Raw genomic sequence first — 72089 nt, forward strand, 5'->3', positions numbered from 1 at the left:
CTCTTGATGTCTGCTAAGGAACCCACTGAAATTACAGCCTCTGTCAACGCTGCGTTGACACAGATCTCCAAATGTTTACAACAAAATGATCTGCAAGTGGAACCATCCAAGTCATCATTTCTCTGGCAAAACAAGAGGAAAAAGAGTCCCGCTATGAAAACTAACGGGGAACAAATTAAGTTTGCCGAAAAAGGTCTCAAAATTTTCGGAATATGGTTCGTCAACAAGCTAATATTTTTTACACACTCACATTACTTACTTAGAAAAGCTATCAATAAGCTAGATCATTTCAGACGATTATTGGGTGCAGGGTGGGGATACCATCGTAATCTGAGGAACACCCTCTACAGAACTGTACTGCATCGGCAGATTGCCCTTGGGGCTCCCATCTGGTTTTCTACCCCCTCTGCTCGGCGCCTGGCAAAGATGGACGTGATTCAAAGACAAGCTCTAATTTATATCACGCGAGCGTATCGAACCATGGCCACCATTTGTTTTACAGATTGCAACTGGTAACCCCCCCCCCGGACTAGCTATAAAATCTTTTGAGATTTATGAAAATTGGAAAATTCGCAATTATACCGATTTGCACGAATTTGAATGACTAATTAGTTAATAAATTATGATCTTAATTAGCATCAATATCATTGTAATTAATAAATTACAAGCTTTCAAATTTATAAAAATTCGAAATTACTAATTTTGACGAATTTGAAGCACTAATTAGTTGATTAATTATGATTTTAATTAGCATCGGGATCATTGTGATTATTAAATTACAAGTTTTCAAATTTATGAAAATTAAGAAATTCGCAATTTTACTAATTTTTACGAATTTTAATCACTAATTAGTTAAATAATTAATATTTTAATTAGCATCAGGATCGTTGTGATTACTAAATTACAAGCTTTCAAATTTATAAAAAAAAATCGCAATTTTACTCATTTTATCACTAAGTAGTTAATTAATATTTTAATTAGCATCTGGATCGTTGTGATTACTAAATTACAAGCTTTCAAATTTATAAAAAAAAGAAAATTCGCAATTTCACTAATTTTGATGAATTTGAATGATTAGTTAGTTAATTAATTATGATCTTAATTAGCACCAGGATCATTGTGGTTGATAAATGACAAGCTTTCAAATTTATGAAAATAAAGAAATTTGCAATTTTACTAATTTTGACGAATTTGAACGACTAATTAGTTAATTAATTAAGATTTTAATTAGAATCGGGATCGTTGTGATTAATAAATGACAAGCTTTCCAATTTATAAAAATTAGAAAAATTCACAATTTTACTCATTTTTACGAATTTTAATCACTAATTAGTTAATTAATTAATATTTTAATTAGAATCTTGATCGTTGTGATTACTAAATTAAATTACAAGCTTTCAAATTTATAAAAATCAGAAAATTCGCAATTTTACAAATTTTGACGAATTTGAACGACTAATTAGTTAATTAATTAAAATTTTAATTAGCATCGGGATCGTTGTGATTAATAAATGACAAGCTTTCAAATTTATAAAAATAAAAAAAATTCACAATTTTACTCATTTTTACGAATTTTAATCACTAATTAGTTAATTAATTAATATTTTAATTAGCATCTTGATCGTTGTGATTACTAAATTACAAGCTTTCGAATTTATAAAAATCAGAAAATTCGCAATTTTACTAATTTTGACGAATTTGAACGACTAATTAGTTAATTAATTAAGATTTTAATTAGCATCGGGATCGTTGTGATTAATAAATGACAAGCTTTCAAATTTATAAAAATAAAAAAATTCACAATTTTACTAATTTTGACGAATTTTAATCACTAATTAGTTAATTAATTAATATTTTAATTAGCATCTTGATCGTTGTGATTACTAAATTACAAGCTTTCAAATTTATAAAAATCAGAAAATTCGCAATTTTACTAATTTTGACGAATTTGAACGACTAATTAGTTAATTAATTAAGATTTTAATTAGCATCTTGATCGTTGTGATTACTAAATTACAAGCTTTCAAATTTATAATAATCAGAAAATTCGCAATTTTACTAATTTTGACGAATTTGAACGACTAATTAGTTAATTAATTAAAATTTTAATTAGAATCGGGATCGTTGTGATTACTAAATTACAAGCTTTCAAATTTATAAAAATTAGAAAATTCATATTTTTACTAATTTTCATGAAAGTTACGAAATGTCAGCTTTTACCGTAGTGCTTGGTAAAAGCCCGAAATGTATACGTTTTCAAGCGTATTTCGGGCTTTTACCAACTCGACTTGGTAAAACCTAGGATTTACCTATATTATTACTCTTCGGGCTTTTACCGTAACATATATATAAGAAAAATGTTATGAAACGGATATATAATTGTAAGGAAATATGAAATTGATCTCTTAAGAATAAAAATAAAATTGATATAATTCATATATATACAAGAAAACATTTAAAAATTGATCTTAGCGAAGATATGAATCTATCTATTAAGAAGAGATATATTAAGAAGAGTCGAAAATATATTATAAAATCTATATATACAGGATGTCCCGAATTGTTTGCACAGCAAATAGCTCTGTAACCGTTGATCTTGGAAACATACATTTAACCCTTCCCGACTCAGTATATCCAGTTTAGAAGTAAAAATTGGAAAATTCCATTTTCAAACACTGAAAATAAATGATAAATGAAATGAAAATTATTGTTTTTAGGGGGTTACTCTTCTCTCTTTGAACCATCTTTGTCCACACTACATAACAGCACCACACAAGCCAATCCATACCTTTGGTTTGTATTTATTTTTTGGACCCCTTATTTTTAACAAAGAAATGGATTCGAATTTCAATTTTTTTTTTTTTTGGATATAAAAGGAAATACTTTCTATGTTATTTTGTTGGCTAATCTCTTTATTCTGTATAAGTTTAAGCTTTTTACATTGAAAGCTTGCCTAAAATCGGGACCCGAATTCAAGGTGGGCCCTCTTTGGTCACACACAAAATTGAAAGGGAAAGTGCAATCTTTACAAAATTATACCTGCGTACTATGGTAGGTCTAAATGGACTGCCTACAATTTGGTTTTTGAAATTCCAATTTTAAAGGGTAGGACGTCGGAAAGGGTAAATTTCAAAATGTTTTCAAATGGGGTGCAGTTACGTCAGTTACATAAATCTCAAAATTTGTTTGAGGGGTCGTGTCGTACACATAAAAAAATAAAAAAGTTAACATTTCATATACAGTCCTTTTATGTTAAAAGTTCCAATTGTTGGAAATGTAGACCTTGCTCTCAAAAGCCATTTGCGAAAAATTTCATATTTTTAAATGCAATATTTATCGCGTGATGTTAAATATATAAAATAACTATGTTTTGGAAACTTTCATTCAAAATTTGCCATTCTTACGGACTATACGCAAATATAATTAACTGAGTCAATTTAATTATTTATTCACAATAAATAACAATTGAATTTTTTTGACAATTAAAAAATATTACAACTTTCAATTAAATTTATGTTTCGCGATTTGGGAACCACACCTTCAACCATTGATGATGAATGCTGAAAACTTTAAAACCGAACATCTTCGTTAATATTGCATTTAAAAATACGATATTTTCGGAAGTGACTTCTCGGAGCCACATTTACAATTCTTTAATTGGAAGTTTTAGCGCACAGGATCTATACAAAAAGTTAATTTATTTATTATTTATATATATTTTATATAAGTAACTGCACATCATTTTAAAACGTTTTTTTTTAAAGTAAATATTTTTATAAAGTCAACACCAACAGAGATGTCCACTGTTCAAACAATTTCCCACAGTCTGTATAAGAAACCATTATAAAATTAATCTCTTAAGAGAATACAAATTGATCTTTAAGATGGAAAATAAGAAGATATATTTAAAATTGATCCATAAAGAAAAAATATAAATTCGATACATTAGATAATATTATAAAATTGATATAAAAGAAAATATTTTAAAATTTTGATATAATAGGAAAGATACACAAATGTATAAGAAAATATAAAATCCATATAATGATGTATAAGTAAATAAAAAATCTATATAGAAGAAAACGTTCCGAAATTGGTATATAAAAAGATATGGATTGATCTGTTAAGAAGGAATGTAAAATTGGAATACAAGAAGAATATACAATATGAAATCAATTTATTAAGAAGAAATATAAAGTTGATGTAAATAAGATGGTAATATAGCTATACATACAGTATATGTATAATATGGGAAATACAATGTCTTCTGATAAGAAAAAATAGTAAAAATTCATTAAGACATTGAAAAGTATGAGCTGGATATGGTTTAACAAAATCGAAACTGCATACTTGACTAAAAAATAGAAAAATCTGAAAGCTATCGTGTAACTGACGAAATTTTGCCAAAAAAGAAATAATTAGTCTAGAAACTTCTATTGTGCTAAATAGTTAATTGTTAAAAGAAATCGGATAATTTTGTCACAATAATATACATTTTAAAACGGTATCCTGTTGCTGCCGCAGTATATGTTTTCGAACTGTATAAATCCACTACATTAAGATAAGTGAAGATATTTTTTATGCATAGCACATAATTAAGAATTACTTGTTTATTTATTCAAAATTTTTTCGTTAATAGTAAAAATAACAATAAATTAAACTAATTAATTGTTTGGGAATCGTTTCATAAAAATTCTGACGTCGTATTATTTTTAATTACTTCCCGTTAATTTGAACATTTTTTTCATTCGAATGTTTTCGTTACACTTGATACTTATTCGTTTTGTTTTATATAGGAAAAATGATTTCCAAAATAATTTTTCTATAGTTTAATGCGTTATATTAATTTTCCTAAAACAAATGAACAATTTTTTACACTTTCCACATTTGAATGTATTTTTCCAATGAATTCCTTTCAAAGCGATAGGAAGTATTGCATTAGGGGGCCGTTCAAGTATTACGACAGGTGGTTTTAGCTACCCCCACCCCGTCAGCAAAATTTCGTCAGATCTGTGGCTAGCTCCTAACGCTTATTGGGATCAGAGACGTACTTGGGGGGGGGGGGGAGAGAGAATCATTTCCCCGCTTCCCCCAGACGATCAAAAATAAAAAAAAGTTAATGCAAAAAATATTTAAAAAAATTGAAATTACGACAGAAAATATCTTTATACGTTATTACAACCAATTTCTGTTAATATCAAAGCTATTTGAAGGCTAAGAACTCAAAATTTCTTTTTTCTTCAGAAATTCGTTGTGGCCCACCCTCTAATCCGTATATGCTAAACCCATGACCAACGGACCATTCGGGAGTAATCTGATGTGGTCCGCGCCACTTCAAACCTTAATTTGTAAAAATGAACTAAGCGGTACCTTAAAAGATCGCTTGACTCGCGACATAGTTCCAGAACATTTAAGCGTTCCGTGGCACATTTTTAGAAATCCCACGAGTGACGTGTTTGCACAGTTTTAGAACACTTAAGCCATCCTCGGTGCAGTTCTACATCACTCACTCGCGTCGTATTCCTAGATTGTCCACGGTATAATCGCAGATCACTCAAGTAACGCGCGGCACAGTTCCAGAGCACTTAAGCGGCCCGCGGCACATTTCCAGATCACTTCAAAGATCCGCGGAACATTTAGAGATCACTAACATGATTCTTATATAGGACTTAGCGGTAGGGAGAATATTGTCAGTTCAGGTGCACACAAATTAGCGAAAGATTTTTCTCGGTTTTCGCACACCGAGTAAGATGTCATTAAGAATATCTCATATTTTTATAAAGACTGGTGGATGACGTAAGCATCATTCAAACCCCCCCCCCCTTCCCATCAAAAGTCAGCACACCCTGGAACCAACCCCCCCCCATTGATGCTGACGTAATACTTGAATGACCCCTCACACTTTTCAATCTCATGAAATCAATGAACATTTTTTTCTCTTCTCTTTTGAAAGAGAATATGTGTTTCTGAAATAATATTGAGATATTCTATACCCTTTTGAATTTCAATAGAAAAATCTTTTTTTTTTTTTAACATGCGTGACTTCTCAAATATGTTGAAATATGAGAATCTTGGTGCAGAGTTTGTTTTCTTCTGGCAATCATCGATCACAAACGGGAAAAAAATGAAAACGTTTACATTGTCATACATATTTTTAGGCAAATAAAATGCCTATAAGAAATCTTTTGAGGAAATAATATGTGAGGAAGAGGGTTCAGTTCTTCCTAAAATATTCCGATTATTTACAAGCCAGTAAACAACATAATTTTATCTATAAATATGATTGCGTTTATTTTTCGTATTTAATTTTCTGATGAGCCGATGTACAGTCGAGTACGCTTACAACATACACCGTGGTTATAACATACGGTTGTGTAATCCTTGAAATTTGGTTCATTCACGTCTATATATTTTTACCTCTGTTATAACATACTCTGCTTAAAACATACACTGTGAATGTAACATACCAAACGAATGGTCTTGACCAAGAAAGAAATTCCGATACAACATACTGCTTAAAACCTAGAAAAATACAGTCAAAACCAAACTTTTTTTGTACAACACTCATTGTGTACGTTTTCTCACAAAAAGACCTAAATTTCTACAATAAACGGGAAATTACATTGCCAAAATAATTACATTTGTGATCAACATATGACACTTACAAATTTTTTTTTTCAACTTCAGCCTTACCTGCTGGTAATAAATGTAACTATGATGACAATAAAAATTTTGACATTTAAGAACATCCTGTCTTTTTGTGTAAACTGCATCGTCTATGGTTTTTGAATTATTGAATTTTTCCTTTCTTTTGTTACTGTGTGATCACTTTATGGCTGGCGGTGATAAAAGAACAATTATTGTGTATCCAATCACTCACTGGAAACCTATGCTAATTAAAGTGTATTATTGATTTATAACGGTATATAAAATTTATAAAAACATCAATGTTCTTCTTCTGTGTGAATTAATTGCACAATGCTGTCAATTTCAAAAGAAAACCGTTAGCATAAACTCAAAAGAAACATTAACATTTCTAAAAATGTTTACATGGTCCGTATGTTGTTGTATCTTGTTTACTAATAAATTTTCAAACTTTTTCAGATATCAATCAAAAACTATATCTATGCTATATTACATTTCAATTACGTGCTGCGTACCCTTATTTTGTCCGTGACAATCTCAGTATTACAGGAAATCCGTTGAATTCCAATGTCCACAGAAACTTCCTCTCATGTGAGCCGAATTGGAAAACAATGAAATAAAAACGAGAACATATCAAATTCGCTTTGGGAAATCGCTAAGACGGAAAACTACAAATTATGTACAAAAGCGACGATTGCAAAAAATTGTGTTTTTCCAAAATATTTTATAAGGCACTACTCATAACAAGATAATGCGTAGCATATTAAGAAACATTTCCTACAAAAATTTCCATTTTGTTCATTTCCACTTTTTTTCGAGTAGTTCTTATTATAAATTTCTAAAGAAAATTGTGTGAGTGTCAATAAGAATGAATATTTTACTCATCAATGGAAAAATTATAATTTAAAAAAATAATATATTATTATTGCATGAAAACACGAATATTCTGATATTTAACAAATTTTTTCAGAATCTCGATGAAGTCGCCGTTATATCACCTTTTTCTTTTTTTTCTCCATACTTACTAGATATAACGATATGTTATCATACTCGTATCATTCCTCCGTGTGAGTCAATGCTATAAGGTGGCCCTGAATGAAACCAATAATTCATGTTTAAAGCTTTGTCCAAAAAAGATAATGCAGGCCAAACCTAAGAAAAAAAGAAAATCATAAAATTAAATATTCCGAGAGGTGTGGGCCAAATAAAGTTTTTCGGACATGATGACAATGTTACTTCACCAAACGATGCTGTAATCCAAGAGTGTTCAAGTCGCAAGGGATTGCAGGCCATTCATTGTTTTCAAAAAAGTGTCACGGGCCAACTGCGTTATCTGGAACGGCAATACTGGCCACTTAAATGGTCTGGAAATGTGCCGTGGGTCGCTTGAGTGATCCGTAACCGTGTCGCTGGTTACTAAAGTGATCTGTAAATTACGTCTCTTGAGTGTTTTGGGACTATTTCGCTGGTCGCTTAAGGGGATTTGTGAACCATGGATAGAAATAGTTAAGAAACATACTCTAAACTAGAATTTTCTGATTTTGAAATAAATACCAAGTGATTGCATCATATATGTAAAAAGAAAGATGCACTCATTCTCGAAGTAGTACTGCACTCATTCACTGAAAACTTACTGTTTATGTAGATATACTACTACTAAACCACACATGCACCTCGCCAATATTCCTCCGCGGAACCTCTAACCAATTGGCGCATGTTGGAATGTGCGTGTATGTGTTGTGAACCTAACGTGAAGTTTTTTTCTGTATAATGCTTGTTATGTGTTGTGTATATGTGATCTGCCATCAATTTTTCTATCTATGTGCGAAGTGTAGTGATTGAATAATTGTACCGTTGTAGGCCTATGGAGAAGTCCGTAACTATGAGCACTCGGCCACCGCAGCGGCATGTAGAGGTACTGATTTTCGAGTCCCAGTAGGGGCACAGATAAAATTACTCCAAAAATCAGTAAAAATTGCATAAATTTTTCAGTATATCTTATGATTGCATCATGATGAACAATAAAAATTTAATACCGCTCATAAAATATCAACCATTATGAATGAACGTTATAAATGGCTTTAATCGATTAAAGGCTTTACTGATTCAGACATTTTTTAGCCCGTTTCAATGGGCTCAAATTGAAAATTTCTTCAAATTAAAAATTTGAAGCTGACTAGGGAGCGTTACAAAATAACAAAATAAAAAAAAAATGCGGTTTAAATAATATTTCAAAGTGAACAAAACTTTCGAGAATGTGAACGCAATAATCCTTGTTGTGGGATCAAGAGTTACCAAGGCGTTACTAAAAATAAATTGTACATCTAGTAATTTTCATGAATTAATATCCTTATTTTCATAATCTTGAAAATTTTTTTGATTTTTTCTTCAATAAAAGATAACGAAAAAAACAATTTGTAAGAAGAATTTTTACAGTTTAGTGAAGTTCGTTTTAAATATTTGTTTCGAATAAGCGAAAAAAATTATGGTAAGAAAGAGACAAAATAAATTTGAATATTCAGAATCGTGTGAAATGTATTAAAAAAATACGCCTAAACCGCTTTCCTCTAGAAAGTCATAAATCGACTCAATAGCTTTATATTATCTTTTTTTTTTATTAAATATTTTCTTCAAAGATTTTTATTGGTGACAAAAATTTTGCTAATATTTTGAGATTTTTATATTTTGCAGTTTTTTTTATAGAAAACCTTTTTTAACTCAAATAAGGGAAATATCTAGTTATGTAAAAATAAATTTCATCTTTATTATTATCATTTTCTTAAGCTGAAATAGCTTCTTTTTCGACGCGTTTTTGTGGTCCATAATATTTTCAATTTTCACAAAAGTTTTCGATTTTCCTAAGCAACGCAAACAAAGACCAAAAAGAAAACACTAAATCGTTTTTAATCAAAATATTACTGTTATTAATCCATTTAATAAATGGCTTATAATAATACTTCATTACATTGTCTTCTTAATTTGGGTTAATTTCATCATTCATTATCTTTTTTAAGTAAAAGTTTACTGATCTTTCTTCCCCACTTTTTTGTGACTATTTTTATTTCTGGGTGATAGGCAGTTTCTTACTGAGTTTTCGGAATACCTTCATTTTTATTCTTAGTACGTTCAAGTTTAGAAAATTATGTAAACGAAAATGATGAATATATATATCACCAACTATATATATCACCAAAAAGGATGGTGATATATATAGTTGGAGTAATTTTTACAGGAAATCCGTTGAATTCCAATTTCATAGAAACTGCTCCCATGTGAGCCCAAGGGTATATGCCGTAATAAAAACCAAGAAAAATAAATTTCTTTTGGGAAATCGCTAAGACGGGAAACTATAAATTATTTATGTGTATGTTACTGCCAAGGCTCAAAGTGCGGCCGATTCGGGAAGTGGCTGAGAGTTGTGGCTAAAGTCCCATTTTCAGAAATGTGTCAAGCTTTGGCCGGCCAATTCGTGAAATAGCCAGAGATCCCTGGCCAAAGTTCGATGTGCTGATGTGTGATGGTCCGGAAGACGTCAAATCCATTTTTTTTTCAACGACAATGTGTTCCACATATGGCTATATATAGTAGCTGTATTCGATTGGCTCCATGTGACGAGAGAAAAATAAATTTGAGAGAGAAGAAACTATAAAAATAATAATACAACCATATATTGTGTTCTCTTTCTTTCAAATTTTGAAGGAAAAAATAACCGCGTCGTGACTGCGGTTTGATGGGTTGCCGTAGCAAATGGTCATAATTATCACCAAAAAATACGAAAACTTGGCGTTGACCCCGAACCTTTGTCATTGGACCGACAATTTTTTCCCCAAATTGTTTGATCAACGGATATCACTGCAACAGTTGATTTTAGAAATAGGCTACACTTCCATTCAGGACTAGACCAATCTCTAAAAATTTACATGACTGGTCGGGCATGTAAATTAGAATGTGCCACTTTGATCTTAGCCAAAAGGCCGAGAAGCGATAATTTATTATCATATCTGCTTGTCCGGGCATGTCCCTCAAAAAATTGTAGGCTGATGCTGTCAAAACCTAAAAATACCAGTACTTACTAATTATATATAGACTAATTATTTATTTTTTATCTATTTCTAAATTATTGACTTTATTCCCAATTAATTTATTTTGGTTTTATTTCAGTCATAAACGAGATCGTTACATAATTTCACACATCATATCAATTGAGCCTTCATTAAGCGGAAACCTGAGTTCAACGGAAGAATATTTTGGTTTTCTATTGTAATTACGAAATGTTATCAGCGGAAAACATAAATAAAGATGAACCGATATTTTGATGAATGAAATTGATACCAGTATTCAATACAAAGATAAATCATTTATAGTTTCATAACACATTTTATTCGTTTTCGTGCTGCGTACTGGTTTGAAACCAACAACTAGCTTTACTTAAAAGATTATAACAGATAGTTTAGCTTTTATTTGATAGATGGTAGCAGAAGTCCCATATTTTTTCGATATTTTTGTATGGAATAGAAATAAGCATGAATATTTTCTACATTTCTGCAATTTTTATAACGAATAGCAGAATTTTTGGAAATTGGAAAACAAATATTTTTTTTTACGCTTTTATGTAAACTGAGAAGTCTTTTCTATTCTTCCGTGAATACCATTAGGATATACCGTTTCGCTGGAAGTGAGGTTTTCCGTTTTCCAGAACAGTCCAGTTGCAATATACGATTCTATTTTTGAGCGCAGTTGCAGTATATGAGGACTGTATGCAGTATATGTTCATGACTGCGTCAGGCTGGCAAATATTATAGGACCGTGAAAATAGATTAAAATACGTTGACTAAACATTTGCTTCATGGCTGTCGAAGAAAGCATGTCTGTGGAATTTATCGCATGTATGTAGGAAAACTTGCATCAACGTCGATGAAAAAATTAAAAAAACTAAAATATTCAAGTTTTTCGTGATTTTTTTACATGCCCGTGACGGGTATGCTTTCAGAAAAAAAATACATACCTGGTAAGTCGGACAATAGATTTCCCTAGCCCTGCTTTTCCAATTGCAAAACGTTTACAAATAACATGCTGTTTGATATACAGTCATCCCTCGGTTTGCGAACAATTCGGTTTACGAACAACGAAAAATGATACAGTTTACAAACTAGTCTTGACTTACGAACACACAAAAAGGACTGAATCTTGAGGGAAGGATATTTCAGAAGTCCGATGGTCACGTGGCAGAAGAGTTAGTTGAAGAATTTTATTTCATCTAAGTAACGTTCACACCCCCAAAAGCAACCCTTGTTATCCACTGTGATCCATGGATCGGCAGATCATTTCAAAAATAAAGAAGCTCTACGTTAGAGAACCTTTTAGAAAATGTTTCACAATAATTCTTGTCATAAAACTAACACTCTCAATGACTTCTCAAAACATTATATTGATATTCCATACTTCATATTTTAAAATTGCGCGTCGCATTTTGCTTTGAAAAATATGCATTTTTTTGCATATGACTTTTCCGTGCAGGTTCTACATTTCACTAATCGGAAGTTTTCGCTAACGGGGACTGTATAAAAAGTAGTTTTTTAAATCTTTGATAGATACGACACCTTTATGACATTTTGAGTAAACACATGCCGTTTAAAATACTTTTTGATTTTTGGAAATATACCTCCAAAGTCAAAGGTTGCAAAAGTATCCGTTGATGAAAAAAATTGAGAAAAGCCTGTACACTGCTCGAAACAATTAGGGGGAAATGTAGATTATATTTAATTGTGATTTTCAAACATCTTAATTAATAAAATATTGACAAAAAACATGTTGGGTATCCACAAAAAGTTGTGTTACAAAAATCATCAACTAAATTTCAGTAAACTGAAATAAATAAATAATACATATCCCCTAATTGTTTTAAGCATGTGTATGTGTAAGAAGCTAATATTTTATTCGTATGAAGACTCGTGTAGTTGTTAAGAAAAATAAAATTCTGACTCACAACATATTACAACAGATATCACTTCGTAGTAACATGTACCATATATACTCGTGCATAAGCCGACTCGTACATAAGCCGACCCCCCCCCCCACTTCAGGACCACCAAAACCGCAATAAATTGAAAACCCGTGTATAGCCGACCCCAAAATATCCATGCATTTCAGAGAAATAAAATTCTTATATTTTCATGAAAAATGAATAGCTTACGGAAATTTACAATAGAAAATGATTCAAACTTTTTAATCCATTTCTTCTGTCTCCAAGCTCATGGTAATCCATCAGATCATCATAGGGGGTGCGGCATCTTCTTTTTTATCCTCATCTGGGCGGTCATCGCCATTGTCACTTTCAAAAAGGATATCATCTTCAGTTCCGTCCATCGCGTTGCTGATGCAACACTTTTTGAAGGATCGGATGTAATTTCGGTGGAAACAGAATTCCACGCCTCATGTACCCATTAGCATACAAATCCAATATCAGGTTTCTTCAAGGCAACACTTTTTGCAGTTTCTTTATCACCGGAACGCATCCATTCCATCCACAAATTCCTCAAATAGTCTTTGAGAAACTTGTTGATGCTCACATCTAAAGGCTTTACAATCGACGTTAGCCCATCTGGTATCAAAGCCAATGATGTTTTCGATTTCTTTGCCCCGGCTTTGACATTATCAGTTCTGTGGGTTCAAATATATCCCATAACAATAATGCCGGTTTCTCGAACACTGCTACAAAAATTACTACTGATTGTGGTGGTCGATATTTTCTCATCAAAAACTGACCCGAGTATAAGCCGACCCCCCCCCCCCCTACTTGAGGAAGGAATTTTTCCACAAAAAACTCGGCTTATACACGAGTATATACGGTAAATGAGCGTAAAATATGTAACTCAGCGATTATTACAAAATATACTCTGCTATATCAAAATGAAAATTTGAATGTCCCTTTCCAGATAATTTTTAAAATGAATTCATAACAAGATCACAAAGTAACTGCTTTTTCACGGAGAAGTGACATTCATCGTATCATATAGAGAAATCCGTAATCAGCGTAAAATTTTAGCTATGTTTCTGAAAGAAATGCGTGAGTATTTCTCTGTTACTATACCTTTAATGTAGCGCGGGGATGTTTACTCGTGTTTTTCGCAGAGAGACTTGCGGCTGAGTAAAAAGTAATTTATTTCTTGGAGCTTTATATCCCTTCCGGGAGTGATAAAAGGATTTTTCCCCGCAAACTTTCTTGAAAGTTATTAGGCAAATTTCTCATGGAAATTTCTCGAAAACTGCCGAGTTGTCTAATGAGAGACGCGTGAAAACGTGGAAAAACAAAGAAAATCGCGCCCAGGTATGTTTCATTTTCTGTTAATAAATGAGTGCTTCCAAGATTTCTAATGGGCTGAGGTATTTCTAAGTCCACGCACTAAACAATATATCACCTTATAAGCTTTTACATTTCTCTATTTCTTCGGATCAGAGATATGAACACAAACACGGTACATGTGTGCGCATTACAGTAAACTATTTATATGTTCTCTCGCCAACAGCAGAAACGCACATACATCACTGGATTACCTAACGTGTCATGATAGATACGTTTCATGTACGTATACAGGTGGATAGGAATATTAACTATAGCTAAGCTATCCCAGCACTTGGAGTATTATAGTATTATACACCATATGTATTATGGCATTGGGTGTTAAAGTTAAGATTAATTACTATACTGGGTGATTACTCAAGTATCTCGGCTGAAAATTACTGGTGAATACAAATTACTGCAAATTACAATTGATCCTGAAAGTATACAGTAAAGTCTCGAAACTTCGAGATTCCAGATAATCAGAGCTGCTAGAATTTTTCCAAATTGAGATAGATGGCTTTTTCTCAGCCCGAGATATCAAGGAAACAGTTATTATCCGGATGCTTGCCCGGTATGCAAGAGGGCCTGGGTTCGAGTCCCGGCGGAGAAGTGATGACTTTTCTTCCGAGTTCGCCTCAGCTAAAACATCCGAAAAATAACTGTTTCCTTGATTTTTCGAAATTCTTTTTCAAAACTTCTGTTTTTCGTAAAAAGCGAGTTTTCTTTCACCCATTTTCCTCACGAATGATATGTATTTCAGTTAGATGTCTCGATTCCTAGACTAGGGTCTCTGTGGAGACCTAGACACCTCCATAGTAAATGTGTAATGCAAAAAAAAAATTATATCAGGCCCCCCCCCCCCCAGGTCCTGGAACCTCTGTCATCCTCCCTTAATCTGATATACCTACATATTCTCTTTTGCACCATCGTTCTTATATGCATATGTTACCGTTAATTTATGAAATCCATTTATTCTATAGCATATTTTTCCAACGTTTTTTGTCCCCCATCGCCCCCTTCTTCAGAAATTTTTTTCTCCCAGCGCCCCCCAACGCAATCTAACCAATAGAATCCTATGCTATGCCCGTAGCTTCTACCGCCCCCCTGGAACATTCCATCGTCTACGTTGGGAATCACTGTTCTATAGAATACCCAATTATTTCTCGAAATAACTGATCGAGTCAGTTGAAGTGAAACTCACTTGTATACTTAAACAAGTTATTTCACGGAATAACGATCTACACTCCATTAAAATATAAAAGGAGGACATATTTACATTTATACTTTCAATAGAGGTGAAAGGTATATACAAGCGTGTTTCTTTTAGCTTTCACCTTTATGCCTAAATTACCGGTAATAATCAACTTAATAAAAAAGTTAGCATTTTGTATACTGTATAATGCAGTCAAATTGTTCACACACACATTTTATACTTTAATTGTCTATCACTACTGGTAGGTGTGAACAAAATGTAGGCGAGGCCATATAGACGACAATTTATATCTTATTCCGGCGTGATTGCTTATACTGAAAAAAGGAAGTAGGGTGTGACCGGTCCTTCAATGTTCATCATTAGTTATTTTACAGAATGAGTAGTTAGAGTGTGAAATTATTGTTCTTTTACACACTTTTGACTTGATCAGTAATTCCATGGAATAACTGAATTATACATTTTAACGGTAACATATACAGCGGGTTCATAGGTAACAGGGCGTATGACATTTCACTGATGAACCATTGATCCTAGAGGCGTACTTCGAATTAGAAAAAAGTACCCAAACAACGTAAATAGCATGTAGTACTCAGATATGACATTCATATTGTGAAGGGTTGTATATCTATTAACATAAAAAAAAAATTAAATTTTTATACCGTCCCCATGTGCCTAGAAACCCAATGAGGAAGTTGTTGCTCTGTCTCTCTCGATGCCAACTGAATAACCTTTCAGTTAGCCAACTAATCTGCCTTTCTAATTGCAATATTCGCTGAGATATTCGAATTCAAACAATTGGGGGGGGGGGACAGCAGTAGATGTGGGTAAAACGGTTTTCTCGCATTTAATGCTGTTTTTTCCCTAATTTTCCTCCGTTTTTTGAATTCGAATATTTCAGCGAATGGGAACATGGAATTTTTTTAGTTGGCATCAGAACAGACAGAGCAACAACTTTCTAATTGGGTTTCTGCGTACACGGGGGGGGGGGGGGGGGGGGGGGGGAATGGTATAAAAATTTAATTTTTTTTATTTTAAAAGCTATACAACCTTTCACAACACGAATGGTATATCTGAGTAATACACGTTATTTGGATACTTTTTCTAACTAGAATAGTGCCTATGGGATCAACGGTTTGCCAGTAAAATGCCATACCATACCCCCTGTTTGCTATGCATCCGGAATATTCAACGGCACTACTGTTGTCATGATGCACATGTCCTGGTCCCCCCCCCCCTTCCCGGAGCACCAATCCAGGGAACCACTCTGTACAGCGGTTACCATTTGAATTATTGCAAAATATGTGTTGCTATTTTTTCTATTTTTTGTTACCATTACTTTTGTTTTTCTTTTTCCACATTTATTGTTTTTATTTATTTTTTATTCTTTTTTCCTGTTCCCTTTGCTTTCCCGGCTGTTTTTTTTCCGGCACGACCTCCGGGGCACTGTGCTAAAATCACAAATGCGACATAGCCTAGTTTTGCTTGGTTTATTGAATTCAATTCCCTTAACCAGTGTCTGTGGGTCTTGACAGTTGTGAACGAATGCTTTTGCATTAATCACCTTAATAAAAAAGTTGGCATTTGGTATAGTGTATACTGACTCGATTCAAACACCATCTGAATAAATTAATCAACGTTAATTTGCATTACCTGTGATATAAATATATTCTATATAAATATTCGAATACTCGAATTCAAATTTTTATTTAAATGCGCAAATCCAAATAGGCTTATTCAAGTTAAAAAATATATTCAGAAGCAAAAATCCAAATTCAAAAATTATATATGTATTAAAATACTGCAACACAACTTATATGCATATGTATTGTCCAAAATTATAATAGGAATAATATTTTTTAGAGATTTTCCATATTCGAAACCAGAAAAATCAATCTTTTCTAGCATATTTGCGGAAAATTTAAATTTATTAATATTTTCTCAATCTACGTACAACTTAATTGAGACATTTCTGAAATTAATTTCGATCAGTAGGCTATGTATTGAGGACATCTTTGCCATTGCAAAGAAACAAGAAAACCTTTGACACGCGTCAGAATAACGATTCGTAGAAAAATCCTTTTCCGGTGGCGTTAAAAAAGTAATCTTCAAAATTAGTTCGACTAATATCTGTATATCAGTGGGAAAAAAATGATTAGGAATCATTTGATTCGTGAAGATTATCACTAGGATATTTTTCTTACGTGGGAAATTTTTCGGGCGTTTATTAGTATTTTCGGTTTGAAAACGTGACATGAAGTTCGCATAAGGCATTAAAATTTTATGTAGGCTCAAGCAAATAATTTGACGTAATCCTAATATTGACTGGAAAAAAAATTACGTCTGGCTAGATTTGTCTTAGACTTCGGCATGCAAACTTGCGTAAATAACTTATACATTATGGAATCAAATATATTAGAAAAAAAAAGTTTTCACATTAATTAATCTCCATCTATAGAACGTCATTTCTCGAACTGTAAAAACTTAAACAAAATTTTGAGATGCACGTATTTTCACTTGAAAAATTCGGCACTTTCAGTTGATAAAATCTAAAATACCTCGAAAAGGAAATGAACGATAGCAGTTTTTTTGTATTGTTAAAATGCTGAAATTCATGCTTATCTCTGCAATCTCGTAAGTTGTTGTTTCCAATTTAAGAAATAAAATGAATTCTAGGTGGCTGATGTAGTCTTTGTATCTACATATTTCAACAGAGAAAAGTTTCAATTTTTTTTAATTTTCTTGTTTAAAAGACGTTAGGATCTAACTGTCATTAGTACTGTATACGTATTTTGTATCTTTTACACGAACGAAATATTTTTCCCTTGCAAAAACAAGAAATTTAAATAATCGATGATTTAAAGGTGATAGAGGTTTGAACTATTGAAGAATATTTTTAAAGTTATATTGAAACTTTCTTAAAACTTTTATTGATGAAATATTTCTGCTAACGTATAATTTCAGTAGGGGCTCTATAGCTCCATCATTAATCCTCAAATGCTTAAAAAACTTCGAACTGATAACTTTTTTTCATAGTTGATGACACGTATTGAAAGTCAGAAGAAAAACATTAAAAAATATATTTCGAATTTCACTGGTTATGCAAGGTCTTATTGAAGACTTGCAAAGCCTCCAAATCCCCCTTACCTAAGTGTATTGAAGTAATTTTGCTTTCCAAATGTATAGCTACCTTCTTTGTGATTCAATATATGGTAAGAAAAAAATTCGGATTACAAGCTTCAAAGTACAAAAGAAAAAAGAAATGGAAACAAAAAACATTCTAACTCATTGCCGAAATCACAGTCACACAGGCTGTGAAACAAACAAATTGTTCGAGGATGATGTCAATCTCCGCTATCCATACAAAGGTTTTTAACAGCTGTGAAAAACTTTTGCATGGATAGCGGAGACATCATCCTCGAATAAGTCGCCATCTGGTGGCATTGTCAGCAGTTGTGAGCTTTGGCCTGGGTTAGGTCCGACCGTCCATGTACGGTCCCGCTCAGTGCGCACGAGCTCCAAGGAGAGATTGAGATATTCGTCGCCTTTGTAGTCTAGTGCGTTCACCTGGGAAGTGAAAGTACGCGGGTTCGATTCCCTGCAGGGGCAGTTGAAGTTTCTCTCTTTCCGAAATATATCTTCACACAGCCAGCTATTAAAAACCTTTGTAAGCAAACCGTTTTTGTCAATAATTGGGACATCTACCAGCAAATTCACAATATAAAAGGAAAGAATATGCCCTCACCTTACGTGCAAAGTTGATTATAGTAAAACTGGCTGCAGTAATGAATATTTAAATAACCCTTTAGACATATGCACAAAACTGCGGATTTAAGAGCTGAGACTAATTTCTTTCTTTTTTAGGAAGTTTTCTCTAGATATCTATCTGTGTTATCTGTTTATTAGGATGATTTCTACTTTGAACGCTTTGCTTAAAGCTATAGTTGAATTCTATTATGAAACTTACTGACTTATCACTTATGTCATTTTACGTAATATAAACAAGCATGTAAAATAAAAGAAATAAAATATATGTGATACGAATAAAATGCACGCAACTAATAAAAGACGTGTGTGCATTTTATTCGTTACCACCATGTATTTTTTTATTTTACTTGCTTATTTATTTTGTTTTATTACTTTGTATGTTTATTTAATTTGTGTTCTCTTCCCCCCCCCCCCTTTGTGATGTAAGCGCCACCCTTGCCATTCACGATAAAATAAAAAAATGAATGAATTAGCCGGCACGTATGCTTAACGACTTGTGGAATCACCCCGTCCACTCCGGAAAATCCAACTAAAGGCAGGGAGGCATGATAGATTCGAATTTAGTTCTTTAATCCTTTTTGATTTGAGTTTTTTGGACAATTAAAAACGTTTTTCTCACAATTTATTTCATCTTTAGGTCCAATAAAGCACGAAACCTCATTATTCACGGACAAATGACCGGTCTTCACCATTCAAGCTAAGGGATGTCCCCAGGGGTCACGTAGCGGCCCTCTACTTTGGAATCCGGTGGCAAATGACGGGTATACGACGTTCGGACGGTGCCATTTGGACGCGGTTGTTTGGTCGCAGCTTATTCGACGCGAGCAGTCTGCGCACTGTTTCGATGCGAGGAGAAAGGGTAAAACAGTTATTTCATTAAAAGCATTGGTCATTGTAACGCGTGTTTAACAACATGGCTGAAGCAGTATTATCGAAGCACAACAAAGAAATTTTTGCACATGACGGTCAGCTTTATTGTTTCAATAGATATATTGCTAACGAAACTAAAGCATGGCGATGTTCAAAAAGGCTTGGTAATGACAACAAGTGCCGAGGGAGAGTGTACACCGATACCGATAATAATTTCTTGCAGAATAGTTTCCAAACATACAGGAGAACATGAGGGCGATGCTACAGGTGTTGAGGTTGCTCGTTCAATAGCAACTTTAAAAGGAAGAGTTATCGATACTTAAGAACTTCCAAGTCAGATTCGAACCACTGCTTTACAAAAGTTATCGGTGGCCGCACGTGCTTGCATTCAAAATAAAACTGCAACGAACAAGATCATACAACGGGCACGTTCACTTACAAGTTCAGCACCAGTGCAGCCAACCGATCGTGCTTCCATCGTGATACCAGATGGTTACCGAAACTACGAACATCGACCAGGGAACTTCGAAAATTTTCTGATTGCTGATTCCGGTGAAAGCGATCGAAATCGAATTTTAATATTTGGCCGGAAAAGTATTCAAGTTTGGATTGGTCATGTGAAAAAGATTTTTGTTGATGGAACTTTCAGTTTATCGCCACCGCTGTTTTCTCAAATTCTTGTGATCATGGTTGACAGAGGTGGTTTCGTGATGCCAAATCTTTATGCGCTCCTTCCAAATTTTTCAATAGTCGTCAGAATCATCATCAGCATCACTTTGAGGCCCAGAAACCATTGCTGCCCGGCAGTTTCTTTTTTTTGCCCATTTCGGGCATTTGCTCTGCTCTGACGAACTTTTAAAGTAGCCTATCGTTCAAGTCGGGTCCCATTTAGTATATATGCAAAATTTGGTGACGATAGATCTAAAATTGTAGATTTGTATAGAGAACACGCTCACAGAGGCAGACAAAAAATCAATTTTATACATATAGATTATTATTTCATTTTTATCTTATTGCATTCATGCAATTCTGATTGTATCGTGCTCAATGTTTTCTGATGGATTGTTTCCATAGAATGTGTATGATTTTTTCATTTGTTGAGTAAATTGAAGATGCTCTCCGAAACGACCCAGCCTCCCAGAAGTGGAAGAGAGGAAATTGTCTTGCACAACAGCTGTGGGCGTGAGCGATCATCAATCAATCAAGCATAACTCCAAAACAAAAAGGGGTTGAGGGCTCAGCTCTTGTGGTCTATAAGAATAACGAAGAAATGAAGACATGGAACAGCAAACTGTGGGACACAACTTCAGTCTTTCAGGATGAGTCGGAAGCCATTTGCAAGGCCATATAAATCGATCAATCACTAAGGGCAAGACAATAATCAGTATCGCTTATTCTTCTTCAAAGCAATCCGTAACCCTCTTTCACAACACCCAATGGCGGCCGCTGTGGTGGTGAGTGGTAATAGTGACGGACTCGCATCGCGGGCACCCGGGTTCGAGCTCCACCTTCACCACAATGGTGGTCGGCTGAAGTTGGTTCTCTGTAGTTCCCAACTTCGAGGCGCAAATGCGAGATCTCCCATTAAAAAGTCTCGCCGCAGAGAGCAACAGGATTACAGACAGTACAAGTATTCAGTCATATTACACTTCACTCACCTCACTTCTGAAATATAGATGGCAGCACTGAAAAATCAAACACAACACTAGATACGCACTCAGAATGCTAGGTACACACACTTACACTGCCGGCACAACTCATTAGTTAGTAAACTGCCCATGGCGATAGACCTGAGTTGTGCTCGGTTTGAAAGAAAGAAAGCACCCAATGTGGCCAGAAAAGCGAGACAGCAACTTCTTACGAACAACCACATCAGTATAGAGTAGGTCAAGATTTATATTAATAATGCCGGCAACGAAAGGGCCGACCTCCGTGTGAAGGAGGCCGCACGGCTACACGAGGATAGTTTTATTTTGCAGCTCAGGTCATGGATCAAATGAATCCTCCAGCAAGACTTGCTCTTGTCATGGCAGGAGAGATAGACACACGCAACTACAGGAAGATCCACGTTCACTGTAAAACAAAGGGACAAGCTCAAAAACCATCCGTGGAGACGAAGCAACACAGTGTTCGTAAGTGAATACGGGCCTTTTACACACATCGATACTTTTTAGACGTACCTGCATCGATTCCACTATAACGTATGTGAACAGAGACCTCAGACTCTTAACCACCGAGTGCGTGACCCCCTCGGCCTACCACGTCAAAGTACGATCTGATCACTCCCAAAGTTGGAAAAAAATACTCTTCAATAATCCCGCCAACTGCAACAAAATACACGATAGAATGACTTTTTTAGAGCAATGCGATCTCCTCATCCGAAGGCAGAGGGACTCGCTTGAGGATTCCGAAGACGAGCAATAAGACGCCGAAACACGTCAAAGCGAGATATTATGCAAGGCTACAGCGTAAAAACAAAAAGGAAACCGAAAATATGGCACACGACCGTGCTGTGACTTTTCTGGTTCGATTAATCGAGTCTGACATAATCAGGCTCTCCGAGACCGTCCATCCCTTTGTGAAAGAGAGCAGCAAGCCATTCCAAGATGGTCTCTCTGGGCTGTCAGCAGTCCGTCTGTGCCATCGTTGCGGATCCTAGATTGAGAAACTCTGTGCTAGATAATTATGTAATTTTCTAGGCTCATTGCGAAATGATGGCGCTCTGTACAACAAGCCCGGGTTTTACGTTCAGCCTGCGTCCCTTCGACGCATGCATATGTTACGATAAATGTTATAAATCGGTTATCATGTATAATCGCCTAACATTTCTGCAAGTTTCATAAATTTATTACTTTTCCCAGAAAATATGCATAATACCCAAGCATCGTAGGTAGATTTGATGAAAGCTAAAAACATTATCTATATATATGAAATTGATTTTCTGTCTGTCTGTCTGTGTATGTATGTTCTCTATACACATCTGCAATTTTGGATCGATAGTCGCCAAGTTTTGCATATATACCAAATGGGATCCGACTTGAACGATAGGCTACTTTAAAATTTCGTCAGAGCAGAGCAAATGCCCCAAACGGGCAAAAAACTGTCGGACAACAATGGTTTTTGGGCCTCAACAATCACTTTCGGAACGTTTACTTTGGTTACCGTGATTCCCTAGCAATGTGTTTCAGACGTGTTTATGCCTTTACAACGGTTTGTCACTTCTTTAATTCTGTTAGTATATGCATATGTATAATAGTTTATGCCTTCATAATGATTTGATACATTTTCAATCCTGCCAGTAACGAGGCTTTTTGAAAAGACGTCATAATCATCATCGCTTTGAGGGTCAAGAAAAGGGTGATCCTCATAGAAATCAGTGTTAAAATTTCCGATTTTACTGTAGAAATGCTGAAATTTTGTGGAGTTTTCTGTCACATCAATAATTTTAAAAATTGTATTGAATTCTAGATTTCTGAAATATTGAGTTCGATTAGAGGTATATGAAGCCCGGGAGATTAAATATCAAGTAATTAGCTGGACCTACTTTTGAGTTGGACATTCATGCAATAACATTGATTTCAACATTTTATTTATATCTTCTCAAGCATGAATATTAATGTCTCCGTATTGTCTTTTAATAATTTAACTCCATAAATTCATAGTTTAGGATGTTTTAAAATTAATTATGGGCCCGTAAAGTACATCGAAGAAATTCCACAGCTTCAATTAAGCATTTTTGAAAGCTGAAGCAGGCAGATGGATAACTTGATAAGTTCAATGGTGGGGGGAGATCAAAATACCTAGCGCCCCTTAAAAAAAAAGGAAAAAATATATATTCGTTTCTGTTTCTTTAAATCTAGATTTGTTTATTTCATGAAGTCACGCAGGAAGTCGTCATATTGGTTAACTTAGACACAGTTTACATGCCCCTCAAAGAAAGAGGGAGATATCACGTGATCCAAACAGCCTCATTGAAGAAACCTGGGCAGCGCCGGGTATTCACTGGTAAAAGTGATTACGCATCATTTAAAAGTGATGCGTAGTCACCAAAATGGACGGTTTTTTTAACCAAAATGATTTATCATATGTCCCTTAATGTTATACAAGGTGTTCTGTTAATGGACCTACAAACTCAGAGGGTTGTTAGTAGGCATCAAGAGGAACAAAAATTGCAATATAACATGGTGTCTCAAACCACGCTGAGAGGGTGAAAATCGCGAAAAACGCACGCAGGCTCTGAGTACAGAGGGGACGAAAGGTGGATGTCAATTGATCGCTGAATGTATTTCGGGGTTCGCTCACCATATCTGACGTAAGCAGCGTCGTTTACGCTGCGGCAGACATCAAAATAATACCTGGTATCTTCCAGCACGTACGGGAATCGATTTTACGTCGTTGTAGACTGTGTAATGACGTCAGCGGCAACCACTTCCAAGAACTCTTGTAATAACTAAACAAATAAATATTTTTGTAGTTATTATTGTACTTTTTATCGTTCCAGCTTGACGACGAAACCTGCATGCGTTTTTCACCCTCTCAACGTGGTTTGCGACACCATGCTCCATTGCAATTTTTGTTCCTCTTGATGCCTACTAGCAACCCTCTGAGTTTGTCGGTCCATTAACAGTAGGTACACCATGTATACCTACAGTGGCATCATTTCGTGCAGAGGTCTCTCAAACAGCTGATCATACAAATATATATATTTTTTGCATGCAATAAAAACATAAAACTCTTAATAACTAATGTGAAATATTTTATTCAAATGGCACAAATATAGTTTCAAGAGATATGAAAAAATAAAAATATAAGGGTGCGATGCCCAAAATATTGACTGATGACTTTTTTTCAAACATCACAGGCGAAATCAACGATAACGAAAAACGTTATATAATTCTACACAAAGGACTTCCTTACGCACGTAAAATAATCAATTACGGTTCGATTAGAGCTTTTTACAATAGTTTCGAGACTGAGTGTAAATGGTTGAGAAAATTCACTCAAAAGTTTTTTTAGTACAGAACCATGAAAATTTTTTTAAAACATAATGATATATAAAAAAGTTTCAGATAAGTAAGCATGAAATTTAAAAACCTATTCCTTTGTAGCGAACACTATTTCAAACGTACAATCCTAAAAAGAAAAGAAAAACTGCATATTTAACCGAAATGCTTATCGTAAACTCTGAATCCGATGTAAAATTGTTCTGCGGGACATAATTGGTGCAATAATTGCTACTTGTTATATTTGCAGTAATTAATAAAATATTCGTATAAAAAAGTATCGATCCATGTTACCACAAAACACATTTTTTCTGAACATCTTCCTCTTTCAATAGTTAAATACATTTTTTTTCTCAGAGAAATCCATTATTAAATGCTTTCTTTCTCCAGGGGGAGTAAACCAATTGCGCCACCAACTTTTGTGAGGGGCATCGCGGGGAACTGGAGATATTGATTTGTGTACCTTTTGCTTTGAGGTATGAAAATATCTACTAAACAATTCTGGGGAGCCCCAGATGAATCATGAACTGGGCAAGGGATCCGAGAGTGACAAAAATACGAGAACCACTGAATTTCATTGAAAAGGCTCAATATCAAGCAGGAAGTGATTTTCGTAATCGACGTGATGAACAGGGGGAAACTGCTGTATTTGTATTTTAACCATAGTAAACCTTAAAACACTTTAAATACAATGCGTGTTTCGTGGTGCAGGACCCCTTTTTCTTGAGACATTTTTGTCTTTTCAAAAACCAATATTTCATGATTACAGCAAGAAAGAATTGTAATTTAAATTATATATGACGTTTCACAGTATACAGCTACTAAAAATAAATTTAGATAAACTTTTTTTTAAGGTAAAAATTGACTTGAGAAAAAGTTCAAAAATGATGTTCCAAGGTTTAATACAATATCAGCGCTTAAAAAAGGTAAATAGAGAGCTTAATTCTATTCTTGATGAACCAAAGTAATGTGACTGGCTGACGGAGAAAACGTTGCAACTCAAATAGAAATGAACGAGTTGAAATTTATGGAAAGAAATGTACTCTGCACATTATGTATCACAGATACGATATACAGATAAATTTTATGTATATCGGAAGAGAAATCAGTTAAAATAAACCATGGGTCAGCAACGCCGACAGTATCGTCTCAGTAAACATAAACCATGGTCAGCAGCGCCGACGGTATCTTCTCTGCCAACTGCCTATTGGCCGCCATTGTCCCCTTCACCGTCCGCCTGTTGGCCAACATTGTCCCCTTCATCATCCAGCTGTAGACCGACATTGTCACCTCCATCATCTTCGACGATTTCGCCTCCACCATCTCCCTGTTGGCCAAAGTCGTCATCTCCGTCGTTATCACCTCCGTCATCGCCTCCACCAACCACCTCTTCCCCAGCACCAACGTTTTCGCCTTGCAGGGGTTGACTAAGAAAAAGTATATCATGAATCAGTAACTTCATAAGAGATAGAGAGCGTATATGCATCTATACTGGGCAAATTAGTTTTTTCCCGGCATATTGCAAACAGTACTGTAATTTTAAAATGCGACCGGCTAATTGAAAAAACAGCAGTAACACCTCCTGTTAGGGCCGCCCTCATCAGTCATGGGGCCAGGGACATCTTAACAGTTTCAAGGGGAGAAAATTCGGCATCCAAAAATTCATACATTATTACATAATATACAGAAATGCCAAAAAATATCTATACAAAAAAAAAAAAAAAAAAAAAAAAAAAAAAACACACACACACACACACAATTTTAATGTAAATTAACAAAAAAATAATGAGTATTTCGAATTGATGAAAATTCAGAACTGAAGAAAATTTTAAAGTAGTGAAAGAAATAATTCTAGAACTGATAAAAATTAGGCCCTAATGAAAGAAATTTAGGATTGATGAATGAAAAACAAGAAAAATAACTGAAAAATATATATAGCACCTAATGAAAATTCAGTATTATCTAAAGATTCTAATCTAATAAAGATTATCTAAAGATTAATGAAAGAAACAATTCAAAAATTCAGAATTATGAAAGAAATAAAATTTCAGAATTGATAAAAGCTTTCATTAATTTTGAGCTTTGGGTCCCTTTGGCTTACAACGAGAGACAAAAATGTGGTTATTCACTAGTGAGGCGAAGTACCCGTCGCGAGACAAATAAGAGAGTTTCCGTAATATAAATTTTTAATTTTCTTAGTTGAAATTCAGACGCCATGTTATACTTTCTCTAAAGAAAATTTAATTGATGTAATATATTTTTTTCGTTGCTGTTACCATCAGCGCGTGGCCCAGTGCGATTGCGTCTGTCGCACACCCCTAGGATTGGAGATCATTTGACACGTTTCTTCGGTATTACCGTGCCATTGGACACGTCGAATGAGATAATGTGCAGTTTGCCTTGAAAAATAAGTTTTATGTTTCTATAGATCAGCAGTTAAAATTTTCGTATAGTTTTTAAGATATATGATATGCAAAAATAATAATAAATGAATAAATTAAAAACTGCGCTGTTATTGACAATCAATCACGGCAGAAGATTTTAATCTTTCGTGTCAATTTCATTTGGTTGATTTCTAATGAATTCCTACTGAAGAACGCATGTTCTAAGAACTATCAAGATTATGTATTCTTCGCACATATATTGAAGAAAACCGTACACTGGAATTGCTGAAGGCATTTTTAGAGTTGGTGCACCTCACATTTTGCAAAACTACAAAGGGTGGGAATTTTTTACTTATGTGATTCAGGAAATTTTAGATTTGTGGTTTGATTGCGAAATAGTACATGGAAGATCACTGCATCTACGATCATCCGAGAGCATAGGGCACTGTGACAAGGTTACTGAAGATATTTTTCGTGCTGGGATGGACGGCACTGGAAGTACAGATTATATACTAGGGTTCCGTGTTGTTCAGCGGCAAAATAACGATGGAAAAATTCTGAGTTATAGAACAAAGTCCGTACACAGCACTTTTTTCAACAGAACCTAATTTAGAATAAAGCTGGAAGATTATTTAACCAACAATATATATTAGGAATATGTTGAGACGGTCGCAAAACACATCACAAACGTATGCGAAGAAAATCAAGTCTTTAACTTGAAAAAAGATGCGTTCTAGTTATTCTCATAGTTGAGAACGAAACATCCATCTGTGTCGTGCTGTTCATGTCCTATGATTATTTGCACAACTTGTTACCAAAGCGTTGTCTCAATCTCTGAGGGGAATAATAATGCCGTTTATCAATGTAATATTTGCAACAGACAAGGAAGAAATAACTAAGGTACGTCAAAAAGCACGCGATGACCCGAAGAGAGAGAGCGGAGCTAAAAATTATTGAAGCCAGTGGGAACGAATTGAAACATGTGCTGGATTTTGAATTTTTAATATTGTTGAATGTCCTTAAAGTAGACCGGGGTCCTGTCCAAATTTAAGTTGGGAAATTTTTAACGTGGAATATAATGTTTACCAGAAAGTGGCATCATTAAAACTTTGCTTGCTTCCAGATTTCTCGTGCACAAGTCCTTGAGGATATCCCAGAAAAATATATATTTGTTTGTGAAGTTGCAGCGATTAAATGGAAGCCTGAGAGAGCCAAGGGTGCAACAGCTACAAGTATTTAGATTCAAACAAAAAAAAGGACATGTGCAAGAGAAGAAATTAAGTGTTCATCTACGTGTCAAAAATATATCATACGGAAAACAAATGAAAATAAGCTATAGATTAAGCTAAAAACTAATGATAGCACGGTAAGAACTGTATTCAATGCAATGTTAATTTAATTCAATTTACTATTTTTAGTCTAATATTGAATGATAATTTTCATTTCAGCGATTTAATTATGTGAGCACTAATAATGATCAAATAACTATTGTTTATACTATTATGAATTACTTAAACAAAGATGATTGTTTTTCAGTTTTAAATTACCGCCGCTATGCGGTGTGGTCGTGTAGCATTGTCATGGACTCGCATCACGAGGACTCAGGTTCAACCCCCCCCCCCTCCTGACGGCATAATGATGGTCGGCTGAAGTTGATTTTCTGTGGTTTCCCAACTTCGATGCCGATCTCCTTTAAAAGAAATATCTCCACAGAGAGCATTCAGGCTTACTACATTTAAAAATTTCACGTATGACGCAAGCAAAACACAACAAACCAATTTGTCTGCTCACGATTTTGGAAACCAGATGGCAGGACGTAACAAGCAACAAATAACAAGCATTCCACAGAACCAAACTTCACTTTAGGTTCACAACACGTACACACACATTCTGAAATGTATTCATTTGTTAGAGGTTCCATAGACAGGAATATGGACGAGATGAATGTACGGTGAGATAGCCATTTTAAGTTACCGTTTTTTTTTTACCCAAGTAAGTCATAACTAGTTTCAATTTAAAAAATTCATCAAGGTAACCACTGAAAAGAATAATCTTATTTTTTATGCACGCTTGTTATATAATAAAACTGGATAAGCTGTTTGAGCGAACAATTGTAGATTTACTAATTTGCTTAATAGTGTATAGGCTCATTGCAATATGATCGAAAACTATCTGGCTGATGTGCTAGATAATTTTCCAATTGGCGGGCCGCAATTACAAAACGACGGTGATGTTTGCAATACGGAATTATGAATTACAATCACGGTGCACATACGTTATAATAGACCATTTCACGCATACAGGGTGTTCCACAAACGACTCTCTCATTTTTAAAGTCAAATAACTCGGAAGCAGTGATCGATGGAAGAGTAAAACAAATGGCATGTTTATTTTGAAAGTTGTAAAAACGTCGTCTGATACAGAAGTTTTAAAATTAGTTACAAATATTGCCAACAGATGTCGCTGCACACAAAAGTTTGGCGTCCGAGAAAAGCTGTAAACTGTTCTTTGCAATCGCTTTGTAATTGGAACAGGAACACACATAGATTGGGCTTCCATATTCAATCGATTTTATCTCTTGAGACTACTTTCTGTGGAGCAAATTGGAAGACACTTTTTCGGAACAATCCTTCGACACTGGACGAGTCTGAAGAGTTGAGCTATGGAGCGTGTGCGTCGATTTCCGTTGAGACACTACAGAGAGGGTGACTGAAAATTTCATACATCGTATGCACCCTCTGTGCTGCGAAAGGTGCACATTTTGAATCGATTGTGATGGTTGCAACGACTGCTTGCAAAGAAAATTTTATAGCTTGTTTCTTAGACTCCGTACTGTGACTGCGGCGTACCTGATGGCAATATTTTAAACTAACTTTTAAACTTTGTATCATATTTTTACGGCTTTCAAAATATCATTTGTCTCTTTCTATCGATCACTGTTTCCCAGTTATCAAATTTTAAACTTTTTTTTTTTTCTGGGACACCCTGTATTGTAGCATGCGCATTTAAAATTTAAGCTGTTGGCCTCCTGATAAACATATTTTGTGCATTTTTAACTCACAGGGTCACTTTTCATGTACGAGAACAAGATTTTCGAGCGAAAGTTTTTTTTTTTTTCTCATTTTTTAAGGAGGGAAGCAGCTTATTTTTACAGGGTGATCCTGAAAAGATAGGAAAAACTTTAAGAGGCGATAGTACACACTAATAGAAACAATTGCCATCAAAGAATGCAGGGTCTACCATTAAAAGCAAACGCGCTAACGCGTTTCGAAACGGCCGCTCCGCAAACGTTATAACGGCATTTCGGTTGAAATTTATCGGGAGAAGAACACCATGCATGTGCAAATGTAACCTGTGGAAGAAGAAACCGTATGCAAATCTGTGTCACAGTGAATAAAAGGCATGGACACAGCCCTGTGAAATTATTCCAGCATGCAACCGTTCTAATAGTTGTAACGCACGGGATGGCATCTGAGTCTTTTATTCACTGTGACGCAGATTTACAAACAGTTTCTTCTTCTTGCCTAGGTTACATATGCATGCATGATATTGTTTTTCTCCCGATAAATTTCAACAGGAATGCCGCTTTAACGTTTGCGGAGCGGCCGCTTCCTAACGCGCTTTGAGTTTCACGTTTGACCATGCATGCTTTGATGACGATTGTTTATATCGGTGTGTACGGTATGAAGTTTTTTTTATCTTTTCTATTCACCCTGTATAATAGTAATACTGTAAATTTCACAGAAATTCTTTTACGGTTACTGTTCATTTCAAAGAGTTATATTATAATCAGAGTCAAATAGTTACTTATCAGGTAAGTTATTTATGGGCAAATTGAATGGATATAAAAAGAAATTGACAACGGAAATCAGAAATGCTGCTTACTCATTTTGTAAATTAGCTTGCACACCAACATCTTGGATACGAATGTCCTCAATAACGGCCTTGACATCTAGATATTTTTGCACCGTATAGAGAGGCGTCACCGTTTGGAGAACTGCCAAGTGAATAAATAAGTCACTATAAAAAATATTTAATTGCATGAATATCAAATCAAAACATAAAAAAGATATTTGTAACTTGAACTTTAGCCTTGTGTCACTAAGGCAGGGGTCTCCCACGCGCAGCCCGTGTGACTTTCAAAGATTTTCGCAGTGGCCCGTCGTAAAAAAAAAACTCTTACATAGTTACAGAACTTACAGAAATACTGTAAAAAAAAAACTCATTGAAAAAAAAATGTTGGAAAATATTATTTCCCAATTCATGAAAATTCACCACATTTCTCAACACTGATGTTATTGCTGAAATTATTTTAGTGACTTTAGGGTGATTTTGGAGCGCTAATTCCGAACTGGTTTCGTCAGATTGACTCTAGTTTTGAGATAAAGTAAAAATTAAATTTCAATACTAGTTCATAAGTAGCAAACGAGAGGCATAGAAAATTTTTCGAAATGTAAATCATTAATAAACTTAAAGCAATGCAATTAGTAAATTCAATCATGAAGAGAAATTGACGTATTCAGAAGATACTTATGATTCTAAGTAAAATGCCTATTTTCAAAAATCTATAAATGCAACATCTTCAAAAATACACCATACCATTGGCAGATTTAAATTACCAGGGAATATATATGTCACATGAAATCTGTGTAAAATGTAAGTTGTGTGAGAATAATATTAAACAATGCAATGAATGAAAATAACGAAATGAATTTAGGCAAGTAGAATACACTAATAGTAATAGTGTGATAAGAATTACATGTGATGGTTAGGGCTAGGCTTTTTTGACCCTAAAACTCCTTGAAAATGTCCCATACAAAATGCATTCATGCTCTATAAAAAAGAAAAAACAGCCTAAAATTTTTCCTCTTCCATTTCCAGTAAAGTTGATTTTAGTGAAATGATGTACCAATGAGGAATATCAATGAAATTGTGAAACTATTTTTAATTCATTAGTTGTAGCTTGAACTGAAATTTTCCAATTTACCAGCTGTGAAATCCATAGGCCTCTCATGGAATCAGAAACATAGCTTTTCCGAATTATTTTGGTTTCTGTACCAAACTCGAAGTTTACTGCCTGAAAGCATACCGCATAGGGATGCAAAGAAAGCTAGAAAATACAAATTTTTATACAGGGTACTCAGCAAACGGGGGGGGGGGGGGGGGGGGAGGAGAGGGGGGGGAGGCATTAACAGACGACTCTGCGTCTGGTAATGGTGGCCTTGGAATCCGCCTAATCCTGAGGGTCTACTAACATTTTATTTTGGACTTGAAATCAATTTAACAAGGATAATAATGCAGTTATTATAAACTATAATTAAAACACACAATATAGACAGATTAAATGCAATCAATTTTTCAGCTAGTCTTTGGACCCTTAATACGTTTGTTTTTAGTTATTTATTCTTCGTTCCAAAATTTATAAATGCCTTTTTCAGTGCCTAGTTTAGGCATTTTTAGTGCCTTTTTGCCTGCCTATTTCGACCATTTTTAGTGCCTAAACTTCCGGGCTCTAGTTAATAAAATAAAAATGATAACGTTTCTCAAACACCCACAAGACCCAATTAGAAAGTTTTTGCCCTGTCTCATCTAATGCCAACAAAAAAAAAATATTCCGCGTTTCTAAATGCAATATTCACTAAGATATTTCGAATTCGAAAAACGGAAGAAATTTCGGAAAAAAGCAGCTCTAAATGCGGAAAACCCGTTTTATCAGCACTTAACGCTGTTCTTTCCCAAATTTTCTCAGTTATTCAAATACGTCAGTGGATATTGCATTTAGAAACGTCGATTTTTTTTATCAGGAGAGACAGGGCAACAGTTTTTCAATTGCGTTCTTGGTGAAAATATACAACACCTTGCAATATGAACGACATATCTGAGTACTACACTTTATTTGGATACTTTTCTAATTGCAAGTATGCCTCTAGGATCAACGCTTCGCCAGTAAAGTGTCATACCCCCTGTTTGCTACACACCCTGTATAAAGTTAGTGCCAAAATGTTAATGCCAGCACTTCTTGAACACATAACAAATTTTGAATTAAATAAACAAAATTTATAAATCAATTTAATTTAATTTTATTCTTGGGGGGGGGGGGGGAGCAGTGGAAGGAGAACATGAGAGATCACCAGGAGACATTGGGGACAAAACTAGCGTGCAACGGGTCTACCTCGTAGAATTCTGACTCTAGCTTAAAGAAAGGAGGAGTTGGTATTGTCACTAGTAATGTTCAATGTTCAGATGCTCTTCGTATGACTTAATTTTTCAGCAGGACGGGGCACCACCACACTGGAGCTTGGACGTTCGAGAATTTTCGAAATATCGCATTCCTAAACGATGGATCGGCCGTACGGGACCTGACGATTCAGTTAAACATAACTTTAAGGCCAGTCGAGCACCAGGCTCTGTCCCTAGTGGGATGCAAGTCATTTACCCCAAAGGGTTGGACCACGCTGGATGTTAAACATAACTGGCCTCCAAGATCGCCGGACCTCACAGTGTGCGATTTCTTCTTGTGGGGGCTTATAAAAGACTATGTGCCTCCCCTTCCTGCTACATTAGCCGAACTGAAGATACGCATAACAGCAGGCGTGGAAGCAGTGGATGCAAACATCGCAAAAGTTTGGGACGAATTTCACTACCTTATAGACATATGAAGTGCATCCCAAGGTAGACATATTGAACACCTTTAATTTGGTTTGTAAAAAAACTTTATGATTAGTCATGTAATATAAAAATAATCTCACGTGTCTATATTCAATAAATTTTTCGTAATATACGCATTTAAAATCGGGTGATTCTTTTTGAAACACCCTGTATATTCAGCAGTAATGAAAATTTTCATATGTAAGGAGCCGTTCAAGTATTACGTAAGCAAATTTTTAGCCATTTTTGACCCCCCTCCCCCCTTTTCAGCAAAATTTCGGCATCAGCTTTGCCCCTCTGAATCCTAACGCATATTGGTGAGATCGTACACGGGGGGAGGGTGGGGGCTCGTGCCCCCTCTCACGATCAAAAACAAATTTTTGTTAATGCGAAAAATATTTTTTTAATTGAAATTTCGGAAGAAAATACCTTTACTGTATATGTTACTATAATCAATTTTGGTTAATTTCAATGTCATTTGAAGGCTAATCGCAAACGCCCTTCCCCCTTCGATGATGACGTAATACTTGAACGGCCCCCAATTAAAAAATAGTTTTAAAACAAATAAACTCCAGCACTATTATGAGATCCCCTGTCGGACTCTGAGACCTATGCCCCGTTGGGTCCACCCATTAAAACGTCACATTGTGAATACAAATACGGAAGTGAATATGACTTTTGTAGGGATTTTTTCTAGACCAAAATGTCTGAAAGGTTAAAAGCCCCTGTACTAGAGAAGGAAAAGTCAATCGTATATACCTTGCTGGGCGACGAAGCTATTGAAGCATTGCAAAATTGCTTTTCTGGCATTGATTCTGTGGAGTCTAGAGCCATGGCCTGAAAATGCATTTTAGAAGGTGAAAGAAAAATACACACACACATTCTTTTTCTACATTGCCTTAAGCCAGTGGTTCCCAACCGGGAGTACACGAGAGGCCGTTAGGGGGTACGCGAAAAGAAAATGGTAATGGCGGCCATCCATCTGAGTAAACAACAAAATGATTAAAAAACATTAAAAGTAATTTTTAAAAGTAGGTAGAGGTTTTCTACTAATATTGTCAGTTGTAATATATTGATTTCCCTATCAATAAAATCTTCTATAACATAGGAGTTGCGTCCGCTGGAAGGTTCGGCCTTCCCTTGTCCCGCTCAACCTATGATCGGGATTCGTGAACTCCTTTCTCTCGGCTAGCTTTTCTTCAGTGTTTTCGATTTGATTGTTAACGCATGCCGGGCTGTGCATATAAACGAAGAATTAATTCGTGTTGTGTTTAACTTTTGTTGTGGGCGTTTGTATTGAAACGTGTGCGTTTTATTCCCGCAATTTGCTACGTCAACTTTTCTAGCAAGTACCTACTACTCACGTGATTTGCGCTATGGATCAATGGCTAAAAACTGGATCTGTGCGGAAGCGTACTGAAACACCAAAATGAAATACCGTGGATCTGTAAACGTGAAAGCATATTTTGAATCTTCCAAAAGTGATTCTGCCAAAGCTACCGAGACCTCCAACTACATTAGCTGTCGTATTGCGAGATGAGGAAAAAATTACACTATTGGTGAAAATATGCCGTCAGATGCATGTTTGCAGAGGAAAGTGCTTTTATAATGAGTCTATATATATACGTATATCTCTTAAATAATACGGTGTCTTGAAGAATACAGGACATGTCAGACGCTGTTGAAAGCACAGTCATAAGTCACGTCAAAGGTTGTGAATTTTTTGTCTATCCAAGTCGACAAAAGTACCGACGTTGCGCAGTATCCTGAGCTACTAGTAATTACAGAGTACTTGAAAAACAGAATTCGAAGGATATTTTTTGTATGTGTCACCCATTGAAGGTGTCGTACGACTGTTAGACTTATTTGAAGCAATTAATCATTATTTCCTTGGAAAAAGAATTCAATGGTCAAAATGCATTGGGCTCACCACAGATGGAGGAAAATCCACGGAAGGTTGCTACTCAGGCCTTCGTGCACACGTGACAGAATTTGCTCCCAAAATGAAATGGACTCACTGCTACATTCACAGACAGATCTCTGCATCGAAACCGTTGTCTCCAAATTTGCGAAACGTTCTTGATGAAGCGGCCAAGGTTGTCAACTTCGTTAAGGTGAATTCTACCAACTACAGGTTGTTTAAATTGTTGTGTGAAGACATGGACATCCTTCACAACGCTTTGCTTTTGCACACCGAAGTTAGGTGGTTGTCCGGGGGTAAAGTCCTGACGTGGCTGCTTGAACTTCGGCACGAGGTAGCCCTTTCTTTGGGAAGTGTTTGAAACACTTTACGATTTCTTGCCACAAGCTGGGCTAAATTTAACAGTCGGCCACTTGGAAGGATTAAAATCCTCGTTTGAAAATTATTTTTCAGAGCCGGAAATGGGTGATCGGTGGATATCTGATCCATTCAAAGCATTTTGAACCGGCTTTTGATTGTCGATTCCAGAAAAGGAGAAATTGCTAGAGTTCGCATCAGATACCCTTCTGAAGATCCTCTTCAATGACGGAATGGTGAAACTAGTCAGTTTTTGTGCTTGCGGTGGTGATGAATACGTTGAACTTTTTTAGAAAAGCCATAATGTTTTTGTTGCCGTTTGTTAGCACGGAGCTTGTTGAACGGACGTTTTCTTCGTATACTTACATAAAAAATAAATATAGAAGCAAACCGAATGCAGCTCCGGATTTGAGTTTGTATTTATCCTCTTTTGAGCTTAATTTTTCAAAACTTTGTAATTCAATAGTTCCAAACATCACATTAATTTCTTTCCCAATCTTTGTGTTAATTTGTTTGCTTACTTGAAAAATAAAAAATCTGAATAATGAAAAAGTAGACCATGTAATTTAATTCAACATGTACCTTTTTTTGTTGTGAAGTTTTTCGAAGACTGTAATGGGTGAAACAGATTGGAGGGGGGCTGGGGGGTACGCGGAAAGGAACCGAGCCAGCTGGGGGTACACGCGCGGACTGAAAAAGGTTGGGAACCACTGCCTTAAACGAACACCACATTATAAAAATCAATACACACTTAGACCTATGCACTCACAAGGAAAGGGTCTCAAGGTGTCGTGCTCAAAAAATTACGAAAATATTAAAGCCGCAAAAAATTATTTAAAATGATAACAGAATCGGATAATCATCCATATTTAAATGAGCAGAATCAGTGGCAATTTTTTTAAACTTTCTGAAGACGTCATCTGTGGACCCTTTTCTTTTCAGACACATAACAGACAGATCTACTAACCAACAACTATGGACTCGATCATCTGAGTTCTAGACATATTTGTGGAGAACTGGAGATAAAGGACGTTTTCACGGGACGGCAATACTAGAAAGAAAAAGAAGGAACCATGTAAACACAATCGATGACATTATAGATCCAATCAGAAAGAAGATTGTTAAATATTTTTTAAATCGAAATCAAATAACTATGGTGATTACCTTCGTTATCTTGCAGACTGATGGAATCTTTCCAGATGGTATTCATCCCATAAATTCTGTAACGGGAATTACAAACAAAAAATCTTGAAAAAAAATATCTCCACTTATTATACAATTTATTATTATTTTTTAGTTGTCGAACAAGAAATATACATACAGATACATGTATGCGTATATTTACCTGTTCCTGAAGGGACTTAATTCGTCTGAGTCCATTGGCAAGAAATGAAGATTCAATCCTTGAGCTGGAATAGGAAAATAAAATAACTTTCAAAATTTGTGAGGAAAGAGAGAAAAATGGTTTCAATAAATTCGGTTAAAACATTTTGTCAGATTGAGTTGTTAATTCAAAATCTATTTTATCTGTAAGCATCCAAATCAGTAGGCTTAAGTTAGTTTTCGTGCATCAAATACCATTATTGTCCTCGGTAACTTTCTGTTCTTGATAAACGTGAGAGTTTGTCTTTAAAATTGGGAAATGCATCCAGGTATCGTTGGACCACGAATCTACCGATAATTATACATTTTACCTAGTTCTGCTTGAAACTGGTCAAGAAATATTTTGTGTGTTAAAAACAACAACAATTGGTATAAAAAAATTATTTTCAGGGCGAAATTTCCTCTCGGTAGTTACCTTACCTTACTAAAACGATTTCTATAAACTCACTTTGAAAAACAGGGGTGCACAACCTTTCTAGACTGAGGGCTGAATGTGCGGTATTCCTGTCTATCGCGGGCTAGAAACCAGTATTTCACGGGACATTCCGGTAATTTTGGTTGTTCCAACTTTTTCATAAAATATCCCGTTTTTTCTCCTTATTATTTTCAACGAGGCTTACTTGAATAATTTTTGAAATCAAGAATCGAGATTATTTTTATTTTCATGACTTGTAAGTCAATGCCTTTGACAATTTTTTGGCTGTAATTAGCAACTTTACTTGCCTTTGGAAATATTCTTTTTGGCTGTGATTGGTAACTTTATTTGCATTTGACTTTTTTGTTGGCTCTTTCTTTCAAACCGAACACGGTCCATGATCTATCGCCGTCAGGCAATTTCAGCATATCCCCAATGATTCCAGTGATAGACCAATGATTCCCAACGTGGGCGATAACGCCCCCTGGGAAGCGATGGAATGTTTCGGGGGGGGGGGCGGTAGAAGCAGCTAGTATAACATAGGAAAACTATGGTCCCAACCTTTTTTGTCCCATCGCCCGCTATTTCAGATATTTTTTTCTCCCATCGCCCCCAACGCAATCTAACCCATAGGATCCTATGTTATACCCGTAGCTTCTACCGCCCCCCGAAACATTCCATTGCCTAAGGGGGCGTTAACGCCCACGTTGGGAATCACTGGTACAGACCGTGCGCACTTTATTATACGAGAATAATAATAATAATAATAGTAAATGAAATAAAATATAAACAATGCACAGATACAACGATTACATACAAGTAGAACATCTGTAAAGTAACATAGAAAACATAAAGTAATACAGAAAGTGGGGGGGGGGGGGAGAAGGTGTCACAGCATAATGGTTGCGCACTCGTAAGAAGCACGTAAAAACAGCCAGTATGCCGGATCACGAGTGGGAGTAAATCCTGGGTTGCCTGAGCCTCATATATCTTCTGACCATTTGTCGGGTGGGTTCTAAGTGGGGTGTGTTTTTTGTCAGCATGCAGTTCAGCCATTGTATGCGCATGGTTTCAGCGGGCCGGAGAAATTGGAACTGCTTAGTATTGGGGCAAGCTATCGCATATAATGGAGTTGTCCCTACTTCCCCACATGCACATCTGTCGTTGGAAGCTGTCTTGAATCTTTCAAGGTAGGCAGTGAAGGGACCATGGCCAGTTATGAACACCGTAACGTCTCCCCTCCATTTGCTATTCTTGGTTTGATCCTTGGTAGAATGGCCTGTGTGGTCTTCCGGATGCCTGGGACCTCTTGGCATGTACCCTTTGGACCGGATGGAACCGGAGTTGTGCAGCTCTGCTGTAAAGCTTCCCCCCTAGATGTACCAATGCCTGCGATGAGTCGATCTTGCTGTGTGGTAATGGGTACCTCTCGGCTTTATAGAAAGCACAATAGAATGCGGACTATCCGGTCAATTTATTTATTTACTTACTAACATCCACAAAAGGCTGGTTGCACTTACATTACGGGGAAGGAGGAAAAAAAATAGCACGATCAAAATCAAAAGAAAAGAACCAAATAATGGCACACTGTACATACATTTGAGGCAGTAAATTAAGATGGGTATCTGATCAAGAAACTCGAAATGTCGAAGCTTGAGGACCTAGGTATATAAACGAGATCGGATGGAAGTCTATTCCAAGCTCTGCCAGCCCAACATAAAATTGAATACTGTAATCGGTTTCTTCTCGCGAATGGAATACGTATGTACAGCTGGTGACGTCTAGTGCGAGAGTTCATGAACTTTATTTTCGATTAAATAGTCGATTTATAGGTTAGATCATGGACAATTTTATACAGCAGTCTCAAGTCATTGATCGGTCTACGCCATTCTAGAGCTTGTCCCAAGAGTTGCAGTCGCTCAGGATAAGAGAGGTCCCGGAGACTAGGAAAGCACTTCGTGAAACGCTTTTGGGTTTTTTCAATTAGTTCGATGTCATCAATCAAGTGAGGGTTCCCCACTGGAGATGCGTGCTTGAGAGAGAATCGGTCGAATAAAAGTTTTGAAGGCACACATCAGAGTTGCACTTCGAATAGCGCTTTCTTATCATGTAAGGCAAAGGAGTTGCTTTTGCTCACGATTTTTCTCATATAGCTATCGTGAGCAAATCGGGTGGATTTATTTTGGATTGATTTTGTCTATATTACTGGAGGTGGTGAACATAAGTGAAACCACTTCTGGTAAACGTAGTCAACATGTTTGTTCCAACGTAGATCGGCTGAGATTATGACACCGAGGTATTCGATTTGAGAAACTTGGGATAACGTTAAATTATTGATGGAGTACGAGTAATCAAGAGGAAGTAATTTACTAATTTACGGGTAACTTTCATGTGAACCGTTTTGAGATATTGATTGGCATTAGCCATAAAGAATACCAGACCGCGATAGAAGCCAGGTTATGTTGGAGAAATTCTTGATCAGATTCATGGTGAATGATACGGTAAATTACACAGTCATCATCAAATAATCTAGTGGTGCACTTCAGGGATTTTAAGAGGTCATTGATGTAACGGGGAGAGGACCGATCCTTAAGGGGTCCCAGACTTTTTGGAGGCGGATGGGGTTATGATCATTATACGGACAAATGGACAATGTTTACGATGTTTTAGGAAAGCCTCCACCCAATTAATCATAAGTCATGCCACAAATTAGCTAAAATTGACCGTTTAGTTATTACTTAATATATTTAAACCACAAATAGATCAGTTCTTTTCAGTCTCATTTTATATTTCTCCCATTATTTCTGTGTATAATAATTTTATACCTGCTAATTAATTCTTTATCTAATGAATTTTACTTCAACCATTACGGGTATTTTGACCCCCTAGGCTGATTATTTTTCCTCGTTCTGGATGTCTTCTTGTAGGAAACGAAATTAATAAATAAAGAATAAGAAATTAAAAAAGAAATACAGTAAATCCATTGCCAGATATTGGTCAAATCGGCGACACTGAGTTACGCCTGGATGAATATGTCACTTTGTTCATCCTATTTCTTAAAATTGAGTCTATCGTGCGCAGTTCCGAAATTAGATTTATTCGTGCTAAAATAGGAGGAAAATAAGAAAAAGGGCAAATATTTACCAATCATCTTATTCATGGTCAGGAAGAGCAACCCCGTAGAGAACGCATCTGACGCTGCATCGTGCATAGTCATGTTTTCCACATGATAATCTGTTTCTCGAACTCCTTCTGAAAAATTTATTAATGGAAGAAAAATTAAAAAATAATAACAGTAAAATTAATTAAATGACAATGTGCATAACATTTGTTTGATGTACAACACAATGACCCGTTTAACCCTTTCAATACCGCATTATGAAAAAATGAAACAATTATCATGTAAATTTTTCGGTAGGTCGTTTCAGTTCAAAAATCCAAGTTTAAAATAAAAAAATTCTAAAAATTTGTGCATAAAGAGTTAATTAATGTGGTATTTAAAAGTACCGTCAGCACTCTACATGAGCTTACAGTAAAAATAAAAAATACCAATTCAAATATATTGAATAACATAGTTGAACGAATATTTATTCATTTTACCGCAAATAAAAAAAAAGCATACGTTTTTTCACACATTCTTAAGGAAGTGCTTCGTGAGGTTTAGTGTGCAAAAGTGTAATGCAGTTAACACTTTTACGAAGTGAAACATCCAGCTAAATTTTATTAATTAACTTATTATAACTTTTTGATCATTTTTGTCGCACCACGATCATTTTCCGCACACGAGGGCTAATTATACCGGGATCTACAATTTATTGGCAATTCCGAACGGCACGCTTGTTTTTTATTCTCACCGAGAGGTTGGTGCGCTAACCCCTCGATGGGGGACTCCCTGCTGTAGCAATTTTTTCTGTAGTCATGTCGCCGTTTTCATTCTACCCGTGTCAGGAAAGTTTTCTGACAAGGACTAACCAGGTATCAAACTCGCGACACCTCTAAACATCCTTTGGTACTTTAGGCGAGTATCTTAACGACCTGGGCTACCGCACCCTATTATAATATATATTTTTTTTTTGCTGTGGCGAATACCAACGTTGGTACTAGCAACGTGAATTAAAAAAAATATGTCAAGAGTAGCATAAATGTGGTGGTGCATTATGTACGCTTCTCTCCGGTACAACGACACTGCACATTTTTATTCAGTTCAAGTGTGTATATAATGTATTTTTTTAGTATCAAAAATTCAAAACAATTTAAATGAATGAACCGCAAAATGAATACTCGGGTCTGAAAGGGATACAGCTTTTATCAATCTTCAACGTACCAACGCCCAGCAACATTTGTAAGGGGTGTTAATGAGTAAAAAAAAATCAATGGTAATTTAAAGTACCGCCAATAGCGAAAGGGTTAAAAATTTATTCGACGTTCATATTGAATAATTCGTGATAATTGCTCTTATTTTCATTAGCTGTATTGCAGATATATTTGATATAAATACTTCCTTTATGGGAATCTTTTTTCAGCCACTTTATTGGGCATTTTTTCTATTGTGACCTTGAAATTTATGTTTATAAAAAAGGGAAAGTTACAAACCGATTTCTTCTGGAAAATATTCTTTCAACTTTTTGCACAACGTCTCAAGAGCAGTAAATCTCGTCACATTCTGCAATAAAACAAATATGGGAAAATTTACTTAACTAAACAAATAAGACACATCTAACGATTACTTATCGCCACCTTATATAATGAAAACCTCGTACAATCAATTTTTTTTCGAAAATGACTTTCTGACAGGTTTAGATTGAGAACATCATATCTCAGCTATTATAGCTTTCGAAAAAAAAAAATCTTCAACGCTCTGCTCTCTATAGAGAAAAAAAAATTAACCCCTTTTGAGAGTTATTCAAAAAGGACGTCCCCCTCTTTTTTTTTCTCTTCCTGTATAATTAGAAATTTTTTATGAACGAGGTTTTCATTATAAGGTGACGACGCTATTTCTCTTCCCTATTTGTGACTTAATGAGAAATCACAGAAAAAAAACACCCAGAATAGAACTGAGACAGTTTAAAATAGAATTAAATACAAATTCATTTTTTATAACTAACCTGAACTTCGGGTGCAAGGGATGCTACAACCTTAGTGTCAAATAAGACGCCACAAAATGCCATAACCTCAGATTTGAAATCAGCGAGGCTCTGAAAATTTAATAAAGAAGAATTCCCTGTATTAATGTTTTGTAAGGTTCTATGAAGTCGATTCATTACCGTGTGTGGAAAATATGATGAATTAACCAGCTCATTGATTTGAATGCAACATGGAAAAAAATTCAAATAGCAAGCAGAAATAAGATATATATACAGTATAATGTAAAACATGATCGTAAAAATACAGGGTGCTCAATTTTAAACTATACCCAATGGAAAAGCATCATATACATATTAACCAATGTCTTCTCAAAAATGAGATGACTCACCTGCTCCATTTGAGAGGAACTGCAGACAAATTGGCACATTATATCTCACACACATGCATAACATATTTGCAACTTAAATTTTAAAAACAAATTTAAGTAATAATTAAAAAAGTTAGATTTTATATATATATATATATATATATATATATATATATAAAAATAAATCTAACTAACAAATTTAAGTTGCAAATATGTTATGCATGTGTGTGAGATATAATGTGCCAATTTGTCTGCAGTTCCTCTCAAATGGAGCAGGTGAGTCATCTCGTTTTTGAGAAGACATCGGTTAATATGTATATGATGCTTTTCCGTTGGGTATAGTTTAAAATTGAGCACCCTGTATTTTTACGATCATGTTTTACATTATACTGTATATATATCTTATATACAGTATATATATATATATATATATATATACATATACATACATATATATACACACACACACACATATATACACACACACACATATACACACACACACACACATATATACATACACATATATACATATATATATTATATATTAGGGCTGGAAAATCTGTTGCCTGGCGTGCCCATAACATGTAAAAATTTTGACTGGGAATTTTTTTTTAACCACAAGCACACTGTTAACATATAAAATGTTGATTCGGGCATGCATTTTTTAAAATCTGTCCAGCCCGGGAACCCGGAACAAGTTTATTTTTCTACACCGTGAATCTACAATGGGAAGGGGGTTGCTGAAAGAAATCCTGGCTTTCAGGCTCACTAAGGATCCCCTACGGATTCCACTGCAAGACATAGAGCGGTCATGGAACTCGTCCTCTTTTCAAGCAAAATGGTGAATGTCGTATAGGGTGAGATTTCATCAGCTTCCAGACTTCATGTCATCAGCAAAAACAATAGATACTTTTCAATACGATTTACCTGAATTAAGTACGGTCATTTCGGTATTGTTGAAATTATTAGCTGCAGAGACCCTCCACCCCCCTCCCGCGCCGTCTAAATGCATATGCAGAGGTATCGGATTGTTTCAGATCTGTGGATGCCCATCTTGCACTTCATGTAAAAATTCTGATTTTTGAATTAATTCCGGTGTGCTTGAGCACTGCGGCTCCGACGCTACGGTCCCGTGCAGAGCCTTTCAAACGACTGCTCAAAAATGGGCAAAAACCATTACCAGAACTAGTATTCAAGACTGGTATTCTATAGCCAAGAGGCCCTCGGGTAAGTTCACAGACTAAAGAAACCAAATAAAATAAGGTAACAAAGATAACAATCATAATAATAGGTGTGTGGTTAGGGTTGCTAAACACCTCATTACAATTATACAACTAACATTGCTTCTTTTCTTTTTACAATTCTACTTACGCGAGGTAACTGTCCTTTCAATACTTTGAGCAGATGAATCAGATCCAAAATCGCATTATGAAAAACTACAACCTTGTTGCTGAGGCGTTCCAAAACAACCCTCATCCCTGTTTTTCTGTTCAGTCTGTTCTGTACAACGAAATGCAAATTATCAAATATGTATTATTTATGCATATTTTCAAAAGTAATTGAAAAGAAAAAAAAGAATGTAAGTGGAAATTTATTCTAACATAACACCTCCAAAATCGATTACTACTGATATATTTTTTTGTAAACGTGTCAAAATTCACACTTGTTTTATTTCAGGTAATTAAAAACAGCAACAAGTCTAATTCTAGAACTCCAACATTATCATTAATTCATGACACCAAAAATCAATCCTGCATAAATAGAGTCAGCGGATTTCAGAAAGATGAAATCCGTGTGACACCCAACCAACAAAACTTCACCAGTTATCACAATAAAAGCCGATTTTCTCGCTACCTTTTTTATTAATTGCGGTACACACACTACCATCATCATCACCCCCAAAGCAGAATGTTTAGCACTGTTCTGCGACGAATCCTCGGCTGACTAGAAATGTTCTGCGGTGAAAATCCCCATACATGTAATAATGTTTTTTTGCACTTTTTCTTTAAAAGTCCAGCTGGGACTGTCAGACAGATCCTTCAAATCGGGATCTCAGGTCCAGCTCTGAGCTGAACTCAGAAGACTGCAGGCATCCTGGGACAAACTTAGGCATCAGGATGCCATAAGATAAAAAAAAAAATATTGATAGCAACTGTGGAGGAAAGAATTGATCATGTTCGTGACAGGACACAGGCAATTTTCAGCTCATCTCTGACGCTTCAAGGTGATGTCCAACATCAAATATGGATGCGGCAAAATCGAAACAAGCATTCAATGTACGACTTGTCCGAATACTGACTTCCATTTGAAGTTCTAAGCGGAAAGATGGGAGGTATCCTAGAAAGAACAGAGTATTGGAGGGAACTAAAGCCCGTTTACATGTGCAATATTGCGGTAGCATTGGGAGTGCTGACACTCGCTTGATAACTTAGGTAAAGAAATGAGGAGCAGGACTGGGCTCCTTCTTTGTTGGAGATACTTCAGGGTGTCAACTCCTTTTCCATAATCCTTGGCGCGGGTAAATTGAGCCGGCGAACCCACGTGACCTCTGAGACATCTGAAAAGTGGGGTTAAAGTGCCGGTTCTTGTAAAATGGTTTCGGTGAAAATCCTTGGGAAGGGTTTTAAACCAGCACCTCCTAGAGATAGGCCTCTCCGCAGTCTGCTTGTGACGTCAGTAAGCAGTCCATTTCCCCTCAGAATATTCAGGGAAAAAAAATTCCCTGCTCGCGCCAGTATCATCGTTGTGAGGAAAGGAAATGATCGGGCTCAGAATTGGCGATTTCTATGCCCCACATCCAGATCACTATGTGGTATTTGTGAGCCAATCAGGAAAATTCTACGCCAAAATAAGAAGAAACGAAACAGGATGCTGTGTTTCAAAATGTGGCAAACTTGCTAGGTAGTCGGAATGACGTTTATGGCAAATATTGCAGAGGTCGTCTATCTCTAGGAGGTTCTGTTTAAACCAGCTTTATCCATTTCCCATGTCAACGAGGCTTAAAGGGACTTCTCACATGGGTATACTAAAGTCTGACGACTGATACTAGACTCCGTATCCAAGTGATCAAACACACATATTTCTATGATGCTGTTCACTCGTGGATATAGATATATTCGCGACGAGATATCCTATGCGACGCCACATTTATTCGCAGATATGAATCACTTCATATTTTCGTCGGTATAGGTTGTACGATGGATGACCACTTGTCGGATTTATTTTATTACATTTTTATTTATTATATTTTCTATAAAAATTTAAAGGCAAAAAAAAAAAATTCTTTGCCTTTACTTTTTGTAATGAACGTGCCGTACATTACGAAAAGTATCGTATTTCGTAATACAACAGTAGACAGTTATATTATTACAAATGCAAATACAAGACCCACAACACGCAAATTGCCCAACGAGATGAGTGAAAAAAAATTACAGCCATGAAACATATGCATGTTAAATATAGATAAACACAATATAAAAGCATTTCCCCCAAAAAAAATAAATAACATAACACACTGCTGCCCACATACAAAAGATTACGGCTGCCTTATCGTAAGTATGGATTTCTGCCCCCGATTTTTATCCCACTAATTTTGTCGTACTTTTTAAACGTATCAATTGTGTTAGAATTCCCGCACCCCGGGGGTAAGCTGTTCCATTCATTAACAACCCCCCCCCCATTAGGCAAAAACTTCCTGCGGCATCACAACCTAGAATTGTCCCTTACCAATCGATACTGGTGTCCACTTTTCGAAGAAGTTGACTGGCAATGCATTATTAACTCATGGTCCATTTTATCCATCCCGTTCAAAATTTTAAACACTTCGATCTTATCCTCACAATATTTTCGGTCTTCCAATGTAAACATACTACAAGTCTTGTGTTTTAACAAGAGCACGCATAGCTCTTTTCTGCACCCCCTTCCACCAAGTCTATGTCTCTTTGTAGGTCACCAAAACCTTATAGTATAACTCCAGAGCAGCACGAACGAAACCTCGGAAAATCGGAAGAATGAATTTCGGAGAACGCGAACTTTTTTAGAATGAAACCGAGCACATCCATTCGATTTTTTTTACCACCACTGAACATTGTTCAGAAAATTCTAACTACTATACTCATTGTTTCTGAATGGAAAAAAAAAAAGATTTTAGCTTGAAAAGTAGGAAAAATTGGGTTTTATAACAGAAATCTGTTTGAAAAAAAAAACAACAAACAAAAACGGATCGATTGAACATTTTGGAACTAGTTATGTGGGAAAGAAAAACGAAGTTGTCCCGTCCGACATTTGATTATCGACTCGCAACAGGATTCGGATAGAGCTATCAATCAGCTATTTGTTATCAGAAACCCCGAATCCGGATGTGATCGGATTTAGCAGCATGTACTTTATTATGTACATAGATAATAAATTTACTCAGACATCTCTCGCCCAGATCCTTAATTAACCGCTTTACGACGATCAAGGGCGTAAGGGCCCTTTCACACGGAGCGGATGCGGGTCCGGAAGAACTTTTAACAATTGGTATGTAAGGAACCTTTCAGAGGTGTTCATGCGGGTCCGGACGTCGTCCGCATGTGTCAAAACCTAAGTGCGGGCTCCGCATCCGCACATACAAGTTTCGACAATAGGCTTATTCGGAGCTATTCACACGATGAGGATGCGGAGCGAATTCATCCGCATCTTTGGCTAATTTTTAAAGATGATTTTTGCGCGGAATTTTTTAAAATTATTTTGCCATAAATACTCTTAAAAGGCCATATGAAGGTCCCTGTTCATCAATAGGATGTACCCACATACGTCTATCCCTCCGTTTCCTTCTGAGATAGAGATATATCAACTTTTACTGCCTTTTGTCCATACTTTACAATTTTATACAATAAAGCCTGTCAACAACGGCCACTGACGAGAACAAAATTATAACCCGTTCTGTAATTCATTACGAATATTTAATTGACTACATACTTTAATAACTTTTAAATTAAATTTAAAAAATTTAATTTTCTTTCCTTTTTAAATATTTAAAACCATTTAAAAAATATAAATATTTAAAATTCTTGTAAATATTTATTTTTTAAATTTATAATCTTTCAATTTTTTTAAACTTTAAAAAAAATACTTTTATTAAACAACGTTATCCTCGTACGGCGTTCTCTCAGGGCCGGATTAAGACGTTTGAAGGCCTTAAGCACTTGAATAGTTTTGGTGTCCCCCCCCCCCCCCGATACATGCAAGTATATTTTACTCGATGTTCAGTCTATAAACTTTAAAAAAAAAGTGAAATTTTATATTTCAGAAGTAACACTAATCTAAGGATAGAATTTCACTATAAAAAGGTTTATGAAAGTTATTTTATAAAACTTGAAAAAAGCAACTGATAAATTTATTAGTTGCTTTTTTTTTTTTTTTAATAATTATTAAAAAACTTTTATATAGTGTAATCCGGGCTTAAAAGACAGAATTGTGATGTGAATATTTCTAAAACACAGATATTTTGAAAATCCAATTTTGATGCGGGCGAAACACCCGCATCTTTAGTGCTCGTGTGAAACGGGCCTAATATTGCGTTCAAATGCCAGTGGAATAAATTCAAACAAGTCTATCTGTTTTCTTTCCTCTCTCCTCAACACCATGAAACTTGGTTTCAGCCCAGTGAAAAAAAGTAGTTCTTTTCACCTCCGTAATGGGGACGTAAAAAGCTTCTATTCTACGGTTGAATAAGTTCTACTATATACATGTGCATAACAGGGAGAAAGAAACAGGTAGGTGAAGGTATAAAAAGAGAAATATACTTTATACCTATCTCTAGAGAGTATAGTAATACTACTCTTCTCTCCTTTCATTTGGTTTTTTTTCTTAATTTCCTACTTTTTTTCGAACATGCGATACGTTAGAACAAGGTTATCATATTTATCGCCGATTCGTCAAATAGAAATCATACGAATTCTTTGTCAGTCCATAGTAAGCGAAGCGGTTAATAGGGCACTGGCTGATATTGGCGATCACGGACAGATAATGAGCGGTGTTCGGTAAAAAAAAAGTAAAGTAGGAAAGTCTTGGGACACTTGAAAAACATCTCGTCAAAGAATGTCGGTTTGTTTTATCAGGAAATGCCAGATTTTCATAATTAAGTTTGCAACTGAGTTCTTTTCTTGTCAAATTCGAATGACGAGACGTCAGTGCGAATAAAAATGGAGAATTTTTCCCATAACTTCACACTTGGTGAGTGCAGATCATTGTTTGGCAGAAACTTCTCCTGCCATGAGAAATGATTGTCCGCGTCGTGCTACCATTTTCAAAGATAAAGGCTACAGTCTAACTCAATTATAACAACCTAGGTTGTGCCGACACGTTGGTTCTTGCATCAATAATTGGTGCTCGTCATGGCAAATTCCTATATAGTTCCTATATACTGTTAAGGAATCTTGCATCTACAGTAAAACCTCGTTAAGTCGTCACTCCGGTTAAGTCGTCATTTTTCTTCAAACCCTTCCAGCTCTCATAGACCACAATGTTATTGAACCTTCCTTTACTCGTCGCTAATTTCGATGAAGTCGTCACTATGAAAAAGTTTGAGAAAGAGGAACAGACTATTTTTATGGCTCCCATTAAAAAAAGATCTCGTTAACAGCATTGCCATATGCTTAAAAGTCACCATAGAATCCTATATACCCAAACGGAACAGTTTAAGTAACGAAAGTTACGCTGGGGAAGTTCATTTGCCGACTAAGGTTTTTGGAACGCTGGGGACTGTTTATGCTAGATCTCATTTCTGCCTGGGCTCTACTGGAGAAACTGGACAAACCGCGAGACACCCCAGCTCTGTCGCAAGAAACAGCGTAAGCACTTCGACCCCCCCCCCCCACTTCGGGCTGGGCATATCCGGCAAAACCAAAATTTATTGATACATCAAAGATTACATATAGTGCAAGGAAATCAAAATTTATGTTAATCGAAGAATCAAATTAATCAAGTTGAAGTCAAAGTGCAACGCGTGGGCACGGATAATAAATAATCATAGTAAGCATGGACTCTACTAATTTCGGGCTCACAATTTAAACAAAATATCTTTGCTGAAAAAAATTAGACATTCTTTCCCAAGTTCAGGTCTTCTGTTTACTTTTCCCTGCCCGGGGCCCCTCCACCAAGTCAAAAGTGTTCGAGATTACTTTGTAGTTGTATCATGAACTACTGATGAAGAATTAAAACACTAACATTAAATTTGATGTATATGTAAAATTAATGTGCAATAGAGAGTTCTGTTATGAAGAAAAGCTACTTATTCTAACAGTTGCTCCGTTAGTCTAAATTAAAAATTACTGGTATAAATCAAAGTTTACAGTACATTTTACCACAATAATTTAAGTAATAAGAGATAAAAAGGTAAAAAATTGCTGTTATTTTTTCTTTCGCAATTTATAAATTTTATTAATATTGTTTTTTTGATTCCAACTTTATTAAATGTCATATTACTTTTAAATTTATACGTTTTTCGCGACATTGCACATTAAAACTGACGGAACTCCGCTTCAGCCGTCATAATTTTTCGATAACATGAGGTGACGACTTATCGAGGTTTTACTGTATATTGTCGATAAAAAGAAACCACCTCGGATATCGCAACAACGGACGAGGCCGGAGATGTAAACGAACTAGTTTCGTAGCACGACATATTATATATATTACTAAGCATTATAAACAGGATATTGCGGAAAAATAATAATAACCTCTTCAATTAGCGAATTACAATTTAATTTTATTCATTCATTGAAAATACTTCGGCACGGTGAATTACACTAAACTCGATACAATTTACATTCAACATGGACACTCTCACTCCACCAAATTAAACACAAAATAATTATATATATAGTTTGAATCACTCACCGTCATCTCGGGGCAAGGTTTCCTGCGTTGAGGGATCTCGACCCGGGGTTAGGAGGGGAGAGAAAGTAATTTCACGACTCTTCAAGCGCGACACGTTGGTCGTCCAACCTCCAGCAATACCTCTCTGGCAAAAGCCTCGTGTGTTCCCAAACCAAGTTGGTGAAGAACCTCTGCTATTGGTCAAAGGCAATCGCCTGATTTCTGTAAAGGGTTTCATTGGCCCAGAGGCACAATGTCTGTCTGTAGAGTTGTGATTGTGTTATGTAATACGTACTTATTCGGTGCTCAAGTGCGCCTTAGAAATACCTGGTGAGGGAAAGGAGAGCACACGTGTTGCATCCCATGTATGTATGTATGGTTTCCCGATGGGAAAGCGAGAGGGGGAGAGAGTGTGTGTAAGGTGCACTCGTGACATCAGCGATGCTTGCTTTAATTTCTAATCTTTACCAGAATTGGGGATGATTTGCATGATTTTTAAATTATATCAGCGGTTGCCAAATTCTTTTAATCGTAAAGAACCCGGAAATTTTGGTGCCTGCCATGGACACCATTTATAGCAGGAAAAACTATAGGTATCTATCAGTAAGGATTTTCTTGAGCGATGGAGAACGTTCTCCAAATTTTCTCAATGAAATATGGTGACCACAATCGTAATGAAATAAAAACTTCACGCACAGAGTTTTCTGATTTCATTTGATTATGTTTTGCACCAGAGATTCAAAAAATGGCAACCTGGGTTGTAACGACACCTCGGTCATAACACCAAAATTTCGAGGAATCTTCGAAACAACCGAGTTTGTGACTGTATTTAAAATAAAATAGAACATTTTTGTAGATAGGATGATCTGAGGTCGGATGCACTCTTTCACGGGAGCATTGCTCTGAGTTCATACTCAATTTACCTCGGCCATTAGCTTAATGCAGTGTTTCTCAAACTTTCGTCAGTCACGGATCCCTTGTTCTGATGAACATTTATCCGTGGCTCGACAGCATAGTCTAACAAAGGTTTTCTGTGGTTCCTGACTTCGAAGCGCAAATGCGAGTCGATCTCTCCGTTAAAAAATCCTGCCACAGAGAGCAACAGTCCTACAAACGGTACAAATATTCAATCATTACACTTTACTTCTAAAATGTTGATGGCAGCACTGAAGAATCAGACACAACACTAGATACGCACTCGTGTTGGGTACACACACTTACACTTCCGGCACAGCTCAACTAGGTAGTAAATTGCCCGTAGATGGCGATAGACCTGAGTTGTGGTCGGTTTGAAAGAAAGATAAAACAAAGTCTATATATAATTATAACAAAGAATGCGAGAGAATGGGAGGATCTGGTCTCCCATTTGAGATCGTCTCTCTGCAGAGAGCAGACAGACCTCACCATAACACTTGCATAACATGAAAGCTCAAGCCAATTTATCATCTTCACTCCAAAATATGCATGGTAGATAGCAGCACTTGCAAGAACACGAACACCTCAAATAGCTCGATACTCTTTTCACGTTCAATCCTGACGCCTCAACTTTCGATTTTTACTGACAAAAAAACGACTGTAGTTGTAAACCAGTAGTTTACAACGATTACGTGAATAGGAGGGCAAATATTCAGACTTTTTGTCAACAATTATCATTCCATTTACGGTAGTATCGTGTAACTTTAAATTGTGTGATCGTTCTTAATAAATTAATCATCTTTGACACTCGGGAACGATTAATAAGTAATAAAGAAATGTAGTGAATGTCGTTGGACCTGGCAATAAACAAAAAATTTCGAATAGCCGAATTTCGACATATTCCAGAGCACAGGGTTCATACAAAAATTCCTAAATAAAAATTAAGGAGTTTTAAGGACTTTTTAAGGAGTTTTCAAGCAGTATTTAAAGAGTCGTGGCAAACTTCATAACTTGCAAGTTTTACAGAAAAAAAGGGGGGGGGGCGGGGCACATATGCAAATTTATTTTTAACTTGCCAAACAAATGTTCCCTCTTCTCAAAAATATAGACGTAGAAGTTACCAGAAATTATACCTTTTGATTTGTTACACAGCATAAGAATTCATAAAACAATCAATCCACATACAGATATTCCATACTTTTCTGTTGTCACCAAAGTGTTCTAAACCCTTCAAGTTTCTGTCAAAAATATAACTCATAACAACATCACTTAAATTATAAAAATTCTAAGTGATATTCATTCTCCCTCAAAAAATTATTCAAAATACCACAGCTGACAAAGATTTTTCTTAGTAAATTATTTTTATTTTCAGCAACTCTTTATTCACCTCTCGCTTAAAATGGACCAACACATACACAAATTCTTTAAAATTAAGTTTTTCAATTTTCTTTCTTGTTTTTCAGTTATACTCAGAAAGAAATTGTTGCAAAATGGGAGCAAATATGCAAATATCAGGACGTTCAACACGGTGTTTAGCAATTTAGCACTCGTTATTTGGCGATATTGGCGATTTGACACTCATAATTCGGCGGACTCTGGCATTTTTATTCATGAAATGAATTTTTCTTCCACGAAACATCGGGATTTGACGCAATGACGATCGACCATAGTAATTTCTGTTACTTGCAGTGTCGACTTTTTTTCTTTTCTCTTTTTTGAAAACGGAAACCGCTGTGAGTTGTTGAGAAACACTGGACTAGTTAAACCATCTTCAGCTGCACGATCAAGGATATGATCAAGGTTTCACGATGAAAAGCCGATGAGGGGCCGATAATTTGAATAAGGAGCTGCGGTTACCACAATCCGATTTTCGGGACAAAAACGAGAGCGGGAATTTGCCAGGGAGATCCAATACGCATCTAAATTCAATTTCAATCCTCCAAATTTTGTAGAAGACTGAAAATACTCTTTCAAATTTTTCTTAATTTTCATAAAATAAAATACCACTTAAAAAAATAAAAAATTTTAATAATATTAAAATTGGACCATGAACTTTTAGTACACAGCCAATCGACTGCTTTTACAAGGGGGGCACCAGTATCGATTGGTAAGGTACAATGCGAGGTTATGGTGTCTCAGGGAATTTTTCTCTAAAAGGGTTGTTAATAAATGGAATAGCTTACCCCCGGAGGTAGTAAATTGTAACACAACTGACACGTTTAAAAAGAAATACGATAAACATGTTGGGGTAAATCGAGAAGCTATCCATTCTTAGAATAAGACAACCATAAGTATTCTTCATGGGCATTGTATCACGTGTATATATTGTTTATAATTTTTGTGATTGTGTTTTTAATTGGGTTGCTGTATTTTTGAAATATATGACATCCATATTTGTTATGGGAATCTTTTTCCTAAGTCACCTCGTTGGGCATTTTGCCTGTTGTGGCGTTCTATTTGTATTAATGAAAAACATTTTTTTTTAATACTTCTCCTCAAAATTTTGGATTTAAAAAATTACTCTTCAAAATTATTTCCTCAGATATATCTAAGTGCGACTATGGAAGATGGGAGGAAGGGGTGGTGCTGAAGTACGAAGGAATAAAACACTCTCTCTGGGAAAGAATCGTTTCGTATCACGCCAAAACAAAACTTTTTTTTTGTGCCCTTTTCCGAAAGTCTGGGAATTTAATGCCTGAGCGCGTCATTGTACATACCATAGAGGAGAAATATAAGTATTTCTATATTTCTCCTCTAAGGCCGGGATTACACTATAAAAGTTTTTTTTGAAGAGCTTTATAAAATCTGGAAAATTCAACCAATAAGATTATCGGTTGCATTTGCACAAATGTAATCTATGAGCTTTATTCGTTGGATTTTTCAAGTTTTATAAAAGGGATTTTATCAAACTTTTATAGTGTAATCCCGGCTAACGGTACATACAAGACAGGTATAAATATATTTCGAGGAGTTTCCAAGTACACAAAAAAACGCTATTTGACGCAGAAAAATAAGAAAATACACACTATAGGAGCAACATTTTCGCGCAGAGTTCCCACCGATGGTAGTAGCATCATTTCCTGGCAGGACTGATAGAACTTAGCTAACTTCTTTATTTCAATTTCGTTGTCAATTTTTTCGACAGCACAACAATCGTCTTTTCCCGTTTTTCTCAGCATATCGCGTGTGGCCACTGTAGTCCATCCAATCAGGTGCCATGATCTCTCACGCCTTGTTTTCTTTTTCCCCTTCTTTTTTTCAGGGACTTTCTTTCAGTACTACTACTACTCATCATCAAAGTTAGCAGGTTGATTATTCCAGGGTGGGGGAAAGTCGACTTTTTTTCAGAAACAGCTGGAAGGATTTTAAGGAGTTTTGAGGGGACCTTAAAAAGGAAATGAAAATTAATAACTTTTTAAGGAGTTTAAAAGCACCCTGGAGCAGCGTATGTAGAATGGTAGTAAAATGCAGATTCCTATAGCATGATACTTACATAACACGAAAATTCGAGCAATCACCATCTCCACGTGAAAATATGGAAGACAGATGACTGCACCAGCAAGAGCACGAAACAAACGCAACTCTCACAACATAAATACGGCAGGAGCCACACTCAGAACACATATTCTGACATGTACCGATTCGTTAGAAATCCCGTAGAGGAATGTGTACGTGATGCATGTACGGTTAAGTAATAGTAGTAGTAAATTCTTTCTATTAGTAATAGAAGTGAAGGGATGTTCCCTCTCCCTCGGAACGTACTTATAATTTGCAGTAAATAAAATTCGAGAATAGGTCCCCTGAGCTTTGGCCTGAGTTAGGTACGACCGTCCATGTACCGTCCCGTTCAGTGCACGCGAGCTCCAAAGAAAGATTGAGATACTGAGAAATTGAATTTTCTGGATGTTAATGCTGAAACTGATAATTGGAAAGAAAAGTGATTTGCTTCCTCCGGGAATCGAACCCGGCTCCCCTTGCATACCGGGCAAGTGCGCTAACCAATACACCAGAGACACATTCTTCAATTCCTTATAACACGCATTAATAGCGTGAAGCGCTGAGTAGAGACAGAGCAGCCTACCTTAACTACAGCAATTAACGCTACTAATGCGTGCTATAAGGAATTCAAAACCGTGTCTCTGGTGTATTGGTTAGCGCACTTGACCGGTATGCATGGGGACCCGGGGTCAATTCCCAGAGGAGGCAAATCACTTTTCTCTCCAAATATCAGTTTCGGAATTAACATCCAGAAAATTCAATTTCTCTGTATATTTCAGGCCGAAAAAATACCATCTCTTCAAAGATTGAGATATTCGTTGCCTCTGTAATCTTGTGCGTTCACCCGGAAAGTTAAAGGACGTGGGTTCGATTCCCTACAGGGGCAGTTGAGTTTTCTCTCTTTCCGAAATATATCTTCACATCAGCCAGCAGTTAAAAACCTTTGTAGGTCTCTTCCAATCCTGTTATCCAAAAGAGGCGAAGGGGGGAGGGGATAAGGATAGATAGATAGTTGGAACCGCTCACAAAACCTCGGACTGATGCAAAACACCTTACCTTCGTTACCTCAAAAAAAGAGTTGTGTCAGAAAAAAAGTTAGCAAAGATTTATAGTGGTGGCTCCCCTTGCCCCGTGCTCGCAAGTATCGAATCCCGTCGTCCATGAAGACAGTGGGGGGAGGGGGGGGGTTAGGAAAACTTTAATTGCCAACAGAGATACTGCATTTGATACGGAACGTACTTTATTACTTGATTGGATTTTGAAAAGAAAATATCCTCACCATCTTTCCCTGTTTTTCGTCATCAGTCATGAGTTCGCTGCTTTCTATGGTGTTCCTTTCGGTTGCCTCTTCTTCTCTAGACATGAATGTCACACCTGCAAGTATAAAGAACGTTCAATTCATTTTCGATGCTCACTGGCGCGCACATATAAACACGTCTGTATTATGATATGGACAGAGCCCGTCTTTGCAGGAAAATGACTCCCGAGGATAGTGATGTTCTATAGTGATAGAAGATTTGGTAGCCCTACCTACAAGCTCACGTGATTTACTCCTCGAAAATCACGTTGCCAGATCTTTTCACTGTCATGGTAACCTCCTCAGCAGCTGAGGCATAGGGGCTATGTGTTAAGAAAGTAATGAAGATGGACAACACAAACGTCAATACTAATATTAAAATAACGTCGTACTCCAGTTCGGATGACTAATATCGTTCTTCAAGGTAATGCGGAATGACCTACATGAAACGTCTTGAAATAACACGTAAAATAGGGCAAATATTTCACGGCTGATGTTAGAAGCATCTCCCAATATCTACTCTAAGCTTCAACCAAAGATAGAGGCACCACATTATGACATTGGCTTCAGAAAAGTCGCTTATACGTATTTCACAGTTTTAGACAGCTTTCTTCGCGTCAATAAATTACATAATGTCAGTGACATCCAACGGTTTCCACATCTCTTCAAAACACATTTTGATCAATGTTAGTGACTAAATATCCAATCCCCGTAAATCTTAGGAGAGAAAATCATGTCAACTTGAGAGGATGTCAGTTTAACGAGGTTTTGTTTTCATTTCCATTTTAACAATTTTTTAAAGTAGTTTATGTATGTTACACAGTTGTGGAAGAAATGACAAGGCCAGGTGAAAATGGCGCTTAATAAAACAGTAGCAGTCGTAATTGTTCGAATTTTTTTCAGAGATGGCAAACACGATGACAAATGATAGCTTCAGAACTCATTCAAAAATTCGCTGTACTTCTTCGGTAAAAAACAAAAAATCTCTAATCATTACAATGTAAATGCGAAAAACTATAAGGCCGTTCTAATTTTCTCGCGTCACTTTCATATTCTGCGTATCCTTTTGACTAGGCATCATTTCTGGGAGCCTCTCGAATAATTCAGCGTGGTTTTTTTTCTCCTTCAATTCGTAAGTTCAATTCGTAAAAAAGTGTTTTACGAAACACTTTAGACATAGTGTTTAAATATATTAATTTCTTGAGAAATTAATATGTTTAAACTGCTTAATATCCTGAGGAACAACGGATTTTATTCTGGGTATAAACGGTCAGACCGTTAGATTTGCAGTAGAGAATAGCAATAATTCAAGATGTGAACAAAAAAAAATTTTTTTCAGAGGAAATTGCGAACATTTCAGAACTTTCTTGGACCAGTAGAAATGTTTAAAATAGAAGATTAGGATGCCGCATACCGTGTGTTCGAAAAAAAAAATCATTCTGACCACCCTTTACGAGCACACCAAGAGTATATATTCTATCTAATTGCTCAAGAAATTAATTTACACTTACCTTTTTCTAGAAGAGATAGCCTTTATCCTTGTCCCATCTTTACGAATTGAGCTTCACGGAACAAAAAAAAAAAAAAACTCAGGCCGAATTATTCGCGAGGGCTGCCAGAAATGGTGCCTAGCCAAAATGATATGCAAATTAGGTAAGAAAATGGGATCGGCCTTATAAATTTTTCTCCCCCATTTGCATCGCAATGATAGGAGAGAGAAAAAACTCACTGAAAAAGTATTGTGCGGATTTTCAAATAAGTTTTCAAGACATCATTTATCATTGTGTATTCATCTAATAAAAATTTTGAAAAATTCTCACTGTTAATTTTTTAATCGTCATTTTTCACCTGGCCCTATAGGTCATATTTTTCAAAACATAAAAATCTTTTTCTATTTAAATAGAAATGCAATACTAAGATTTTTTGCAGATATAATGAACCAATTTATAAATTAATTTGTAATTAAAATTTTTTCAGTAAAATCTAAATAGAAGAAAAACATTGTTTTTGGAAAGGCAATAATTTGTATAATTTTGTTGATAGTAATCATGGACACATGATAGACAACTGGTGATCATTCTATTATTGAGTAGGATAAGCTCAAAAATTTAATCAGACTTGGCACCAAATTCAGACTTCAAAAAAAGCTTTCTCGGAAACAAATCTTATATGTTTCAAATAACATTTACATCTTTATTGCCATAATTTTTCGTAAATATTTTTTGGCCAGTTGAAGATTTCCAAGAATGAAAATTCAGTGTAATCAACGAATAAGTGTCAAGTTATTGGGTTTTGCCCTCTTTCCCTTTTCTAGATTTTCTGATCTATTTCTATAGAGAGTTACTGTACAGAGTAACCCTAGACATACTCCCATTGCCGTAAATTACTGGCGAACCGTTTATTCCAGAGGCATTTTTCCCATTAGAAAAAGTTTCCAAATAACTTGTAGCACTCAGATAAGTCATTCATGATGCAAAGGGTTGTATAGATATTAAAACAAAAAAAAATTAACTTTTTATACAGTCCCCGTATGCCCAAAACCCAATTAGAAAGTTGTTGTCCTGTCACTCCTCAGGCCAAAAAAAAAATTCTACGTCTCTAAGTGCAAAATTCACTGAGATATTCGAATTCGAAAAGAAAGTTGGGAAAAAACAGCGTTAAATGTGGGTAAAACGATTTTCCCTCATTCAACGCTGTTTTCTCCCAACTTTCCTCCGTTTTTCGAATTCCAATATATCTGTGAATATTGTACTTAGAAACATGGATTTTTTTTGTTGGCCTGAGGAGAGACAGGACAACAACTTTCTAATTGGGTTTTGGGGTACACGGGGGACTGTATAAAAAGTTAATTTTTTTCTATTTTAATATCTACGCAACCCTTTGCAACATGAATGTCTTATCTGAGTGCTACAAGTTATTTGGAAACTTTTTCTAATTGGAGGAATACCTCTAAAAATAACGGTTTGTCAGTAAAGTGTCATACCCACTGTTTACTATGCTTCCTGTATATACGATTTCAGTCTAAAACTGAGAGATTGCAATATTTCAATGTTTTGTTAAAGAGATTAATTGCAAAATAGTTCCCATAAAATTATATAGTTTTTATATAATCAGAAATATAAATTTACAAGTCTGCTTACATCTCAGAGAAGCCAAAATTATATAATGGGGGAAAATGAATTCATTCACTTTTTTGTTAACGTTTTAAGAAACGTACATAATTAGCAAATTCCATGTAAAATTTATATACTTCAAGGGTCATAACTACAGTTAGACAACGAAAGACTTCAAGACAAGTTATAGTAATCGAAACCATACCCTTCTTTACCACTCCATTCAGATCAAAATCATGATCAACGAGGAAACTCAGGGACGATGGCTGTTGATAAGTGGAAAAAAACAATTACAATAATAAATACCATAATCAGATATAATTTTTTTTAAATCACTTATTTCTACGAATACGAAAACAGAAATTTTTGACTTAAAATAATGAGAGCACAGATAGAAATGGTTCATTCCATAACAAATTGACCAAAAAATTGAAAGTGAGTTGTTTGACCAACTCGGATTTTCTTCAAATTCAGCACACATGACACACAGAACACAATTTGGGTACTTTCAAAGTGTGTTCACAAAGTGTGTCCACCCAAATTTTCAGCCATCTGCTTTGTTCTACATGAATTCAAATTTCGTGGAAACCAAAAAAAAAAAAAAAATGGTTTTGATTTTTTTTTTTTCATACAGAAGGTGTATCGATGCAACATATGAATGTTTTATATCTATGTAAACAACATTTTCTATGTATTCAGAATAAAAATATTGTAACAACTGCGTAGAAAATAGGAGAATCATATCGTACCTCGAATTTCAGCTTCAAATTTTTGAACTTTCTGATTTTAACGAGACCTTAGATACGTAATTCGTATCGCAAAGTGTTGTATACTTATTAAAATAAAATAAAAATCAACTTTTTATTTGGTCAGTCTGTCCTAAAAAACACAATTAGCGAGAGTGAGAAAGAGAAGAAGAAAGAATGAAACAAGAAAACAAAATCCCTGTTTCTGAGTGCAATATTCGCTGAGATATTTGAATCGCTAAAATGAAAGAGAAATCGCATAAACTAACGGACAAGCTCATTCTACACTTCATACGTTTTGTGGATACAACTTATTATTGTGGCTTATGATCAACAGTTCGCGAGTTATTCCAGGATAAAGACGCTTTCTTATGTACCCTATATATGTGTAACGCATCAAATTTTAAGTAATTATCGCAAATTTGTTTTAATTCCTTTCCAAGTAGACTTCATCAAGAGAAAAAGAGTTTCATTTAATGAATATTTAAGCCTATATAAAATAAATATTTGTTCTTGGCACCTATCTGAGAACACAGTCAAATAATTTGATACTTCAATTCTTTGAAAAATGAAATTTCTCAAACAAATTTCAGATTTTTTTTTTTTTTTTTAATTGTTTAGAAACTTTGTTTACAGTCCCATACAATATCTAAAGCAAATACATGTGAGTTACAATCACGAAGTGCTTCATTAAAATGTTTTGTGAGGACATGGGTTTCATTCTAAACAAAATACGCATTTTTATAATGCTATTTTAACCGTCACAGCGGCAATTCCAAAATATCTCGGTCTCAATATAACTCTTTCAAAACGGCAACCCCGAGCCCAAATTTTTATCGTCAAAAGTTTTCTTCTCCTAATAACATGTTTTCTTTTCCAAAATCCCCGTCCTGTTAATTATCTGCTAGTGTCAGCTTTTGCCTGATATCAGAAGGGGGGAGAAAGGATGTTTCTCTTTTCCCCCTTCGAGGTGTTTTAGTATTATAACGTACAGCATAAATAACAGAAAACAATAGGTTTTTTCTCTCCTCATTTTTTTTATTATTATTTTGTGTTAGAGGGTAAAGCATTTATCAGCTCGCAATCCGAAAAAAATTCTTCTCTAAAATAGGTGGTAATTTCTAGAAATTTTTGTGATTTCCAATGTGGCAGTTATAATGCGGATCAGGAAAATTTAAAAAATCGCCTAAAGGGTTAATATAAGGGTTATATATGCCCACATTAAACAATGAAGAACAATAAACATAAGAACAATTGCGGAATAAACTATAATTGCTCAAAAGGCCTGATGTGCTATGCGCGTTAGGGCACAAACGCCATTAACGAAATATCTTATTGTACTAACTTATATGTATTGATCTCTTAGTCCTCATTTTTACTTTCTTCATTTTAAGGTTCTGTATTTTGAATAGAAACTTTTCCGGCCGTCTCTGTGAATGCAGGTGGCGTGCCTGTGATCCGCTCTCGCGGCAGTAGTGTTCGAGAGTTGTTCGAACGAGGAAGTTGTGACGATGTCGTCCACGTGGTGTATGTTTTTGTTGTAGGCAGAATATTTCCCGCATGATGTAAATTTATAGTCCCTTCTTGTAAATAAATTTTGTAGATTCAACCGTACGAGGCTACAATGTTTTAATAGACATTCTTAACACTCATATATTGAATCGATACAGCTGCTGTACAAAAAAAAGATGATAAGCATTTTTTCGATTTTTCAACGGTTCCCCGAAATTTGAATTCATGTTGAATTCATTCGAATTCTACAAAAACAACCAGCAAGTCGTTGAAAATTTGGGAATTTTCAAACCTCGACAGAACCTGTATCCTGTGTGTATTTTGAATTTGAAGAAAACTAATATCGGGAATGCAATCTTCATTGGTTGAGCTGCTGTGGAATAATCCAAAAGTTAAACCAATTCTGAAATATACGTACATTACACAAAAACGATTCCCGATATGTTTCGGAGTATTGTCGGGGGAAAATCAAAACACTGTAGTCTCGGTGTTTCCATCTGAAAAAAAGAATAACATGAATCTGTGTAATCGAGTAAAGGCCATCTTCTACTGCGACTATAAATTATTAACAAAACGTTGTTAAATTACAAGTTGATAATTAAGTTGAATCGTATCATCTATTACTGATGTTATTTGTACGAACAAATAATAAGAGAGAATGGGCCGAAAAGACATCCACACTACACGGAATCGGTTACTGGGCAAATGAGTTTAATGGTTCTGTCAGTACCTTAGACAACATTGTCTTCAATAACCTGAAATACCAGAGAGGCGTGATTCCAATGTACACCCTTTGATGCTGGCTGAACACCAGAAGGCTTGCAGCATTTGAAGCGTTACAGCTAGGGACGCGGGACGCTAGAAGGAAAAGAAAGTGGGGAGAGGGGCAAAAGATCTGAAAAAAAAAAATGGGTCGGAAATTGTAGAATGTAGAGAACGAGGAAGGAGCAAAAATGAAAAAGAGAGTAAAAAATGGCGAAAAGATTGAAATAAAAGCAGAAATTGCATGAAAGAGGAAAAAAAAAACAAAAACAAAAAAAACCAGAAACAGGGCAGGAGGTCACAGATAAAAAAAGAGGGGAAAGTAGCGGTGATTCAAAAAGACCACAAGCGGGGGGGACAGAAATTGAGAAAACGAAAAGGGAGGACGAAATTATTTTCATTAAAAATTTCATGAGAAGGGCAAAAATTTACGGAGTAAGAAAGGGAGAAATTTAGAAAAGTGGAAAACAAGACAATAACTCAAAAAAGGAAAAAATGAGGAAGAAATTTAGAAAATGAAAGGGGGGAGTTAAAATTTTTACAAAAAACGAGACAAAATTAAAAAAAAAAGGCAAGAAAGGGCAGGACTTGAAAAACAAAAAAGGGAAAAGGAAGATAAAGTTTAGAGTAGGGAAGGACGGGGCAGAAATTTAGAGAAGTGAAAAATGCAGGCCTAGAAGTGAAAATTTGAAGAAAAAAAAAAAAGAGAAAAATAGGAACACACCATTGCCAAAAAAAGGAGAAAATAGGAGGGAATAAATGAAATTCCGAAATTATCGTAGTATTTAAAAATATTGTCATTCAGAACCATACCTTGAGTATTTTAACTACAGTATTATCTATTAATATTTCAAGACACTCAAGTTCTAACGGATCTAACGAAAAAATCTTTCATTCGGACACAATGTGATGATAATTGAAGGATAAACAGAATAAATGAAAGAATTACTTCTAGAAGATGAAAATTCAGATTAAATGAAACACTTCTAGAATGGATAAAAATTCATAATAAACAGGATAAATGATATAAATACCTCCAGAATTGATGAAATTTAAAAATTCCAGAATTGATGAAATTTAAAAATTCCAGAATTGATGAAATTTAAAAATTACAGAATTGATGAAATTTAAAAATTACAGAATTGAAAGAAATTCAGAATAAACAGAATAAATGAAATATGTTTAGAATAGATGTACTGAACTAATGAAATAAATTATTCGAGACCTGATGAAAATTCCGAAAAAACAGAAATAAGAGAAAGAAATACTTTCACAATTGATGAAAATTCAGAATTGCAGAATTCACGCAAATTCAGAATTTACGAAAGAAATTATCATGACGGTAAGTCCAAGACCCCCGTAAACGCGGGGCTTGGTGCGACCCATAGACTTAAGATATAAATAGACCGCGCACGCTATTCATAAAACTTGTCGAACGTGAAGAAAAGATGAGCAGTATTGTCGGGGAAAGAACAGGTTCTGCGCTATTACATTTGGCGCGTTTTCGCAGAAGCTAGGATGTTGCTGTAACGAAATTTGACTCAATTCGATCAAGTTGATGAAAACTTTCCTTCATTTTTTCAATGAATTTCACTCATTTTTATGTGAAATATTTAGGGAGTATCAGATTTGAAAAAATAAATTCTATAAATTAAACAAATATTGGAAAATGGAACAACGTATATGTTGTAAAGCCTAATTCATTTATATTTTTAAATATTCTCTTCATTCACTTTGTCGCTTTTAATTTCGAAAATTTATTTATACTAGGGGTTATTAAAACAAAAATATATCTTTCCAGAACATTACAATTACTCTATATACTCATAATTAATGTATAATTAATTATAATGCATCATATTATGTTATGTAATGTAACACATTCACACTCATACCATATTCAGTCATGAAATAATATTCAAACAATAAGAAAAAGTTTCATTTCTAACATTCCTGAAAAACCTTTTATAACCTCATCACACAAAACTGTAAACACTTACATAATATTTCAGGATTAAAATAGATTTTACTCAAGAAAATTACAGAATCTCATCATCAATTTCTCTAAATTATAAGAATTAAAATTCCATGTAGAGTATATATGTAATAATTTAAAGTGTGTATATATATATATATATAATATTTTAGGATATAATATTTCATATATATGATATAATATTTACAATATAATATTTACACATGTCATATATATATATATATATATATGTGACATATATATAACATATGTAATATATATATATATTTAACATATGTAATCTCTTCGCTCCAAAAGTATGCATATGTTAATCTTAATTTAGGGTATTAAATCGTTTTTAGAATGATTCTTTTTCAAGATAACATCTGAGGTACACAATATATGACTTCAGGTCTTAGTACAGATATTGACTCAAAAAAATCAATTGAATAATTAATTTTCTTGTTTGAAGAGGCAATTTCACATACAACAAACATAAATTAATGAATAAAAAAATTTCTTTTCTGTAATAGTTTTATCTCAGGTGTGAAGAGGGGTAAAAATACTAATATTTTTAGAGGTTGTTATGCATTTTTATGCAAAACTGCAATTGTCTAGAGGGGGGGGGGGAGTTTTCCTCACATTCTATTTAAATAGAATATTTTTCATAAATTTCTCCTCCTGAAAAGCATATTTTCTTCCAAGTTGAGCAAAAGTCGAATGAACTCACTAGCTCGCCAAATCTTGCGGAGACGTATATTTCAGTTAAAACTTCATAAAACTCACAATTTCAATCATTTATTGCCAAAAATTCTATTAAAACATTTAATAATGATTCATGACATTTGAATTTTACCAAAACTTGGAACTTTAATTGAATTAAATCCAAAATGGAGTCGTTAAAAACTGAGATTACGTCAGAAATCCATTGCATCGTCAATTTAATATTCCAATTTTTAATTTATAAGAAGGGGAATAAGCAAAAAAGTATTCCCTTGTGAATGGATACTGGTCCCCCTTTCCTAAACCGTTCAGAACATCCGAAAGCTGCGCAAGTGTTGGCCATTCTAATCAAAAATAAGACAGCGCGTGTAGATCGTCATACGAGTAGCCATAAGGAAAGCATTGCCAGCGAGATTCCCTGACCAGCCTTTCGACTGGAGTCACGTGACTCCGGATCTTTGCTTCACATTGTAACCCCTCGCGCGCACTCTATAGTATTATTACTCTGTGGTGCGACCGCACCTGCAGCACACTTGTAATGGTGTCTCTGCTTACTGCAGCCTTCTAACAGCCTTAGAAGACGATTACACAAATAGTTGCAGTCGGATCCCGTAATAACGAATACCGTTATAGCGAAAATCTCGTTGTAACGAAAACTTTTCCAATCCTTCAAATCAATTTACATAGCAACAATGCATTGTACAATTCCGGTATAACGAAATGAAAAATCCGTTTCAATGAACTCGAAAACAAGTGTTCGAAAAACAAGAGAGTCAATCTCCATCTACTCTTTCAACGTTTTTGAAAAAATCGTACGAAATTGAAATTGCAAATTCACACAGTAATTATAGGATCCCCTACGAAAAAGATTTAACTTTCGAATTTACAAGATGTGGATACAGCTGTTCGTCCTGAACATTTGTCGTTCGGACATACACCCAAAATGTGCACAGTTACCGGTCCACTCATAGGAGAAAAGGTTTTGGAATTCGCACATGCTTTTGGATGAGAAAACTTTCAATCAAGTGTCGGCTGGCCAAATCGTTTAGAAAAACGGTATGGTGTGGTAGCAAAACAGATTTGCGGCTAAGCAAATTCAGTTGATATGTAAATGTGAATGAATGGAAAGCTGGTGAAATAGCGAAAGTAATAAAGTCATATATGATCCTTCCTATGTATTCAACGCAGACAAAGCCGGAATCTTTTTCCAACTGTTACCTAACAAAACTTTGACATTTAAAAAAGACAAGTGCATTGGTGGCAAAAACTCCAAGCGACCCTTAACAACACCTACTAGAGAACAGTCTCCACACGCAGCTTGTGACGTCACTGAAGTAGGCCATCTCATCTATAGCCATTGGACATTTCCATTAGACAACAAAAAGGGTTACGATGGCGCACGCGTCGGCCTATTTTATCCAGTGGCTATACGTGAGACGGCCACTTCGGTGACGTCACAGGAGGCCTTGTTTTCTGTAGTAGGTGTTGTCCTTACCTGCTTTGTTTTGCTGCAACATGAACGGAACCGAAAAAAGAAAAGTTATGGTGATTGGAAAATTTGTGAATCCAAATGGTACCCGAAGAACTTGAAACCACTGCCTTGTAATTACAAATCAAGTAGAAGGGCTTGGATGATTACAAGAATTTTTAATGTGGGGGGGGGGGGGGCTAGTTAAGTTTTATGGAAAAATGCAGCAACATCATCGAATCTTCAAAATTAGAGTGCATTCGCATCGAATACATGCTTCCTAATTGTACGTCTGTTTTGCAACCATTTGACCGATGCATAATTAAGGTGGTGAAAGGAAAGTATCGTACGCAACTGCTAAGTTGTATTCACCACCTTGATATTAAAAAAATCATAGTGAGGCCTGATGTCAAATAAGCCATGGATATGACAGCTGGAGCCCGGAAGGATATCGCTCAAAAAGTCATTTGTGATGGGTAGAAGAAAGCAAATTTAATAGCAACAGAATTCTGTGAAACACTGAATAAAACTGATGAAAACGCATCCACCGATTTGCAGCTTTTGTGGGAACACATCGCAAAAGAAACGTCTGGACGTTGGACGACTTCTTTTCTGTGACGATGACGTCTTCACTTCGGAACCAATAACAGACAACGATATCGTTCGTGTGATATAAGAAAGCAATGAACAATTGCTTGTGGACAGTAGTGACGAAGAAGAGCTTTCACTAGTGTATGCTTTGGTACCTACAGCATCTTAAGCCTTAGCTAGTTTGAAACTCTAAAACGATATTTTTCAAATCAAGAGAACCTTCCAGGCCATTTGTTTGAGCATGCGTATACTTTAGAGGAATTTGTTGTTTCCTCGGCTTCCGCAATACTTGTGCAAAAATTCAGTTAATTTGCCTCTAAAATGTTAAGTAGAACTTATGCAAAAAAACTTCAATGCGTAATTGATTTCAGTCGCTTTGTGTAATTTTTAAAATTCAACTTAATTCCTTTTATTATCTAGAACGTAAATAAGTATTTTCCCCCTTAGAATTAAATTCTGCTACAACGATTTTTTTTTTTTTTTTTGCGCATGTTAAAAATCAGAGATTTTTTTATAACGAAGTGATTTCTTCGGTTCTTGGAGTTCATTATAACGGAAATCAACTTTGTGGCTTATCATCAATGTCATCCCGAATGATAGAAGATTATGAAAAGATTATTAAGAAAAAAGTGTATTTTTCTTTGTAAGAACAAAATTTTTGCACATAATTTTTACAATTGTCAAACTTCTTCTTAGGTTTTGACCTTTACTATAAGCTAAATAACTTTTCCCTGAAGCAGTCAGCATTGATACAAATTATTTATACTGCAAAATGTTCTCTCTCTCAGTTCCACTTATAATTATCTCACTTAAATTTTCGTATATTAAAATCCACGGGTTTTAAAGATATCGCGATTTTTTATTTGTGTCATTAAACGTTTTGCCCCCTCACCTTATACAGCACACAATATGGCTGCCCTTCTGTGATAAAAAAATTAATTACTCTTGCTGTATAAAAGTGACATGCTTTGAGATTGGTACACCTGCTATGAAATTCAGAAGTGGGGGAAGGGGTATATATGAACCAAAGTATTGAATTTATGAAATGAACATCTGAATATAATTTGACTGAATTATGGAAAATTACCTTGTGTTGCTGTCGCACAATTTGAAACAGGAAATACCCAATTGCAGTATTTGGTATTTGTTGTTGTTCTAAGGAGAAGAAAAAATATTATTCAAAGTATTCAAACTTATTTTTAATTTTGAGTGTAAAGAGATATATAATAAGCATCTTTATGCACAAATAAATAAGTTAGACTTCGGTAGAACGTATATCCCAAATAACATCATATACTAACGTCAGTTTCGAGAAGTCTCTGCCACCTTACCAACATAATCAGCGATTGGGTCTTCCTCGCTATTGAGTCATATACGCTAATGAAGTCATTTTTACTCGATCCCCTGGGGAAAGTAAAAGACGAGGTCCGATACAGAGAGGGTTGGTCGAAGAGGCTTCAAAACATTTAAGCCATTAGTTTATTATTAAATTATAAAGTTCATTTGCAGTCGGGTAGTAAAGGTCGGTTAGGTCAGACCTCGGTATAACCTAAACCTCGAGGACCGAACAAAAATAACCTCATCAGATGGCCCTACTCAATAACGAGTTAGCGGTATTTGCTAATTATGCTGCAGGGACTTTTGAAAGTTGCCGTTGTAAGCAAAGTGACTTTAAAAACAGTAGAAAATGTGCCGACGTCTGACCGTACTAATAAAGTGTCTGATTGAAGACACGAGGCCCAAAACTCTAACTTAACTTCAAGTCCTCAAAACAAATTCAAATACGGTTTTCAGGCATTTAAGGTTGTAAAAATTTGCCTCACAAAAAGATAGACAAACTTTTTTTCTTGCGCTTTTTCTAAACATGTGTAGTTTGAATTAAATTTAAGGTGTACAACATAAAAATACAAAAACAACGCCGCAGCAGGCAAAATGCCTAACGAGGACGCTGAGAAAAAGATGCCCATAACAAATATGGATGTCATATTTTTCAGAAATACAGCAACCCAATTAAAAATGCAATTATAAACAATATATATACATGATGAAATATTATACAATGTCAATAGGAATACTTATGGTTGTCTTATTCCAAGTATGGATAGCTTCTCGATTCACCCCCAACATGTTTATCGTATTTCTTTTTAAACGTGTCAATTGTGTTGCAATTTACTACCCGATTCCATTAATTAACAACATATTAGAGAAAAATTCCCTGCGACACCATAACCTAGAATTGTCCCTTACCAATCAATACTTGTGTCCCCTTGTAAAAGCAGTTGATTGACGGCTAATTAATAAATTATGGTTCATTCTATCCATACCATTGAAAATTTTGAACACTTTGATCATATCTCCACGACATCTGCATTCATCCATTGTAAACATATTCAAACAATGAAGTCTTTCTTCGAGTTCGTGTGTCAATAAGGACACGCGTAGCTCTTCTCTGCACCCCTTCAACCAAGTCTATGTCCCTCCGTAGGTATGATCTCCATAACTCTACAGCATACTCCAGTCCAGGACGAACTAAGCCTTGCAAAAGCGGAAGAATGACCTTAGGAGAACGCGATGACACCTTTTTGATTCTTACCATTCGGAATCAGCATTTTGGATCATAGGTACGTTCAGTTGATCAAGTAATTAATTTACAGATTATTGTTATACTGTAAAGGAATTAGCAAAGTTAAATAATAGTATCGTTCGAGGGATAATGGTATGAAAGAATGGACTTTGAAATTATGTATTTCAAAGCCATACCAGCCAGGTGTTAGAAGTTAGAGCCCTAAAGAATATGGATCATGAAAGAAACCTATAAATTTGGGACAGAAGGGATTAGGAATACAGAATCGAAGAAGTAGTAGCATAAAAAGTGGCGATAAACAGATCTATAAATATGGGGACTGAAATGAATCGTATAAAGGGTGCAGGACATTATGAAAGAAATCGGTATAAGTTGTATAAGAAGAATATGGTAATAAAAATCAGCGGCCGCGCTCATATTTCAATAATATTTGCAGCTGGTCAGAATTTTGTATACACGTAAAAGCGTGAGAAAGTCCGGCGTTAGAGCATATGGTATTAGATGAAAGGAGATTTGCGAATTCCGGGAATAGTTCCCACAGGAACGTCAACCGAACCAAAGGGATAGCAGTAGCCAATGAAATGCACGAAAATTTTAGCCAATAATGAAAAGTGCGGAGAAGTTTGGTAAAAAAAATTTAGGAAAGAAAATCGGAATTAGCGAATGAGATGAAGTTTATGGAATATAGGTAGGAAAGTTAAAGAGAAAGATAGAGTGAGATAGAAAGAGGGAGTCCGAAAAAAGTGCTAGGAGAGAAGTCAGCGAGAAAAGTGCAAGATGGGCACGACGGGGATTAACGAAGTCGAGAGGTTGAACTTCACCGACATTGGGGTAAGTCACACTTCCGGAATATGAACCAACATTCACTCGCCATGTTTTCTCGGTACATTCATATATGTTGGCGTAATTATAGAGTAGCCTAAATATTAAAGATTAATTATTTATTTTATCTTCGTTTCCTTTCATTTATAATTCACGGGCCTGTGGTTATTGACAGCGCAATTGTAACTATGGAGCATAAAATTCGTAAGTTTATGAATTAATTCGATCACGGCAGTTGGGAAGATTTGCATCAGAGGGATGATTAGATTCAATGTTACAGTTATTTAACCAAAACATTTGTATGTTTATGAATGTAATAATGAAACAAATATATGAATAGGGTCACCCGTTAATATTATCATATTTATCAATAAGAGTTGGGATTATACATGATCACCGTTGAGTATGATAAATTCTATATTTATGAAAGAAATTCACAAATTTGATTTTGGAAAAAAAATAGTTTGTCTGATTTTACTGACCGCTATCGAGGGTGTCCGCAAACGGAGAGTGAAATACATTAAAGCCTTATTCCACCGGACGGGGGGCCTGAAAAGTGTCCGTTAATGGGAGGTGTCCGTTAACGGGGGGGGGGGGTGTCCATTAACGGGGGGGGGGTGTCCATTAAGGGAGGTTCCAGTGTACCACTAAACACACGTGTACCTCATCCACATTCCTTTGCGGAATTTCTAACGAATTGTTATATGTTGGAATGTGTGTGTACGTGTTGTGAACCTAACGTGAAATTTGTTACTGTGTGATGCTTGTTATGTGTAGGGCTGCCATCTGTCATCAATATTTCTAACTATGAGTGAAGTG

At 35.5% G+C, this 72089-nt stretch overlaps 1 protein-coding gene across 2 annotated transcripts; it reads right to left on the reverse strand.

Moving 5' to 3' along the window:
- Positions 1 to 24572: 24572 nt before the first annotated feature.
- LOC149078602 (poly(A)-specific ribonuclease PARN-like) lies at positions 24573 to 51423 on the reverse strand. Of its 2 annotated transcripts, none has more exons than XM_089240499.1 (11): positions 51286 to 51423; positions 44773 to 44901; positions 43052 to 43141; positions 42540 to 42609; positions 41091 to 41198; positions 37494 to 37557; positions 37313 to 37368; positions 37116 to 37199; positions 34630 to 34707; positions 31108 to 31219; positions 24573 to 26265 (listed from the first exon to the last, which is right to left on the reverse strand). In XM_089240499.1, the coding sequence occupies exons 1-11, from the start codon at positions 51289 to 51291 to the stop codon at positions 26043 to 26045; spliced, it is 1020 nt and encodes a 339-aa protein (XP_089096625.1). In that variant the 5' UTR covers positions 51292 to 51423; the 3' UTR covers positions 24573 to 26042. The 2 variants fall into 2 exon arrangements, with proteins under 2 accessions (XP_089096625.1, XP_089096626.1); XM_089240500.1 differs by having other exon boundaries at positions 44773 to 44896; positions 51286 to 51368.
- Between the last annotated feature and the right edge of the window lie 20666 nt (positions 51424 to 72089).

This window comes from Pholcus phalangioides, unplaced genomic scaffold (genome assembly GCF_987345545.1).
Source record: "Pholcus phalangioides strain wild (caught in Gottingen) unplaced genomic scaffold, Ppha-v1.0 ptg000013l_1, whole genome shotgun sequence".
Lineage (NCBI taxonomy): Eukaryota > Metazoa > Arthropoda > Arachnida > Araneae > Pholcidae > Pholcus > Pholcus phalangioides.

Bases quoted from the DNA above. Each gene is read 5' to 3' on its own strand.
- LOC149078602 (XM_089240499.1), bottom strand. The intron at 37,558-41,090 runs GTAAATATTTGC...TTCCTATTCCAG, and splicing joins GACCATGAATAAGATGATTG to CTCAAGGATTGAATCTTCAT. The intron at 31,220-34,629 runs GTATATACGATT...TTCACTTGGCAG, and splicing joins TAGCTTCGTCGCCCAGCAAG to TTCTCCAAACGGTGACGCCT.